Source organism: Osmerus eperlanus, chromosome 23 (genome assembly GCF_963692335.1).
Source record: "Osmerus eperlanus chromosome 23, fOsmEpe2.1, whole genome shotgun sequence".
NCBI lineage: Eukaryota > Metazoa > Chordata > Actinopteri > Osmeriformes > Osmeridae > Osmerus > Osmerus eperlanus.
In genome coordinates this window covers 7,190,826-7,253,348 of record NC_085040.1, presented here as the reverse complement: position 1 = coordinate 7,253,348, position 62,523 = coordinate 7,190,826, and the positions used below count along the sequence as shown (strand labels likewise).

The following is a 62,523-nucleotide window of genomic DNA, read 5'->3' as shown; positions in this document are numbered from 1 at the left end:
AATGTCACCGCAATGTCACGACGGCGGAGCCTGTACCGTCGATGCGCCTCTCATATCCACGAGTAGACAAGGTTTCGGGTTCTTACAAATCTCAGAAGTCCGGGGGATTTTTTTTGGGGGGGGTCATTTTTACCCGAGCTCCAATCGAATCACGTCAAACCCTCCCCCCCCCCCCCCCCCCCCCCCGATTTCCAAAAGGGAGGAAACAATCGCGGCGTCTCCCCCGCGGAACCCGCCGTCCTCTGCGAAAGAAGAAGAAAGGAGAATGTGTTTTGTGAGGTCTCCATGGCGACCCCACTGTACATCAGATAAGACGATAATGATGAGCTCTCCAAGACCACAGGGGGGGACCAGAGTAGCTCCACATTCAGGTCCTCCCACCGCTTCTGTGGCACATTTGTAGAGTTACACAACCTGACAAGCACTAAAGAACCTCCTGCCCCCCCCCCCCCCCCCCTTTTTTTTCAAGCATCATCTTTTCGGGGCTTTTGAGAGCGGGCTAAGATTGGGGACTTGCTAGCGAAGGGGATGACACATGGGATGACAAAACTCCAGTGTCTGTCTGTCAGGCTTACTCTTTATCCGACTGACATTTGCTGGCTCAGGCTCAGCCGGGCTCGGGAGAAGCCAGGGATGAGAGCCAGACACAGATGGCTTTTCCTCAGAATTCTGTCTCGTTCAAGAGTGGGGGGGTGGGGGGGGGGGGGTGGAAGACGAAAGATGAAAAAGCCACGCTCTGAATCACAGCCCCCTCCCCCCCCCCCCCCTTCCGTTTGCACGAAATGTCCTTCCTCGAAATGTAAATCGCCGGCGGCGTAGGAGCGAGCTCGGGAGCGCGCGCGTGCGTGCGTGCGCGCTCTCCGTCGGTGTGTTCCACAACGCCTTCGCTCGCGTCGCTCCATCCCTGACCTTTTACTTTTGAGCATCATTAGCCTTATACTTTCCACCAACGGTTCCGCTTCTCCCACCCCACCCCAGCACCACACCCCACCCCCCCCCCCCCCCCAGGCCCCTCCTCTCCATCAGCGTGGAGTGCTTTGGTCCAGATCTGCTTCAGCAGTGACCTTTCCAGTCGTCCTGCCTCCCTCCGTAAATGAAAAGAACAACAGAGGAAACAAATGGCTCGTGCCATTTCAGAGTCGCGAGGCGGCGCCGGCGAGGAAGGAGAAGAACAGGAGGAGAGGCGTGGGGCGGGGGGGGGGGGGGGAGTGGAGGGATGAGGGGTGGGGGGGAGGGGGAGGGGGAGGGGGGGGGTGTAGGTGTTAAGTTGATGAGCGAGAGAAGCACGGGGAAGAAGAAGAGAAAAAAAAAAAAGCATCTGCTTTCTGCTAAACAGTCGCCTCAAATCGTCTGGCCATTGTTTCCAAACAACAATAGCGCTTCTCTTGTTGCCGGGGGAGCGCGTCACCCCTTCGGAACATTTCCACGCGAGAAGGCGTTACATAAGGAACATTTAGAGCTGGTGTCTTTTTATAGCCGTCCAGGAACCTTGATCTATTTCTTCGTTTCTTCCGTCGACTATGTTTCTGTGTCTGTCGTCCCCCCCCCCCCCCTCCCCCCGACAGCCTGGGGCTAAGAGAGGCTGAGGATGTAGACTGGGGAGGGAGGGAAGGGGGGGGGGGGGTAGCAGACAGAGGCTGATCTGATGACAGAGGAGGCTGGAGAAGGTCCCAGGTGGAGCCCTGTCTGAAGTACTCCACTGAAGAGGGGTGGGGAGGGGATGTGGTGGTGGTGGTGGTGGGGGGGGGGTGACAGTCCGCCTGTTGCACGCAGGCTCCCCGACAAGGAGCCGAGGAGAGAGACAGGAGGACTCAGGCGACCCCCCCCCAGGTTTTTCTGGGACACCGTCGGCAGCGGGAGGGGGCGTCTGCATTCATATCTGCGAGGGCGTTTTAGGGTGCCGTTACCGAGAGACGACGCACGGTCGCCACCTGTTTCGGTTTGGGAAAAGCAGAAGCCGTGTGGGCGGGGGGGGGGGTGATCCACCAATCCGGGCGCGCGTCGGAGCAGAGACCACGTCGCTTCCACCGATCCGGTTCTCTCAGATCGACACTCGCGTCTTGTTACCGGGCATGTGTCATGTGAGGGACCTACGCCGGCTCCTGTGATAAAGACGGGCATCTGGACACCCTGGGACATCAGTGTTTGTTTACTCTTGACTGTAGCATCTGGCCCCACGCTGGCGCATTGTTCAAAGCCCCTCATGGAGTCATATTTACAAGGCAAAACAAAAAGACGCTCATGACCCCGAGGTGCGAGTCACAAGGTCGTTTGGAGTATCATGTCACCTGTCATTGCGTGACCTTTGAGCCAGAGGAACAAAGTTGCCCCCCCTCCCTCCCTCCCTTCCCCTCCCCCCCATCCACCCCTCCCTCCCTCCACCTTCACGTCCCCTCCCCCCCATCCATCCCTCCCCCCCTCCCTCCATCCCGATGCTCTCGGGTGTGTCATGACCAGCGTTTCCTGGCAGGATCCAATCTTGCGCCCGTTCTCGCGTCTGCACGATGTCGTCTCCTCACCGGGGGTGAAGAAAGGAGGCCCATCCTGGAGGCCGTCCAGGCTGTTGCCTGTGACACTCTGGTTGGACCAGAGCCGGCCAGCGTTCACACACAAACACAAGCACACGCAGCCCCTGCACACTGCACACACACGCTCTCAGGCACACGCACACACACACACACGCGCTACCCTCTGCCCTCATTCCCTCTACAGGGTGACATTTATTAATTAAATATGGTGTTGTGCCGCAGGAATCACTTCCCTTCCTACTGTCTCCAGACACTAATAATTACATTGGCATTTAGCTCCACGATAAGCCCACCCTATGGCCTTTAGGAAATGTTCCCCGAGTCCGGATACTGAGCGAAGTATGGGCCCTGATGCGATGCCACACATCGATCCGTTTTGCCACCGCTCGCGGTCACGTCGCAGAAAAGAGATGCCGTTTTATTAAACAGCATTTTATTATTAACTTGAATCCGAGGTGGTTTATTTGGGCCATTTGTCATGCTTGGTTTAAAAAAAAAATAATGCCCTTGATTTGTCGAGCCACGCTACGTCGCTGAAAAGTCAATGTTTCAGACGTCGGCTCCACGGATCCTCTGACCCGTGCTCGACCAGCTCCGAGGCGTTTCTTCTTTGTGTTCGTAGCCTAGCCGAGGCCAAACAGCCATGTTGTTGTTCTCGGCAGGTAATCATTTCTCTCCGGTTTAATAATGGCTGGTGACACTCCAGTGGATGGATAAAAGGAGGCGAGTTTAACGGCGATCACGCTTCTATAGTGGGTCCCCAGCAGGCCTGTTCTGGGGACCACCTGTGCTCTAATCACAGCTGTTGACAGATAGCATTTCATCCGCACGGGCCCCTCACTCTGCAATTGGCTGGCGTCATTTTCCCATGATTCCCCTCCACGGGAGACCTCTTCTCCTTCCTTTTGTCCTTGACGATGACAAACCGCAAGCATTACCCATGCCCGAAAGCACAACTCACCCTGTTTTAATGACAAATCGGCGTTATTTGCGGGTAATTCCGATACTATTACCCCACTTTTTTTCACAGTGAGAATCGCAAATCACAGTAGTTTCAAGGTTTAAGATTATTTTTGATATAGTTCCCCGTAGCTCGGGCGAACAAATAACTCCGCCAACGCAACCAGCCAACCTGGTGTGCTTGAATGATCTCTGATGGCCCAAAAATGTATCTGGGTAACATGGATTGGAACCAGTACAAAATGTGGCATTGAATCGCTATGGGACAGTGAGGGGGCAAGTCATCTGGGCTTTAAATTGGGCCCTGATGCTCTGGGGGACTGGATAAACCTCTCTGTCTCAGGTAAGACGATCACTGTTGCATCCTGGGAAATCTCCCAATGAGTTCTATTATTTTGTGTTCCTCTCCTTTCTCTAAGGGCCCACTGCCTGAGGAGATAACTTGGGACTACTCCAGCCTACTAACAGCATGCTGTTCAGTGCAGAGCAACTTTGAACGTGTTAATTTAACACTTTTTATAGTGTTAATATGGAAACAGTCTGTTACATCACACACACGTAAAGCTAAATTACCTATGCAGTGACAGACACAATGAAGACTTCTTTGAGAATAGGAAAGTGACTCTGCATACATTCATTTTGACACCAAATTCAACTAAGCAGTGCTTTTACGGACAGCAGGCTACAAAGTGCATCACAGGCACCGTGCAAAAAAAGTTAGCATTGCATCACAGACACATACAGCATGACATTTTTTTTGCAGAGTTCCTATTTCAAATTTCAAGTAGAATATTACCAACGAGGGCATGTCATGCCATCTGAACATGAAGCCTTTCATCAGCACCATAGACACTTTCAAGGGCAAAGGGTGTGTAGCATTTCATAAATTAAATAGTGATTACATTTGTTTCTACACCCTCAAATACAGTGAATACATGGTCATGTTCACTGAAATAATCAGTATGCAACCCGTCCACCAATAGCTCGAGTGTTGTCAACCAAAATAATAATTTTTCAAAATACTAGCATATCTGGTTCCATCTCATTGCAAACAGCCCCACACTATACTCTGTGCCATCTATCTTAACCCGAGTAGTAGAATCGGTTTCTTCACAGAAGAAAGTTCTGCCAATTAAAATCAACTAGAGAAAATATTTTCGATGGTCCATACTCAACGCGGTTGTCTCTCAGGGATTTAGCCAATTGGTGTTTGTTGGCAAGTGTTTTTGTGATGTCTGTGAAGTTCTTCGAGGGGTTCCCAAACAGTTAGCGAACCCTCAAACCTCATGCTCAACACATGCCAACAAGGAGAAAAAGCGCAAATGCATGCTGGGTAGTGTATCAGGAAGTGATACACCACCTAGTGATAGTTGCTTGAAAACCGTGTGATGTTCCATTTTCAAATGCTTCAAATACAGTCAGGCAGTGGATTGGAATGAGGGGGAAAACGTAATTGTCTGCAGTAAGATGAGCAGCCAATTCCAGATTTAATTTCTGTGTGGAATAACATCACCCCATATCACAGGACCTTTTCCTCACAAGACAGAGTTTGCATAGACGTCACCTGTCACAAGTCCTATGCCATTCCTCCGGGTTGACTTAACCCTTGTGCTGCCTTCGGGTCATTGTGACCCACCGTCGTGGTGCAAAAGGTGGGTCACAATGACTTGAAGGCAGCACAAGGGGGGAAACCGGCAATTATTCTGTATTTATATTTCATTCAAACGCTCATTTACCGCAGATGTAGAGGGGTGGTCAATAGGCAGAACTGATGGAACATCTCGTTTGATGTGGGAGTGCGGCCCAGTAGTCCCAGTGAGCGCAACAGGAAGACACAAACGCACAAGGAGACACAGGCCGGAGAGCAGGAACAAAAACGTTCACCCTTTCCTCTGTCTCCATGCAGTGCCTGACAACAAAACAACTGAGCTGCAGAGCTGCTAGTCACATCTAGAAACCCACATGTTGCACTCACCAGAGGCTGGGAGCAGCTGAGGGGTCAAATGAGTGTTTCGTCTGTCCCCGCCTGGGAGGGACAGTGTTTCTGCGCAACAGTGTTTTGTCCGTCGTCCACTTGGGGCTTGCTCGCAACCCGACTTTGCGTATTTGATACGTGCTTTCCCCGTGGGTTTGAATGGAATGCGAAACTATGCAGCGCTCTATCGAGCAATTTTCTTGCTTTTGTTGATCACGGTCTGTATCGCTATTGTTCGATCACCTGTGCCGACGTTCTGTACAAACCAATATAATTAAAGTTGACGCCACTGTGATTGGCGCCAACCCAAACTACAATCAAAGCTCTTAATTAAGGTGTCTTTCTCCAGGCACACTGTAGCAATGGGAGTCTACAGTGTGACTGTACCTGTATACGTTGGCTTGTTGCATGGTTTTTGACTCCTAGTAATATACTCAGACATAGCCGAAGAAACGTAACCATGCATCTCTCTCATTGGGTCGACTAACATGGCAATCATCTGTCTCCTGGGTCTGGAGCCCAAGGCTTTGGTTGTCTGGTATTCTAATATGTATTGCCCACCAGGTTTACTAGGAAGGGCATCTCTGACCATCTATTAACACAAGAGAAGGTCAACCACTGGTTTGAGCCATCAGAATGTTTATGAAGAGCAAACAAATAGGATTATATCTATTAAATGTCATTTATACCTCTTCTGCTGCTGCAGACTCAACACCCACAGTGGTCTTTGACTTTTTTCAGAATTTCTTGAGGTCTCAGGTCTAAGTCACATGATGAGTGTGATCATATACGTGATATTTCTTTGGGCAGTGACTTTACGAGCACTTTCCGTACATGGCTTTGAGTGAGTTGTTGTGGGTGGAGAAAGTGGCGATTCCACTTTCTACAAGGAATATCCATAAGATCGACATCCTACAAGTAGAATTTGGTACGCGTGCGTTTGAAATCTATCCAAATGTACTTGTGTGGGCGTGTAATATTTCCACTTGTGTGGTGTGTTGGAAGATGATATGAAACCATATTTGCCCTAGCTATTGCCACACCTTCGACAGTATACTGTAAGGTGAAATGTTTCATAAGTCGAAACAGAAATGTAATATATCTTACCAAGGTGGATGTGTGTATAATGCTTTGCGAAATACATTAAGGAATAGTTCTGACACTGGATTCATATGATTGTATATTTGTAGTTAAACAGTAATATATCTCCAAACTATTTGTAATCATTCAAAGGCCATATCTGGTAAAGAAAATGCCTGCATAGAGAAATGTAGATTACTCACAAATGTAGACAATCTACGAATGGAGATTGAACAAATTGTTTTGGAACTATGTTTTTATTAATAGGCATAAGAAGTGGATTGGTGTACATACAAGTAGGCGACAAACATGTGTTTATAAATATGTTAAAAAATTTATTATTACATTTATGCAAATTATTAAAATTATTACTTATTTTAAGTCATAGTTATAGTGTTTAATCGTGTCAAAACCATGCCATACTCCAAATTAACCTGTTAACCGTTTATTCATGTACAGTCTTGCAGTTTGACATTGCGTAAGTGTTACAAATTCATTCTAAAGCTGACGGACTAATTTAGAGTATTCCAGATATGGTGGTTAGGTTGGTATCTACTATTTATTTAATACAGTAATAAATTTACATGCATTATGTGGTAGATGCATTTCAATTGTATGCCCAGGGAAAAGAGAGTTCACATGAGTTTCTTAAATTCACTTACTGTGCTCCGAAACAGTTAGACAAATCTACAAAGACGCTTCATTAGAGTGTGTAATTGTATCCGTTTGTTCTGGGTGCTGTCAATAAAGCAGATTTAAGAACTACAGAAATGGCTCCAACTATAATGGTATTGATTAAGCCTCCGGCAAAAAGGAATATGCATACCAAATGACACATTTATTTCCTGATTTGACATCTTGGTTTCTAAGTGATTATGACGTTTTCTGAACACTTGGGCTGCCTGGCAAATCCTCCTGACCTAGCAGTTTTATGTTGTATTTCACTCCAAAGAGCAGTCTGGTCTCTCTTCTAAAGACTGGACTGTCAAAATGATTTTATGATGAGTGCGGCGCCAGGCTTTGCGGCATGTGGGATCATGTCCTCACAGTTAAAAGTTTTGTATTTGAACCCTGTCTTTTTGACAGACTTTTTCCCCACAGGAATTGGAAACCTACAAACCTACATCCCTGATCATTGTGCACTGCAGTTTACTAGACTAGCACAATGGTACGCATGCGTCCCAGTTGCATTCATGGCTTATCTTATGAGAACAATGTCTGTTGTTCCAAAGGTAGTTTCTGAGAAAGCAAAATCAGAAACAGAAGGGAGTTTTACAGGTACTACCGACTAAAACAGATGCCTCCAAACTCAACATCTCTCCCAGTACACTCACCCCCCCTCCCGCTGATCTCCACGGTGATTCACCTGAGTGAGGGAGTCTTTTGTCCCCACTTTGTCCGAGCCCTGGTCGCTGAGGCTAGCCGCGGCACGCTCGTGTTTATTAGCTTAGCTTAATTGCGCATGGGATCTGAAAGGTCACCACCCTGCTGCGCTACGCACGCTGCCAAAATGGCTTCCAGTGTTCCGCATTGCACATGAATAAACCCCCTCTCTCTCTCTCTCCCCCCCCCTCTCTCGCTCTCTCTCTGAGCCTCGCCACCTTCCTCCGCCAGTCCCTCTGCTGCCCACACAGTGGCCTTCATGTTCGGCTTCACACGCGATGACTGATGGGTATTCACTGGTGGACATCGCTCCGCCGAATCCGCCCTCCATACTCTCCTCCTCCCCTTATGAAAGGGTCACGTGACACCCGCTAGCATCCATCTACAGTAGTCTGGGTTCATTCAACTGGCCATTTTCTTCTTCTTTTTTGTGGAGGAGGTTGCTAGGAACAGGGTGGCACAACCTCAGCCTGTGCGCACATCGGCAAGGAAACCAAAAGTGCTCTGAATGGAAAAACCTGCAGTATATCTGCGTAACTACTGCCCTTCTATATGATTAATATCATCTGACTTATATAAGCAGTAAACTCAGCCGCGTGGCTGCGAAAGCTGATGTAATGAGAAACTGGCTTGAAATGATAAGCAGAAATGGCGGAAGGGGATATTTTGGGGGCAAGTAAGACGCACGCACAGTTTATTATCAGTTATGTAATGCACTTTTTTATACATCTGTAACCGCAGGGCTGGCAGGTACGAGGGGTGTGTGAATGTGCGTACGTGTGTGTGTGTGTGTCATGCTCATCAGTGTGTCATTCCCACAGGCTCTGCTAGGGGGGAACCAGCAGGTGGATCTCTCCAGGTTCCAGCAGACACTCTGGAGCAGCCTGAGGGCGGGTGACAGTGTAAAGGTGAGATTAACCTTCCCTTCTCCACTCCTCCCTTCCTTTCCTTCTCTCCGTCCATCCCCTACTTTACCCTCTGAGTGAAACCCTGCCCCCAACCCCCCCCCCCCCCTACCACTCGTTCATCCTTCCGCACCTCTCCTTTTTTCCTTTTTCTTTTGACCTCTCCGTCTCGTGACTTCTGCCTCTCCGTCCTCTTCATGACCATACCTCCCTCCATCCGTCACACATCCGTCCCCCTCGTGTTTTTTCTTACCCTGTACAATGTTCAAGGGGTACAATGTACAGGGTAACAATGTACGTAATGTATGTAAGGGGTCCCACCTGGGAGGTGGGACCCCTTATTTGTATTCTTCCTATGCCTGGCCTTTCGGGGGCTTCTTCAACATCTAGCATGCATACATTCATGGTGAGAGGTACACATCTGCTTTTCCTGTGCTCTCTCTCTCTCTTTCGCTCTCTTTTCTTTCTTTTTCTCTCTCTTGCTTTCACACACACACACACACACACATACACACACACACACACACACACACCCACAGAGACCCTCACTCCGGTCCAACCTGTCTGAGGCCAGTGTTTCCATAGCGCCACGGAAACCCTGTGAAAAGGTCCTTCCACATACACGCGCCCAGCATCCCATAATACACCTATTGTTTGCATACACACAAGCAGGTTCCCCTTTTAAGGGGGCCCCTAAAGAAAAGGGCAGCGCCTCGCCACGCGAACACAGTCGCCGCCCCCCCGAACCGGAGACACCACGGGCGCCGAAAAGATACCATCCTTTCATTTCCTGTCCCCCAGATAAAGAAAGACAGGGAGGGGGGGGGGGGGGGGGAGGAGGAGAGCGGGGCCTATCGCTGGGCAGCGGTGATTGAGTCCCTTTGCAGCGAGTCCGCACAAATAACCCACCCGCGCCGATAAGAAGCTCGTCATTTCCATAGACAAAAAAACACTCGGGCGGAGATTAGATTTGGGACGTCCAACGGACTTATCTGGGCCGCCGGCCTTCCTATCATGGAATGCGAATATGAAGACACTCGGCCTCCTGTTTCATGGCAACAGCAGTCAAATACACGCAGGTTTATTTGTTTTTCAATTGCGTCCTGTCCCAAAAAAAAAAGACATATCTCCCTCAGTCAATGTCCAACAGATTGAATTGATTCCTCCTCGCTATTCAGCGACGGGGGGGAGGGGGGAGCAGTGTCTTCCCGACATGCTTGGGAGAAATGGGCGTTAAAAACAGATGCGTGTGTGTGTGTTTCTATGTATACAAAGCAGCTGCAAGGATACATCTGTCAGGTCAACCGATGTCTGTCTGAGCGGCTGAAGTCTGTGTCCACGCCAAGCTCGGGCTTGAACGCGCCATCTTGTTTTCTCTGAAGCGTGGCCTCCGTGGCCTCCATCTCCTTTCTCCAGACCGCCGTTCCGCCAATCGAGTTTCTCTCCGCTGAATGCGTGATGAGTCACCGTTGTCATATATTTATATAATTTACTGATCTAATATTTATAACGTTGGCCGTGTCCTCTTTACCCTCGCCCCCCGCCCACCCCCTTGCCAGTCTCTCTGTCTCTGTCTCTGTCTCTCTCTCTGTCTCTGTCTCTGTCTCTGTCTCTGTCTCTGTCTCTGTCTCTGTCTCTGTCTCTGTCTCTGTCTCTGTCTCTGTCTCTCTCTCTCTCTCTCTCTCTCTCTCTCTCTCTCTCTCTCTCTCTCTCTCTCTCTCTCTCTCTCTCTCTCTCTCTCTCTCTCTCTCTCTCTCTGTCTCTGTCTCTGTCTCTGTCTCTGTCTCTGTCTCTGTCTCTGTCTCTCTCTGTCTCTCTGTCTCTCTGTCTCTGTCTCTGTCTCTCTCTCTGTCTCTCTCTCTCTCTCTCTCTCTCTCTCTCTCTCTCTCTCTCTCTCTCTCTCTCTCTCTCTCTCTCTCTCTCTCTCTCTCTCTCTCTCTCTCTCTGTCTGTCTTTGTCTCTCTCTCTGTCTCTCTGTCTCTCTCTCTGTCTCTCTGTCTCTGTCTTCTCCAGGATGTTTTTGAAACAGAATCTCGATAGGAAGAGAGAGAGCATTATATTGGGTTGACAGGAGTGACCTTTTCACACAGATACAAAGGGGCTGTGTGGGCTCTAATTGTGTTGTGCTGAAGTCGAGCGCCACAGCGTCGATGGCGGCTTGCGACGCCTTCTCACGGCGCTGCGAACGGCGACCGGCGTAACTCTGGCAACGGGGCGACAAGGCCGACAGCCGCCGCCGTGACAGCAGCCCGTCGTTGGAACGCTCGCACGCGTAATGACTCACGCCGAATCACAGGCCCCAATTAAAAGCTCATTGTCTCTCTCCCCTTATACCCTCCCCACACACACAAACCCCCAGACCGTTTTTACATTGGACTACAAGCTGGTTTAGCTTGGCGCTAATGTTGTGAGGGTTAGAGGGGGGTAGATGGGGAGTGGGTGGCATCCTACCAGTATCACTGGGCTGACTGGCTTGCATAACAATTAAGGAGACGTGGGCCATCAAGTCTGCTGCCTCCCCAGCCTCTGTTTCCCCCACCAGAGTCTGCTGCCTCCCCAGCCTCTGTTTCCCCCACCAGAGTCTGCTGCCTCCCCAGCCTCTGTTTCCCCCACCAGCTTGGATCCGTCTGCTTTGTGTTTGGGGAGGCTCCAGTTCTGCAAAAATCCATACAGAAACTTATCAGTGCCGGTGAAGACAAAGGCTCTGTTGGAATTTCCCTCACTTTGTGCCCGAGGTGCTGTCTCTTCTACTTAGCAAATGTGAACCATTCTGAGTTCCATCAAAACGTTCCTGTCCAAATTGACCACGGAACAGAGAATGTGCTGTTCCTTTAGCCAAAATGATGGCATTTTTAAATCTATAACTTTTAGAGTGCCGGGGCTCTTAAATACAATTTCATAGCGTCTTGCGGACAAGATCCAATTCAGATTTACTTCAGGCACCAAGGGCCACCTCGAAGAGAAACAGCTCCTGAACTCCGACTAACTGCCCCCATGTTACCAGACGAGCAGCCAACACACAGGGTCATTTGCTCTCCCCTTAGCGCTGTGTCATTCATCATGTTTCTAAAAGCAGGATATGCTGAGCAGCCATGTTGTCGTCTTCATCGGCGCTAAACGTAAAGATGTGCTTCTATACGGTCGGCGAGGTGTTAAAAACACCTTGGAGGACTGTTTTGTTGACAGGCTGGGCAAACAAGTCTCCCGGAGGTCTTGGAGGAGGAGCGCCAGGACATTGTTATTAATAGGAGGAAGAACCTGAGTGCACAATGCAAACAGCACGTATCATTGCCATCCTGTTGCCATTTATAGCTTCTACATTACCACAAGTAACGACACCCGGGTGGTATGGGTTAGGCGCAAAAGCAATGTTCTTTCATCATTTCAAGGTTGAGTATTTTTTTTAAGGTGTGTGCGATATTGGACGAGAGATCGTCTTGGGAACGATTATAGATGCGGAAATGTCATATCTTAAGCATGCTTCCCCCCCCCCCCCCCCCTCCCGACCGTGCTTTTCAAGGCATGGCGAGCCACAGAGGTGCTTCAACCCCGAGAGAGGGCTAATTGAGGGAGGAGACACACAGAAGGAGATAACAGCTTATTGCCAGAGAGAGAGTACAGTAGCGGGGTCTCATTGCACTTCTCTTTTCTTGGACTATTCTTTTCTTGGGGGTGGACTATTTTCAGGGATGGGTTGTGGTGAGGCGCCGGTCCACTGTGGGGGGGGGGGGTGCTTTTGTGTGAACATTTAATGGACCCCCCGCTGTCTCCCCCCGCCGCTGCTCTTGTAAAGAGACCTAAGAAGACCTGACATGGAAAGCATTTGGGGTAACTCCCTCCCTCCCTCGCACCACGCCCTGCCCCTTCTTTTTTTTTAGCAAAGACAACTTTGTTGAATATTTCATGGGGTACATTGCCTCGGTTTCACTCAGCCGGGCATGGAGAGTGTGGCACGAAAGGCCCTCCTGACAGGCCGATATGCAGGCGCCAGTGACGAGGAACTCACCCCCCCCCCACACACACACACACACACACACACTCTTACACCCTTTTTCCCCTTTTTGTTTTCCTCTGCCCCATTTAGGATTTCTTCCAAACTCCACATGGTCAGGTGCGGTGCTACACATTGTGTCCAGGCAGCGTTTCACTTCGAATTTCCTATCGCTTCCAATGATCGTGAATCGAGCGCCACGCGATGATGGAACAGCAAATTAGCATTTCAACGTATTTGTCTCGTGCTAAAGGAGAATGCACGGATGATAATCCTTTGTGCTAAAGAGTACAAAGAAAGACGACATCAAAGGGGACAGATTTACCCACCGAAGATGGTAAGCTTAGTATTCTAGCATGTTATCACCCCCCCAAAAAAAATGGGGGGGGGGGGGTGATAGATTGTCAATTTTTCACCATCCAATAACTGGGGGGTGTTTCAGCCGGGTCTCTCATTGGTTGGTCCAAACCTTCACGTATATACTGCCGGACATGAGTCAACCGGACTCTTGGAGAGGGGGTTTCAATTTCTGGTCGACAGATGTTGTTGATGCACTGTAGGTCAACATGGCCAGTGTACGGCAGTAGAAACCTGCAGGGGAAGGTGGACCAGCACACTGTCTCCAGCAGTCTCTCCCAGCGGCTGACCTCGCGTGACTCGTCCCCTTGAAATATTGACGAGGAACGACATCCAACGCGCATGGCACAACCTTGTCGGCTCGTTTTTATTGCAGGATAGGTGAGTTTGTTTTCGGGTGTTGTCCTGACCTGACCCCCCTATAGGGATTGTGCAATCGGATGTTTTGGAGGCCCCGTCCCACATGAAATATAGAATAGCGCTCAGTGCTTCAGCACAGCTTCAGAGATGAAAGCGAGTCAGGTGGCTGAGCGGTTAGGGAATCGGTCTAGTTATCTGAAGGTTGCCAGTTCGATTCCTGGCCGTGCAAAATGACGTTGTGTCCTTGGGCAAGGCACTTCACCCTACTTGCCTCGGGGGGAATGTCCCTGTACTTACTGTAAGTCGCTCTCGATAAGAGCATCTGCTAAATGACTAAATGTGAAATGTGAAAGCGCAGAGATTTTCCTACTCTGGGTTTAACTCCTGGGGTTTTACCTCGAGAAAGTCATCAGCTCTTGTTGATAGGAAATCCAGGTTTTTTTTTCTGCCTGGCCCAGACGTCTCCATCGGATCGGTCGAATCTATCTTTACTTGTGGAGCCCTTTTCACCGTGTCACCAAACACTTGACGGCCGGCCGCAGATCAGACTTCCGAAACCCTCGGAAAAGACGAGGAGAAGCTCCCCTCGAAACTCCCGAGCCACCTCCATGTCCACCTGTACCTGCTAGCATTTTCTTTGTTCTCCTCTCTGTCAGGAGACACACAGCCCTGTATAAACAGTAGAAAAATACCACTCTCACCCCCCCCCCCCCGCCTCTATCTCTTACAGAAGCCCGCCTCTCAATTTCACATTCCCCAAATGCGAGATGGCTGCGATGATCGCCTGCCCCCTTATTGGAAAGCACACCTCATTTCCTCCGCGATATTCAATTTCATGGAGGGGTGGGGAAAACGCCGGCTCGCGACGGCAATTTCCCCTCTCCAGAATCGCCGTTCTGCCGCGCACATCCTGACAATTTGTCCGTTTTGTTGAACTCCCCGTCCTTCTCTCTCTCTCTCTCTCTCTCCTTCCTCCTCGCTCGTCGGCCGCGTGTGTGTTCTGCCCTGGCTCCCATTTCCACCGCCCCACGCTGGCGTCATCGAGCAGCCGAGCGGTGTCGCCGCGGCGAGGTGGCTGCGACGGTCTGTTATGACGGTCTGTTATGACAACGTGCCTTTGATGTGGAAGTGGTGGCCCTTGTGAGGCACCCCCCCCCCCTTTTTTTTTTGTCTTTTCTTTTTTACGGATGCCGTGTGTGGTGCTCCACTCGATCACACATGACAAAGTGCATGTGGGTCCATGGTGGCTATCCTTCTCTCTCCTCCAGCCCCCCCCCCCCCCCGTCACATCAGAAAGCTCACGGATGCACACACGCTTGCATGCCGGGGAACATGCGAACACGCACACAGCCCGCTTCACACGCACACGGCCCGTGCTTTCCGCAGTCTGGAGCGTTTAAGAGGAGAGACGGAGACGGCCAGACCTCGGGCCACGTCGAGCTCTCACACAGGAAGTTGCCCCCCCCACTCGACTTCAGAAACCACTGCGCCTTACCGAGATCAACCGTAAATTAGCCTGTCGGCTGTCAATCTTGGGCCTCCCAGCATGCACCCTGTCAGCAGTAGAGGGTGCCAATGTAGTGGGGCGCATGTCTCAACGCCGCATGCTCCGTTTTTATTAGCAGCTATCAAATTAGGACCAGGATGTAAATCTGTCACATATGCCCATCACTCTGAGGTGGAGGGCGCCAAAGACATTGCTGAGGCACTTTTTTCCCTTTACTTACACGCACACGTGCGCACACAAACTCTCTACACTTTTTTTCTCTGTACAGTGAGCTTATTTTTTTTTGATGTTCTTGAGGGCATTTCTGCTCTATTGGAATATAGACTTTGTAGACTGACAGGGATTGTAGGGGAGAAAGAGAGGGGAGGAAACGAAATATTGGATACTTTCCTTGAAGAGGGTCTTGGTACTGTAAATGTACAACAATTCCAAAATGCATTCACACCCACACAGACACACACGGGTGTGGTGTGGCAGGGTACCAGACATATTTAAATTACATTTAATACAGTTGTATGATGTTAGACAAATATAAAATATAAATATTTTTTTTGTTTTGACCGTTAAAAAGGCAAACCTTGTTACTTCATTTAGATGCCTATAAATTTTTTCTGGGATTTTGTTCAAAAACTTTTATTCAGAAATGCAGCATCAAACTAGCCTGGCCCTGCCCTCCTACGTACTTCCGCTCAATTTTGATTTTGCTTCTGTACTAGGTCTGGGTATGAGGTACGTAAGTCAGATGTCTCCGGTTAATTTTTCTACCTGTCCAATCAGCGAACAGAGGGAGTGGCTGAGAACGATGACGTTGATGTCGTGCGCTAGTTTGTGTTGTAGTTCCGTAATGGCGGCGGAGAACATGCGAGCGAAGCCATTCGACCCGTTGTGGCAACGCTGCCGAATATCCAAAAGTTTAAGCCGGAGCAAGAACAATCTTTGATCCCCATGGGGTTCGTTTGATTTTCCAGCTAGCTCCGTTAGTCGTGAAGGAGTTGGCTAAGGCGGAGGGAGTCAGGTGGCTGAGCGGTTAGGGAAGCAGGCTAGTAATCTGAAGGTTGCCAGTTAGATTCCCGGCCGTGCCAAATGACGTTGTGTCCTTGGGCAAGGCACTTCACCCTACTTGCCTCGGGGGAATGTCCCTGTACTGACTGTAAGTCGCTCTGGATAAGAGCGTCTGCTAAATGACTAAATGTAATGTAAATGTAAATGTAAGGCGAACACTAGCGATTGGTTATGGCAGATCCAGAGTGGCTCTGGGCAGATCCAATAGTTTTTAACTTCAACAGAGTACCCGCCTTCAAGGAAGTTAACGCTTGTCAATGGAGCGAGCCCAGACTCTCTGTACACATGAAATGTACGAGAGTCTGGTTAGGACCAGGCTGGCGTCAAACAACATTTAAACAATTCGTTGCGATGTATCGTTCATAATGACGCTCGAAAGTCGTGAAGGTGCCACGAATGATTTCACAAAAGGTGTCATGGGCACCCCCTTCAAGGAAAGTGTTCCCAAATAGAGCTCGCATCGAAAGAAAGGCTGTGAGGAGGAGGTGACATGGGGGTGCCCTCTGCCTCGTGTCATTCAAACTCATCAAGAGCTCCGCTGGTCGAACCCCTCTGACTCCCCTCGCTCAGTCCAACCCTGAGCGGGAGAGACAGAGGAGAAGCAGCATCCGCCGAGCACGGCGACAGAAACGGCGACTTTGTCCCCCGTTCGAACAGCGGAGGGGAGGGAGGGAGGGGAAAAGAAGGGAGGGGGGAAAAGGAAGGCGCGGGGGGGGGTAGGGAGGGAGGGGGGAGGTAGACGTTTTTCACAGCTTCCCAGCCAGAGGCCAAGGATCCGCAGCGGCTCTTTCCTCCTCGCCGCGTGGCGGCCCGACGACTCGTTATTTTACCTCTCCGCAGAGCGCGCGCGCACTATTCACAGTGGCTCCGTCCACCCCCCCGCTGCTACTAGGGTCAACAAGGCGGTCCCGATGCCAGACAGGCGAGGATGTGACCTCCTGAAACGTGGCACTGTCTTAGTCGCCGAGTGTTACAAGCCTCGCATTGGTGACATTCTGTCCTAGTCAAAGCTGTGGGAGAGTGACAAAACAAGCTTTTATCACTGACACGCTGCTTGGCACAGCTTGCCACGTGAAGGAACATGAATGCCACGTCCTTTAGCCAAAATGTTTGTCCTTAATAGCCGTTAAAAGAAGAAAGAAACGAAAGGTCAGTCACACGGGAACCCTATTAGGAAATTCTACAGCGATGTGAGAAAACACCATTTCCGCATAATTAGTCTCCTTTCAGCTAATACCGGCCACTGTACATTCTTTTTAAGGGCCTGTCGATGTCCGTCATTGAAGCTACACTTCAAACACTTTAGTTTACTTCTCCTCTCCACTCTCCTGTTCAGTCTGCTGGGATACGTAGTTTCTCCCACAGCAGGATGCCAGGCAGTGGCCCCGGACTACAAGTGCAGTGTCATATCCATCACATGGCCCTCAAGGCCCACATCAGTGACCTGCTACGGCAACCAGCCTGGTCCGGACACCCACCCCCTCGACGAGAACAGCCGTCAGCGCAAAACAACAGAGGAGGGCCTCTCAGACGCGTCGACTGTGTAAGACACACACACACGAGGAGGCCGACTAGGAGGAACACACACACGCGCACACACACCCACACACACACTGGGGAGGAGTAAGAGCACACACAAACACACACAGGGAGGTGGTCTGAGAGGAAGGCACACGTACTGTAAACACACACAAATACAGCAGAGGGAATTCGGTACAACACACTCAGAAGGAGGCCCATGTCACTCACAGTTGGCCGTCACAAATATAGGTCTGCCAAATGCAGGGGGAGCAGGGAAAAAAACACGACGGGACTGAAAAAGCTCTTCGGAACGCTGGGAAGGAAAAAACCCTCGCATGAGCCGGGAATCTCAGTCGATTTAAAACTCGGCTGATGCGCACGCAGCCGTTTCAATTACATCGGTTCCTCTGATGTAACTGTGTATAGCCTTCAACTCCCAAAGAGCTTTTCGCCATTTATTTTGATTAGGGCTGTATTTATAAAATAAGTCCCTCAAGGAAGCGCTGTGGGTGAGGGGGGTGTGGGGGTGGCGGTGGGAGACGAAATGAAATCTGTTTGATGATTCGAAACTTCTGGAAAAGATCTGCTTGTCAATTAATTCAGGTTTCCGAGGGTTCCTGCTCTTTTTTTCCCATTTACTTATCTTTCCTCTCGGAGGACGGTTACCCGGGATGTGGTAGTGTGTACCTAAGGAGTTAAACCCCCCCAGTAGTGAACAGAGACTCATTTAAATGCTGCGCAGTCGTTGCGTCGTGTGCGCTCCTTGTCTTGCGTGCCAGCTCATGTGAGGGAGAGTTCTAGTCGGCTTGAACTTTGGCTCTGCCTGTGTGCGTCTTTCACTGTGTCTCGCGTACAGAACCAGGCCGCAAAGAGGGAGTGGGAAAGGTGTGGTGCAGAGGACTCGAGATGTCTGTGCGTGTGTGTGTGTGTGTGTGTGGAGAGACCGCACACACCGCAAACCAAGTCGCTTGTGTGGATATTGTGGCTGCAGGAGGCCAAGTCTTGCTGAGCTGACGTTGTTGTTGTGAGCAAACAGCTCTTCCTGTGTTGGATCTTCCCTTTCCATCGTTTCTCACAGCTGCAACAATTCATAAACACACATTTGTAGATGTTTTTAATTTCATCCGCTCGATACTTTTAATTGACCCACTTGGCAAAATGAACAGTTACCAGCAAACATGTAATACTCTGCCAAATGAGCTAGCCTAGCGACGGGTAACTTTTTATTTGAAGTCCGTCATGGCAAAGCATACCCAACAGCATTTCTCACCGCACATCCACCACGAAGCCTTACAGCCCTTATACCCAGCCTGAAACCCCCCCATGATCCCATCCTCCTCGACGCACATCTCCAGTCAGCGTTACCTCAGACAGGTCTCTCCTTCTCCCAGGAGAGAGGGGAGCCACCATCCATTCCGCGGCGTCTTTTCCTCTCACACACCAGGATCGAGAGTGGAGTTCTTAGTGGCGCAAACGCGTCTCGTGTCGGTTGCGATTCCCGTTATCAAAGGGGACCTACATTCCTTTTGTCCCCAGAGAAGAGCGGCGTCACGCTTCTTGTCTTTGCCCATACGTTGCTGCCGCTTCACAAATATGAAACGCTTTGTACTGTATCCACAACCGCAATTTACCAGGGTTAGTCTTCACCAAGGTGTTCTGGAACTTTCTCTCTCCTCGCTGAAACGCCCACAAGCGCCAACAAACGCTATCACACAGCAACGGCAAACCGGTTGGAGGTTAATATTTGTATATATCACTATATCAATATCCATCGGAGCACGTGCGAGTAGGAAATATCAATGTTTACTTCTCGTGCCGACTTATCAGAGCAGGCTAAAAAGGCTCTTGGGGGTTCAAAGTTACACCTCCTCGCCCCCCTTCCTCCTCAAAGCGAAGGTTGGATTAGATTTTTGACAGATCCTGCTAATTGAACATTGGCTGCAAAATGTTCCATCGGATTGCGTGGCCTCCGCCCAGCGCTCCGCCCAGCGCTCCGCCCAGCGCTCCGCCCAGCGCTCCGCCCAGCGCGCCGCCCAGCGCGCCGCCCAGCGCTCCGCCCAGCGCTCCGCCCAGCGCTCCGCCCACCGCTCCGCCCAGCGCTCCGCCCAGCGCTCCGCCCAGCGCTCCGCCCAGCGCGCCGCCCAGCGCTCCGCCCAGCGCGCCGCCCAGCGCTCCGCCCAGCGCGCCGCCCAGCGCTCCGCCCAGCGCTCCGCCCAGCGCTCCGCCCAGCGCGCCGCCCAGCGCTCCGCCCAGCGCGCCGCCCAGCGCTCCGCCCAGCGCTCCGCCCAGCGTGCCGCCCAGCGCTCCGCCCAGCGCTCCGCCCAGCGCTCCGCCCAGCGCTCCGCCCAGCGCTCCCAGAGGTGTGCGGCGGCAGCAGGATCCCAGCATCCTCATGCAGGGGGGGGGCAGGGACAGGACTGGAACACAGTCAGTTTGGTTGGCCTCTCTCTCTTCCCTCTGTTGTCTCTCTCTCTTTCTCTCTCTCTCTTCCCTCTGTTGTCTCTCTCTCCACATTGTCTGTGGAGGAGTGCACCACACAGCCCTGATACATGGCGCTGCGATAAGCTCTCAGAGCCACTTGAACACCTTTGCCCCCCCCACCCCCTCGCCCCCTTACAACGAACAAACACCTCCAATGCGAGTCCCACGTACACGGACGCCACAGCGCACACGCCTCCAGGACACGAGTGGCGGCGATGGCCAGGGTCCTCGCAGCAGACAGATCTATGACCTGCTTTCTGCTCCCTCTCTCCTTCCATTACGCGTGTGTAGATCAAAGGCTCGCGTGCCGCGCCAGGCGGCCGTATGGATGGAGACCCCGACATCAAGGCTGCCGTGAGCGGTAAGTCATTACACCCACCCTTGCAACACACACACACAGCTACTAAACTTCCCATTACAGCCACACATTGTGCTCCACGAGATAGCCGTCAGATCAAGGCTGATGACTAATCCTGTGGTGTGTGCGCGTGTGCGCTTTAAGGAAACACACACACACGCACAAAAAAAAACACCTTTTCATCCCAAAGTGCCACTCACCAGACAAGGATATGATAGAGAGCTCATTGAGGTACGAGACGTCCACGGGAGACGCTATCATACAGTCGAGAGCGCTAGCATGTCATGTGTTCAACAAGGCGACATCACCTCCGCCTTCCTCTGAAAGGCCGTGGATGTCGCTAATCGGAACAGTAGGTTTTACATCTCACTGTGTGTCTAGCATCTACAGGACGTTACGCACCTCGTTTGATCGACGTGCCGTTGCGGCTCGGCTCGACGTGCGCTTTGCCCACGCGACCTCCAGGGGGCGTCTCGGAGCAGGCGCCGTCCAAGCCTAGCGGCCGCACTCGTTCTTCAGAGTCACAGCTGTGACTCAGACCCCATTCTGAAACCGCGGCCAATAATTAGACAGGATAGATACACACAGGTTTGACACGAAAGCCACCCGACCAGCGTGTTGACATGTATACGTGTGATGGAGTAACACGGAAGAGGCGGGTTTATTTTTTTTACATCATAGTAGGACATCTGGCGACAGTAACACCTACGGTGATGGCTCGCATGAATGTGACAAGCGACACTTTGGCAGGAGGGGGATAGGAGATGGATGTATATTACCACACATGAACATCATTCAGTCATGAAAATGTAATACCTGCTATGAAAATGTCATATAAATTTATTTGTTTATAAATGCGTATAAAGATGTGAGGCTCTTGTATTATAAAATGCATCGTTTGAGTTTTAACCGCATCAGCACAACAATCAGTCCGCATTTCAATCAGAGAAGAAATTACAATAATCATAAAAAAAATGCAAGCAGTCCTAAGTAATATCAATTACTGCACGTACAAGGTCATTTCGGCCCAAAACAGGGTCTCAAAAACAACATTCTGAGCAAAAAATTTTGACTTTGTAGCTACGCCCATCACACATTCCATTGCATCCTCTCTCAAAGGGAGAACCCTCAAATGAATTGGGTAACATCTGTTGTCAACAAGGTTTAAATGGGTTATTTGGACGAGACAATATCATGAGATATCCTGACTGTATAGGGTTCGTACAATGTGAGTTTTTACCAAAAGCAAAAAGGCGGTTAATCAAACGCTGGACATCGTTAAAATGTTTTTGTATTGAGACGAGCAAATCATGGCTTTTGGTGCACAATGTGATGCCACATTGAGTAAATATGGTAAAAAAATTTGCTTTTAGTTGTGGTAATGACAAAAACAATGGAATACTTGCAACCTGTCAAGGTGCAAGGATTGTGTTCGTATCTTAAAACGCTATCTAGCACTTTCATTTGCCATATGCGTTCCAATGTATGTCGGTCTACCCTCTTAACATGTGAGGCTGTGCAAGGTAGACAAGGTTTATACAGCCAGCCCAGCAGTGTTAACCAATCCTCAGCTTTTGATTCGGGTGGTTGACCTGGATACGGACAAATCCTGATCGAGTCGGTCTTTGTTCTGTCTCACTCGGACACTCTGAGATCTCAGGCTGCAGGTGCAGCAGCCTCAACGTTGGGATGTGGGTTTCGTAAAGGCGTGTCCTTCTGATGTTTCACACTTGGTTGTAAGGTCTTGAGTTTTCCGTTCTCTAACTCCAGAATAGGGCATCTCTCCATTTTGCTTAGATCCTCCTGAGAATGCTGCAATGTCCGTTGCTGATCACTCACGTCTTGTATATTAACGCCATCATTTCTGGTTTCGACTACAGCTATTATGACTCGAGAACTCCCATTCCCTGACAGACTGGAACGTTTTTTTCCCCCGGGTCACGTGCTTACGAGTCTAGAGAGAGAAATCCACTTCCTGTTGACGTGTGTCTGAGACAGACGCTGCTGTGCCTCGCTGTGTTTGGTTTCCAAGGTGATGCTGCTCGGTGCTTCTTGCCCTTCAGCATTGCGCTCCTGTCCCTGACCATGGCTGCCTGTGTGAGGAGGCAGACAGCCAGGTAGACAGACAGACAGATAGACAGGCAGGCATGCAGATAGACAGACAGGCAGGCAGACAGACAGGCATGCAGATAGACAGGCAGGCAGACAGGCATGCAGATAGACAGGCAGGTGGACAGAAAAGCAGGCAGATAGACAGGCAGGTAGACAGACAAGCAGGCAGGCAGGTAGACAGACAAGCAGGCAGGCAGGTCGACAGACAGGCATGCAGACAGACAGGCAAGCAGGCAGGCTGTATTTATAGGCGGCATAAAAATGTGTATATTCCCTGTCACCCCGCTGCCGAGATTTACAGCACATCTGACAAACACACTGAATTAAAAAGGAGTCGTGCAATTTGTATAGGAGTTTAGTGCCTGTCTGCTCGGCCTGCTCCCGGTGGAAACTGTGTTTGTAGTGTGTGTGTTTGTAGTGTGTGTGCGTGTGGTTGTCAGAGAGGGTTTGTAAGAGTGTGTGAGTGTGGTTTTGTGTAGTGTTTTGTCCAGTGTCTGTCTGGGCCTCCTGCTGTTTGTGTGCGTGTGTGTGTTTGAGTGTGCATGCGCGTGTGTGTACACAAGTGTGAGCGTGTGTGTGCCCGGGCACCATGCGCCTGCTCTGAAACACCAGCAACAGATAACAGATGGTCCCCCTGCATTAGAAGTGTTTTATTTCCCTACGGAGGCCAGATATGTCAAAAATAAGCATGTGCAACATTAGTCATTTGGAATATTCATGGCCCTGCCCTCCACCAGTTTCTTTTTCACAGCCAAAATACCAGCAGCCCAACCAATCCTCCAAAGGAACAGGAGAGGAGGGAGGTAGGAGGGGCGGGTTCACTCCTCTGCCTAACTCATTTGGAAAAGACTCACACCAATCTTTAATGGAGATTTATTCCTCTTTTTTCTCTTCCTGGTTGCATGCATGCGTGCAGCACAATTAGAGGACGCATGTATATGTAGATGAGTCTTGAATGTGCAGTACTGGAAGTGCCCCCCTCCCCAATATACACACACAACACAACACACACGCACACACAGAGAATTACCCATCAACCACTGGACCACTCTCCCCCTCCGAGCTGTGATCAGCCGAGGTGCTGGAGCGTGGAGGAGCTCTCCCTGCCTCTCCCTGCCTCTCCTCTGCCCATCCTGCCATCTCTCTCACCTTCCTATCGACCGCCCCTCCCCATACCCACTTTTTCTCCCCCCCCCCTTTTCTTTCTCTCTCTCTCTCTCTCTCTCTCTCTCTCTCTCTCTCTCTCTCTCTCTCTCTCTCTCTCTCTCTCTCTCTCTCTCTCTCTCTCTCTCTCTCTCTCTCTCTCGCTCTCGCTCTCGCTCTCGCTCTCTTGCTCTCTCGCTCTCTCGCTCTCTCTCTTCCTTTCTCTCTCTGACTCTCTCGCTCTCTCTCTGTCTCGCTCTCTCTCTTCCTTTCTCTCTCTCTCCATATCTCTCCATATCTCTCTCTCTCTCTCCCTTTCTCTGGCGCATCCCTGTCCTTGGTGGCGGCCATGAGCGTGCATCATTATCAGTCCTGAATTAGCCATCCGTTCAGTCGGCAGCGCGGGGCCCTCCAGGGGCCCGGGCACAGGCGTTCTTCTCCCCTCCAAAACACGGCTTCTGAGCAGCGCTCTCTCACTCGCCCAGGTCCCTCGTGATCAGGGTTAATGCTCGGCAGCAGCCACAAACGCTAAGAACGATGAAGGGGGGGGGGGGAGAGAGAGAGAGAGGCAGATATGGGATGGAGAGAGAGGGGGAGAGAGGGGGAGAGACAGAGAGGGGGGGGGGGGGGAGAAACACAGGCGTCAGCGCCGTCCTTATCGCGCAAATGCAATATAATTTATTCGGGAATATGCGAATCCAACAATCACTCTGCCTTGTTTACCGAAGGGACCTGCTGATTCAGGGAGTGTGAAAGTAGGGGAGAGAGAGAGAGACAGAGAGACCATGAGAGAGTGAGTGAGTGAGAGAGACGGAAAGAGAGCGAGAGAGAGAGAACGAGAGAACGAAGGGGGGAAGAACGAGAGAACAATCCAAACAAAACAAATCCACAGGCATGCACGACAGCACCTTTGGCAAATTTGACTGGATTTCTTCAAGCTAGCTCTAGGAAACGGCGCACGCACGCTCATGGTTGCAGAGGCCGCCTTCATCACAATGAGTCTGTATTGTTGACACAACAAGCCTGGGTTTAACTGTGGCTTTTGTCAAAACCAGCATTTGTTGACAGGAAGAGGCCTGAACTTCATTCAACCAATTATCACAGAATAGACGTCTTGTAATCCTATATGCGTTTGCAACCGGGACTGGATATACATAGCAGATAAGGTGGCCATGCCTCATCAACAACAGAAGCGTGTTCCAGCTGTGTTCACGCCACTGAAGAAACTTCTGGAAGTATATGCTCCAAGGGTTTACGGTTACCGTGAAGGTCGGGGGTATGAGGTCAGAGGGCAGAGTGGTTAGTTAACCCCCATGAGAACCGGGTCGGTTTTTCCGCGCTTCCGAACAGCCTCACCGGTAATTTATCAGGCACATGGAGTAGTCAGCACAACAGCGGCAGCTAAGCCAGCTCAAGTTGTGGACATGAGCGCTACAAATACAGAGTGAACGACTGCCCTTAGACTCCAAGCGAGATCCCAGGTCGACGCCTCTCTATCGCTCTTTCTCCTCCTCCTCCTCCTCCGGCTCTCTCCTCCCTCCAGGTGATAAATTGGCTCGCGTCAGGGAACGCTGGGATGCGCCGACGTTCGGCGGTGGGCAATTAGCCGCCCTGCAGATAGCCACCCCCTCAGCCTCTTAATTAGCGCATTAGCGTTAGCGGTGGCCGAGGCCCCGGTGCCACTTAAACGCTCGCCCTCCTCGCCTTGTGTAGCAACCCCCCCCACCCCCCCCACCCCCGGGTCCTCTCTTATCCCCCCACCCCACCCACCCCCGGGTCCTCTCTCTCTCTTCCCCCCTCCCCCCCCCCCCCACAGACAATTTAGATTGTTTACGTAATCCAGTACATTTTGGATGTCTATTTATATGGATTTTGACATAATTGTTGCATAAGGTAAGCAAGGCGGGCAGGGGGGGGGGGGGGGGGGCTGCGGTGACCTGGATTTGCGGAACGATCCAAGGGGTTGTTCGGGGAGACGGGAGAGCCCGTTGTCGGGAAGCAAATTGTGAAGAGTGTTGTGATGAATGTGGCTTGTGTAACCTCGTCAGGAGCCGTTGGGGAACCGGGCTGATGTGGTGGAACAAGCCCTCGTTTTCAAACGGGTTCTTTGGTGAGGCAGGTCCTCAAAAGATATCAAACAGAACACTTTTTCTTTGCAATGATTACTGTACTGTAATTCTTACACAAAGAATTATACACTAGAAAATAATACAATAACTGACTAATTTATGACAAAACTGGTAGATGATGAATCTGGTAGATCAAACTAGATCTTTTTAAGGGTAATCAGTTAGGATAATTCAACTCAATTCATCTCTGCATACATTGTCTTGGGCTTGTATAGGCAACCCACATCTAGACATCAAGTTCTGCTTATGCCAATGTACCTACATGGCAGCCTGGTCCACATGCACACAGTCTCATCTCTCCCGCAGACACCACATTCCATTCCATAGACATACATTCTTTACTTCCCGCCACATCACCTCAGAATTCAGCTCCTAGCTCCACAGAAGCCTTGAGAGCCTTCTACACCAACTCATAGGAGAGAGTTGGAAAAGCCAGAACACAAAATGTGATGATGCTCCCAAAAAATGTATTTCAAAAAGGGAGCTAGAATGTGGTCCAGCTGTGTACCTGTTCAGCGTACACGCACATACGGTGACATGAATTGACGCACTGACCTTGTGACTAAATAAGTGAGTGATTACCGTTTTCAAATCCAATAATGGATCGATCAGGATTGTCACATCATAGAACAAGCATACTGTCGATCACACCTCAACTTTAATGAAGCCTCTACAGCAATCGTGTGACAAGTTTGTGTGTACACAGTTGTGTGTGTGTGTGTAAGGTTATGTCCTTGTGTGTGTACGGTTGTGTGTGGAAGGAGGATTGCCGCGCAGGTTAGGCTTGGGAGTCCATGCTAGATAATGTGGTGTTTTGATATTACATCCGCAATGGGATAAGTGGAGTTTGACCGCAAGCACATTTATTTGGTCAACTGCTGTCCTGGATAGCTTACCCAGTGTTAAGATATGTGTTTTGTCTCGCCAAAGGGCAACATTACGGCAGCGTATACACAGGATATTTCATAGTACACAGAGATAGATACAAAGAGAGAGAAAGATGCAGTAGAGTGCACATTATGAAATTCGGAGCTTCTGTACCCTTCACCCCACATCAGTCCTATGAGGTATGTTGCTCTTTAGACAGAAGTGAAACAGCCCCAAAGCTGCGATGAGAAACGCACAAATCCGAAGGCAATTCTATTTGTAGAGCCGCTTTTCTCATCGCCCATCCGGCGTTCGCGTGGCACTCCCTAGGCTGCAGTGCCACGTTCAATCTTTTCTTCCATCTTCCCAGTCGAGGAAAAACAGGTATGTTTTGCCACCAGTTCCCGATTCCCTGCTTGGAGCCCAATTAGTGTTGTACTGTTGTTCTCTCTGCAGTGAGCCGTGTTTATTTCAGGTGAGTCCCTACTGCTTGCAAGAGTGCGTGAGATACCACAATTATCCTTTCCGCAAGAATCTCAGAGGCCACAGGATGGAGAGAACGGCTCAGAAATTGATCTTTCCCAGGCCATGTCTCCGGATGAAGGGGGAAATACACTGGGTCTGAGGAGAGAAGGGCTGGCAAGGCTTTCATACAGGAGCCCTGAGACAAACGAAGACAACAAAACCGGCCTCGCAGTTCAGTTCCCAGTGAAGGCCATGTTCGAAATTGACCCTCGGAGGGACAGTGTCTGAAATCAAATCCTAACGGTTGACCAGGACAGAACAATAGGCTTGTTATTCGGTATACCCAGCGAACATAACAAATGGGATACACAACCCTCTCTGTGTGTCTTGACTGTGTACATAGACATAAGTTCTCTGCTAAGAGTTTATATACTGTGTATGTATATTGTTAACACGTGCGGGGCCCATATTAAAAGGTCAATATTAGCATTACATGACACTTAACTAATGTTCAATTATTCAAAGGTGGCATATTTTAAGGTCAATGGGTGTTAAGGTAATGGTAGTCCATTAATGTTTCGACCAGGCATTGCTTGCGTGGCATTGTATACCTAGAGCACTGTAGCGTGAAATCTGTTTTAGCGACATGCAATTTGGTTTCAAACACAGTTTCAAACTGAAGGATTTGCCAACCGTCAACATTATTTCAGTGCCTAGCCTACCTGCGCGGAAGGCTAATTTAGGATCATCGAGATTGAATGCAATATTTCTTTTCCGGGGATCGTTTCGATGGGAGTTCAGCCTTTTCAACTTGCTTGTCCTCCAGTTGTCTTTGCGTTCGTCTTCATTGTGGCAGCGGAACAAGTATTGTGGCGGAGATAGTTTCCTGACCCTCATTTCCCCCCACATTTCTCTGTTTTCAGACACTCTGCCTCGGTCTTGTAATGTACCAGAATAAATCGTTTCCTGAAGATCCATTTTTAGGTCTTTTATGGTAAATAATGCATGGCTGTGGTAAGTAAATGATGATGCAAGCACTGCAGAGATTTGCACTTTTTGTAGAGGCACTTCAGACCCCGGCCCGCACGCACGCACGCACAAACACAGCGCTGTAGGTGTGCACCGACAACACGACACACAAACACACTGGGAAACAAATGTAGATCCACACGTGGAATCCGCTTTAAAATGCCATCGCTCCCAAACTGCCATGATGTTCCTCAATATTCTCAAAGAACAAGACAAGACGCTGCCAAGGGAATCAGTGTTTGAGACAGGCATGAGGGAGTGTCTAAGAAACACCTGTGAGAACCACAATCTGCGCTATAGACGGTTGAGAGTATACCGCAGTTCAACATCCTGACAAGACCACTATAATACCGGTTCCTTTCTGTACTCACGATTACGATATAAACTGTGACTACATTCATAGGAAGTGAATAACCAAGGCGCAACCTTACGTTTTGCAACTTTCTATCTGATTGGTACACCCTCTATGGACTGTTGGAAAACACTTCTAAATGGCAGTGAATATTGAGTCTTGAATGTGATCGCGCCGATACACAATGTTATCGTCTTGTCGTAGGTATTCTTATACTGTGGACTCATTACAACAAGATGTAATAGTCGGGAACACAAAACTGGTGTCATTTTCTGAGCGTCGTGTATGGTTATTGTTAGGAGAGAACGTTGCGCCGGGTTGTAAACAACTTGACTCTGTAATTGCTGCTGCTCCCTTCATGTGTTCCTGAGTGTGTCCCAACCCCATAGGGGGCTCCTGGCCCCCCTGTTCAACAGCCACACATACACCCCTGCGTTCGCCCAGGGAGGCGGTTAACCTTCCTCATCTGAGGGAGCACCAGATGTAACCTTCCCCCACCAAGTTCCGACACATTTATTAGGACTTAATTGCCTGTAAAAAATCAGATTCCTTCTGTCTTTTAATCAAAACATATTTGGGGATTTCGAGCGGTGCTTCAATTCTCATCCCCTTAGCATCTAATAAATGTGATGCGATTCATATACGATATGGCACCATGGGGACATTTGATGAGGACGCTAGCGTCATTGTAAGAAAGTGTTCTTGGGGCTGTCAGAGGGCCTCGCCTTCGGTGATTCTGCTGTCGAGGGGGCTGTTGACAATGTCTGCAGATGGCCCGCCCTCTGGACGCTTGCGGTGAATCAGTCGGGTTCATCACCAGTGTCCCCACCGCTGTGCTCTGGCTTAACTGACTGGCAACATTGCAGATTTGTCCTCCCGAACGTGTCATATGAACAGCGGAATGCTAATCGGCAGGGGTTGTAAACCTCCCCCCCCCCATGCTATTACGGTTTCCCACACGCATCCAGTCGGAGAGGTCACCAGCAAACTGGGGCTCACTAGGTTGTATTGCCTGGAGGCAGAAGTTAATTTCCATCTCAACAGAGACACATGACTTTGGTGTGACCTGCCGTGCTCACCGGCATAACAAAGAATCGTCGCTTTTTCTAGCAGACAAGCACAGTAAATATCTGTAATTTCGCCGTGGTTCTTCATTATCTGTCGAAAGAATAGATTTGATTTGGTAACAATGATTAGTTGGCTGCCGCTGCCTTTTCCTGCTGAGTGCTGTAGTTGTTGGATAAAAGACTAAAATACCTTCCTTCAGAAAGCACTTTTTGCCTGTTTTCTTTTCTTTCAGACTGGCAGATTGGATTCCAGATGAGGGCAGTCAAATCTGTTGAGTGTTTTCTTTTTTCCGCCATTTCTTCTCACCGTAATCTCATATGGGTTCAGAATTCTTTTTGTCTGGACACTTGGAAAGTAATTTCAGTTTTACACTCACCCTCAGTTTACAGTTTCCTCAATGACTTAAGATCACTGTCGTTTGGAAGGCTGATACAAAGCAGTTTCTCAATGCTTCAGTACTTCTCCTAAATGAGTTGTTGGGTGCACTTAGGTGTAAAGTAGTTTCCAATCACATTTGGTGGAGTGTGTCATGATTTTGTTTGTTTTATGTGTCTCATTTTTCAGTCCTCCATTTTGTCTAGTCCTACAGTATAACCCAGATTTAAGCAGTGCAGAGAGTGTGAATATGTTGATGAACAAAGACCTATGTGTATGCTTTTAAGGACAGCCTTATGCACACACAGTTGAAAATCCAAGTCTCTTCAATAATTTGCTCAAGCATGAATACTTCATTCCAGGGGACACAAACCTGTGTATGTGAATCTTAACATATGAATAAGCTTGTTATATTGATAATTCAGTACAGACATGTCCCCAATCCCTTTGTATAGCCTGCAGGTGTATGTGACATTTAACAGGAATTTATATTCATAAGCCTTTACTCGCATCAGCTGTCAGATGCATACTATTGTCATGCAGATACACGTATTAGCTGGAATCAGCTTCAATGCTAATGCTAAGACTCATTAATACTTAATATATCAGATCATAATGAATCTACAGTGGCTATGGGCGGTATGATGTTGGTTTAACGTCAGTAGCTACTGGTGTGCAAAGCACAACACTGTTTTTGGTACCTACACTATTTAATACACTGTAGGAGGTTACCTTGCATACGTGATCTGCATTTGTAGGTCGACGATCGACATTCCTGTCAGATATTTCCTTCGACTGACCGGGTCCAAATCGTGCACGGTGATCTTCCACTTCCAAACTGACACATCCCCATAGAAAGCGCCGGTATGTGTGGATGGCACTTCTCCCAGTGGGGAGGGTTGATATCCCGGTATCCATGGATTCCGGAAAAGCCTTACTCCTAATGATTGGTCAGATCGTTGGGCTATATTTAACCAGAGAGGTGGATGCATGGCTCTCAATGACCATTAGCTGCTCAATTATCCCCCTCCATTCTCCCTCTGGACCACTGGGCTGTGTTGGCTCTTATTACTTGCACACCAAAAGCTTCCTGGAGCGGCTCACCCACTCAGCCCACCTCGTCCCTGCTTCTCCCCAAGTAATGAGCTTGAGCGGGGGGGACAAGTCTGTGTAAACACTGACCGCCCCGCCACCCGAGGCCCTCGGATGTCAAAGTTGCGCTGGTCCAGATATAGATGTGTGCTGTGCGCCGCCTATAGTCGGAGTGAGTGTGAGTATGGAATGATGCGAGTATAGATTCTGGATTTGTCGAGAGCGACGGCGTTCTTCAAATCGACCTCCCCCGCCCCTTCCCCCGGGGTACCACTGATCTGCCAATATTTGCCATGTCAGAGACATGGTATAACCTTATTGCGTGACGAAGAGTGATTTGTTGATGAACCACACGAGCAAAATGTTGGCCTTAATCTAATGCCCTGCACTGTACAAGTTCAGTCTTCTGTACTGTACAGCGTTGGATGTACTGGACAGGTCTGCTCATGCATGTATCCCTCTAAAGTTTGGCACTTGAGGAAAACGTTTGATTTGTGGCCCTGTTGGTCCTGCAAGGATGGTTAAAGCTCTCAGATGCTACGGTTTACTCATAATTGTCTTTGTAAATGTCACCAGACATCAACTCATTCTTTGTTTTTTGGTAAATCCGGATGTAGGAACCCGATAAATATTTGATTTGCTGTAACAGAGTTCCTCTGTCAGCCTGAGCGCGTGACTGTATAGCTCTTGGCAGTTCTGTAATCTCGGTTTGACCATCCGACGTTGTCAAGTTCCGTCGCAATTCACTCTGGCGCAGGCAGAGCGAAAGACAACTCGAGAAGCAGTTGGATAGGGATGCTGTTGAAATCCCCCAGTCGAGTTGCATAAATGGGTTATTGGCAGATACGTTTCTCATTAGATGCGCCTGTCTGATTCTTCTGGAACAAAAAGCCTTGCTGATTGAAAAATGAGGCTGCCATTCAAAACACAAGGAATGTTGCGGAGACAGCCGGATGCCAAGCCGTGATGACATGTAGAAACACAAAGTAGTGCCAACTTATTGTCTCTCACGTTGGAATGCTCTTAATTGCAGGCTCGATTTGGAAGCAACAGCCTTTCTAACCGTTCCTCCTATGAATATTACATCAAGGACAACCCGTCAATCTGGATTGTGCGTGAGGCCTAGATGCTTCAATTGATGTTGGCTTGACAGTTATGGTGAGCCCAACTTTGGTAAGATGTTGTGTACCGTCTCGGTCAGGCTACATTTGTGCAGGACTAGCGGGCTCCAGGGACCCCTCCCCCCCAGAGACGCGACAGTCCTCTTTACAGAGAAACACTCTCACAGAGAAGCGAGTCGGCGGCAAAAATGCTCAGCCATGGGATTTACCTGTCAGCTGCACTCAAGCACGTGGGGATCGCTCACGCTAGATGCCATGACCGTGAAATAAAGGCTGACGTGTCTTTTCTGGGTTGTTTGGTCACTGCTGCTCACTCGGATGTCGGTGCCAGGAGCAGAACAGAAAAGGACGTCACGAGATTGTTGCTGTGATATTTTAAAATGTTAAATATTCTTTCACTTAGACCCTTGGAAACCCTGCCCCTTTTTTTGCGTATGACACGCTTCATTCCCTTGTCTAAAAAGCTTACCTCCACAGTTGAGCAGTGTAGACCCTTCACAGCCGGGATCAGGATTTGATCCTTGCAGTACTGCATACAGTAGGTAACACAGGAAGAACATATCTACTGTGTTGTCAGAAGAGAAAGACGCTTTAATCTCACACAGCACTTCGCACTAACCCCCAAAAAAGGATTCAGCGGACTGCTCCTGTGTTGATCCCAAAAAAAAGCATATTTTTCATGCTTTAAAAAGTAGTTAGTACTATAAAAAAACAAACAAACAAAAAATCTCATCTCATCTCACAATTAGGTGAAAGGCACGAGACTGACGCATTCCCGTTCCCAGAGCCAACAGCCGCCGTCTCACGGTCGGCATGCCGACACAGGTAACTGGCTTCTCCGCTGACGACGAGGCGGAAGGGGAAAGCTTGCTCCTCCGTTCCGACCATCTGGAAGTCGAGCCGAGACTTTCCAGTTTTATGTGTAACTTTTAATTGGACAGACACCGGAGGGACGGGGTGGGGGGGGAAGCGAGGGGGAAGAGCCCGGCGGATCGGCAGGCGGCGGCCAGCAGATGGACGGCCCCCCAGCTTCGCTGTGGATACACCGTGTGCCGTCCGGGCCCAGCCGGGGACAGGAAACACAAGGACATGGGAGGGGGGAAACACGCGGGCTTCCGTCCCTCGTCCTAGCTGAAACGGCTACAAGACACCAGGTTCCTTTATCCGATAAAACACGACGATTGGAGTTTGACGCCGGTCGCCAATGTTTTACCGGCTCCTCCGCGTGGTTTACAAAAGAACTTTCTAGAGTACCCCTCTCTCGGGATGAAGATCTCACATTTTGCCCATCTCTCTTTGATAAGCTCTGCTCTTTTGAGAGTCTACATGTTTTAGACACAGCCAGTGTCAGCTAAACCGAGTGCTCCTTCAGCATGCGCAGTCTGTGAACTCCAGCCACAGTTGTGGTCTTCAGTGCTTTCTGAAGGAGGCTAGCTCTCACAGGGGGGGGGGGGGGGGGGTTATGGGTGAAGGGGTGGGGGTGGTGTCAGGAGGAAGTGGGCGTGAGCTCCATGTTTCTGGTTAAGCAGCTCCTGGTTAGGGGATTTGGGGAACATGGAATGAAGTTGTGGTCTAAAGAAACCTTCTCACTTGGGTCTGCCTTTCCTGTGGCCCCTCCCTCTCCTCTTGGCTTTCGCCAGGCGATTATTAATGTGTTTTCGTGTACGACTGTTGTCGTTTTTTTTTCTTCTTCTCAATTCACACTTCATTCACACTGCAAATTAATATTATTTTTTTTTTTTGCCACCCCCCTTCCCTCACCAACCTCACCCACCTCATACCCCAACCGCCAACCCCTCAACGTGGGAATTCAATTTGTACTGTATGTTTCATTTCTTTTTGGATTTAGATTTATTTCATGTTGGCTGCTTTTAATTAACTCTCTGGCATTGCGACGAGAGAGAGAGGGAGAGGAGCGAGATAAAAACTCCTCACACCAGCCAATGACTTACACCGGCAATCATTTACCACTTAGACAGTGGTGCAGGAGCCCCCCGTCCGTTGCCATGGCAACCGGCGCCTTGGTGATTGATTCCTCGCCAGTGTGGCATCACTGCGGGGAATAGAGCGTGTGAGCTTAGCATGCTCGCTACATCTCTCTAATTAAAATGGGATTACCGAGTCATAGCCGTTGTATGTTCAAACAAATGCAAGGCTGTGAAAGAAATCAATTTCAGTAAATGTCAGGGCTGTTAAGTACAGTGTATAAACAAATGCGAGCGAGCTAAATGCAATGATATACGTACAATGTGTACGTGTTTAAGATGGGCTCTTATGTGATTTGCTCACCCCAGGTTGTAGTGACAGTGGTGGCAGTGTTTGGTCACAGCTGGCACGGAGGAGGGTGGGTGTGATTGACATGTCAAGAATTATGTTTTCACTCAGTGTAAATCACCTAATGTGACAACAATTAGATTTGTTCTGCCATTCGGTAATTAAAGAATATTCCTCAAATTGGATCTTAATGTACATCTTGAATTAACAGTGGTTCTTTAATTTAACCTGTTTACGCTCCTGTTTCGCCCGCGAGACAAAAATGCTGCCTCCCCCTTCCTCAGTTACGACGCACTAAATTCTAACAAATATATTTTTTAGACGCTACACATGTTATACATCGTTGGAAAGCTACGATTCTTGTGCTTCCATTGAAATAAACCAATTCAAGATCAAGTCACAATAGCAAGCAAAGTCAACGTCTTTTTCCGGTGAACATTCCTTCAACAATGCCAAAGAAAAAAGTTGTACTCACCCTAAGTTGTTCAAATAGGTCCAGGTGTGCAAATCATGCCATCAAAACTTGATCTGCGTAAGTCCCAAGGGTTCAAAGTATCTAACCATGTAAAGTAATTCGTCCAAATACAATGTTTTACGTTCATGAATAGCCATTATCCTTTGTTTCATTATGCAAGTTAGCCGACGGAAGAAACAACTTGTTCACATAAAAGTGTTATTTTGTCCGGTTTATCAACGGAGTATTTACAAAATGAAGGTCTCAAAATGTCCGTTGAACCCTCCCCTTTTGATTGACACCTTGTTCGACCCAATAGGAGCTTCCATGCCCCGTTGACAGCCCTCTAAAGCCAACTAGGTCTGTGCGTCCTGCCCCCCCCCCCGCCCCCCCCCCCCCCACACTCGTTCTAAACAAATTTCTCGAACTGGCTTCGACTGGCTCTGAAATTAGCTCGTTAGCCTTGTAGCTGACAGCTAGCTGAAAATGCCAATACCTCATTTGTATGCGTCTGTGGAGCCTTCAAAATAACAGTCGATTGCGCAATATGGTTGACAGAATCAGTGTTCTTTGTGCGCCAATCCTTGGAATCAGATAAAGCACTCCAATGTGTTCATGCTTCAGTTTTTGTGTTTCAGTATTACTAATTAGGGATTTAGCTATTATATATGATATTTCTAAGTACCAGAGATGGGCCAGAGATAACAATTATGAAAAATAATACCTTTTTATTTGACCTTGACCTTGGTTACAAAGGGTCATTTTGGAGTCTCCAAAAGACCCTTTTAGAAAATTCCTGGATGTATTCTTATAAAAACATGTGTCAAATATGAATATATTGTGGTATTATGTTTGACTTTTGATTTGAATTGGGTAAGGCTTCAACCTGTGGTCCAATTTAGTCTTCCAGATAATACCTACCACCTCTAGGCCTCTTCAGGCCTCTGTTTTCAAAACAAAATCTAGGCGGAAATAGAAATTTTCACTTTCCTTGTGTTCAAGCTTCTATTACTCAACACTAGAAGGACTGACAGGGGTCCTGACAACAGGGGACATAACTTCAGAGTGTCAGCTTTCAAAAGAGATCATTTACATGCATGTACTCCAAATGGTTCAAGAACAGCTTCCAATTTACTTTGGGTATGCTGTTTAGGCGTTTTCAGGCAAATTTAACAGGAACATGAAAAGGTTAATAGGATTACGGGCCAATCGAGTCTGCTCTTGTGGCTTTAGGGACTCTGGATTCTCAAACCCACAGTAAGTTCTCAAAATTCTCCTCCAAACTTCGAGTAAGCGTTGTCGGAATGTTGATGCAATGTCGGGAGAGCTGTTGGCCGTTTGGCGAGCGCGGTGAAGCAGAGGCCAGCACACACAGTCGCACTAGGTGGGATCCCTGTACGAGTCTGACCAAGACAACCAAATCAAGACCACACCTCTTCCTAGGTGATTATGGTAAAATAGGGAGTCGTAGCATAGGTAGTGACAGTATAAGTATCGCATTGGCAATAGGCAAAATCACATTGCAGAAGTATGAAATGTGGCCGACTGTAAAATGGTGGATTCCATGGCATGGTTACAACACTTACCAGCAATATTTAGGATTCGTGACCAGTAGCTGTAAACCATCCTTATGATTCCAACCACCACTCCTCTCAACAGTTTAACTACCATGAACCTAGGAGCTGGAGGTGCTTTGAGTGTCGCATCCCTGTGCAGTCAGTACCTGATTCATGTGACAAAGTGTATACTTCGTTGACAACGACCCTCAGAGCAACCCTAGAACTTTTACCGAGAGAGAATGAGATGGTACTTCTGGGGGGGGGGGGGGGGAGAAGTAGACAGTGACAACGAGAGAGAGGGGAAGAGAAAAAAAGATAGGTAGCTAGTGACACAGAGAGAGAGAGAGAGAGAGAGAGAGAGAGGTAGAGAGAGAAGAAGAGGAAGAGAGGGAGAGAGCGAGAAGGGCCCTTGCACACATGCTTTTTAGATTTCAATCACACCAGCACATTTAGCAAGGTAGAACACGGCGCCCGAGGCCCATTCGAAAGCCGAGTTCTTTGGCACTCCGTGTGTGGGATGTGTCTTTACAGCAAAGGTAATAATAGACTGGGGAATTTATAATGTGACGCTTTACGTGCATGGCACAGAGTCCTAGAGCTGAGACTGCTGGGGTGTGTGTGTGTGTGTGTGTAAGGAGGGGGGGGGACGTCCAAAACAAGAAATGCATGTTTGGTCGAGAACTGCAGAAAGCCTCTATTACAGCCTGACATGTCAAGCGACTGAAACGTACATTAAACCTCATGCGAAGGCCCCTCGAATGGAACACACTCCAATTTAACCCCCATCAAAATGTGAAACGACTCCACCCGTAGACGGCTGCTCGGCTTGTCGGCCGCTACTATATCACCCGTGAAGTGGAGGTTTTTACGGAGCTCTGTGTGGTAACGAACTACTCTCCGAAATGAAATGAGTGCTGTTACAGCCTTATGAAGCTGAGTGCCCAGATGAAGCATAAATCATCCGATTTTTTATTTTTTTTTGCTCTCAATCTTTTTCCCCTCACTGGAAATGGCTGTTATTTTATTTTTTTGGTGTGCTCAGCAAGTAGTGAGGCCTTGCTTTTTTTTGTGTTCAGAGAGAAATATCACAACTTTCAATTGCTTTTCTTTCTTCGTTTGTTCCAACAGAAGTGAACTACAATGAACTGAACCATTGAACTGTAAATGTCGCAATACACTGCTGCCAAATGTACCCTTTCTCCTTTTCTATTGCTGAAGACTTTTCATTCGGCGTCAAAATATTACTGTTTGGCATTCGTTTGTGCTTTATATTGTACATTCCATCTGTTGTAGCAAGCCTTATCCAGGTTTGTATGGAGTTAAATTAGGGTCAATATTATTTGCGTCCGTAGAAATAGTTTTGCATCCGTAGAAAAAGATTTGCATCCATAAAAAAAGTGTTGGTCAAAAATATTTTGCATAATACAACACTTTTTTACGGATTCAAAACTATTTTTACGGATGCAAAAACCTTTTGACAAATGCAAAACCTTTTCACAAATGCAAAACTATTTCTGCGGATGCAAATCTTTTTCTGCGAATGCAAAACTATGTCTACGACTGCAAAACTTTGTCCGTGTCAAAATCGGGCCAAAATGTTGGCCTAGAAGCACGATGCTTGTTGATTAGCCAATCAGAATGTTGCCCACCGACCGCCGCAGCAATGGACACACAAAGGTTGACTTCACGCTTCGAGCTCCTCCTCAAACCAACAACAATTGTAAGATTGTCAAAAATAGGTAAAATAGATAGGCAAAAATACTTCCTGTTCAGTTCAATGCCAAGTGCCAATCGGAGAACAAGGGGGGTCCATTACTAACTAATACTTTGCTTACAGTCAGTATTTAGGATACTGGTGCATGAAGAAATACATACATATTCAGCATGTTGCTTGTGCTACATTTAGAGGAAGCTAGTGAGAGACACAACCATGACATATTTGCTTAATTGATATCGACACCCTTTCATACACCCAAAAATAGCCAGATTTGGAAATGACACCAGGGTTGATATCAATCAGGAAACTGAAGTGGACTGAAAAAGAGGAGCCTTGTCCGATACCAGTGGTACTAGCTGTTGTTGAGCCTTCGTATAGTGCTTGTTTACCTCGGCCTCAACCAGGGATAAATGGAGCAGCATTCCGGCTCTTTCCGAGGCTTAACAGGCTGAGGGATACTACACTGTACCAGGAACCGTTTTTTTCTTCTTTTTAGTGTGTGTGTGTGTGTGTGTTAGAACTCACACATGCGTGTGTGTGAATGGCAAGCGTGTTCTCTCCCTTCTCGGTGGAAAGGGAAACCATCTGGGATTGGGTTTGTGTTAGGCAAAGTGCAATGCCTTTTCTTTCCTTTTTTCTATTCCCTCGCACAGACGCGCGCGGCATCATGTAGAGACTAATATGGAATCTAAATCGGGGCTGTTGATAGAAAATGGCAGGTCACACTGTTTTTGGCGTGTGACTTTTACCAACCGGCGCACAGGGAAGGTGCTAATACATAATTGCCACCTGATGTAAAGTGACATGTCGTGTGATATACCAGTGTGATATACCATTCACCGTTGCCTTAAGTGTGCTTTCAGACCGCAAAGAAGAATTGTTGGGGAAAAAGCGCCACCTGCAATATTTTTCAAGGAGAAAACTGGTGAATCACTAGTGAGTTTTAATGTTATGGGTTACGGCAACAATACAGAATGTGTCCCTTCCCTGGTTTCACAATACAGGCTGGAAACTCACTTCTTTTGTGCCCTTTATATCTGGTTGCATTATAGCGCAGTGACATCACTTCCTGGTTGGGTTCTTTTCCCTCTCCTCATTCTGCTCACTAGCACGCAAGACAAACTAACACTGAGCAGTCAACTCCATTAGCTTTAACCTAGTGTGTAAGCGTGGAAACCGCCTGACATGTAATATGCGTGGCTCATATGCGTGGCCGCCAGACTGCGCTCGCAAACACGGCTGCGCGCGCACACGGGGCCTAATGGCTGCTCTTATGAGCTTCCCCCTCACACACTGCGCCAAACTCGCATGCCGGGCCTTCTTACACGCGCGCGTGCACACTTCCTCATCACGAGCTATTCACTCCTTTCCAAGCTGATGAGAGGAGTCAGAAGCCAGAGGTTTTAGAGTGGAGGATGTCACAAGGCCTCACATACACACAGAGTCTGAACACACGCTCGCTCTCCCCCTTCACCCCCCCTTCACATCGGCAGCTGTGTATCGTCTTCCACCCCCCCGCCCCCCCTTTCGCTGCAACACACCACCGTGCCAGAGAGGAGCGTTCATTTCCTATTTATTATTCATCAGTCAAACTGCCTTGATTTCAGTGATTGGATATACCACTAGATTTTTATTCCTCCGCCCCCTCAACCACACTCTCGGGGGGGAGGCTAAATATCTCCCTAACGGGTTTGTATGCGTACCTCTAAGTGTGTGTCGTGTTTTGAGTCAAATCAGGCTGGGCACATGGCAGAGTGAGGGCTTATGGGAGTGGATGGCATGTGTGATTGGTTGGAAATCGAGGGGTAGTTAGAGGAAGGGGGGGGGGGGGGGGGGGGGGGGGGGGGGGTGGGGGGGAGAGGTAGGAGGGAAGTTTGAAGCTCCAAGCTTTTCACATGATACATGAGTGCTGTCTTAGAATGACCCCAAATCAAAAGTTGGCTTGTGATGTGTTTTCACTGTCTCAAATTATTCTTGCATCACAGTATTTCCATTTCAGTGTCACAGATGATAGACATTAGAACAAAGAAACACAGAATCAACTAAGTTAACCCCTTTGTAGATAGTTTGTGATGATTTGTGTAGAAAATTGGAGATGCACTATAAGTAAGTAATGCAAGAAAATATACTGTATAACTTTAGTTGTAAATATTCTGTGTTAGATGTATAAGAAGTTTGCAATATCACTAGGCAAGTTTCACACCAATGTTGAATTATGTTGTTTTCATTTGCAAAGAACTTGAGATGGGAAATCTTCAGACGTGGTTGTTTCATAATTCCGTCGTTTTCATCTGGAAGAAAAACGTGTTAACAAGACCGGCATTCCAGAATATTTAGCCGGCCACTGAACTCAGTGAAGTTGACCTGATAGCAGTTATCCTGCAGGTCAGGATAATCACATAAACAACATCCCAAACCACAGAACCATTCATGCAGCTCCAGAACAACCTCCCACTCATCCAACAGAGTCCTGAACTCAGACGTAAAAAAGAGACATACGTGTTTAGACAATAACAGATTTGCTATCTTTATCCGTAATCACAAACAATCACAAACAGGACGACACACGCACACACAGACACAGACACAAGCTCACGGGCCCTTTGCGCTCAAATTGTTTTGGGCACCTGTCATCTTGCATTACAATTAGCGGACTGACGTCTAAATAATTGCCATCAAGCCCTGGCTTGCTGTATCAGTGGCGGGCTGTTTTAACTCGAGCCCCAGCCTCCACCCCTTAGGGTGGTGGTATTATTTAAAGGGCTTGGGCGTCTTTAGAAAGAGAGTGCCTACAGCTCTTAAAGTTGTCTATCTGTCTTCCTCGCTGACAGCGGCGCTTTGTCTCCGTGGTCGCGGGGGGGGGGTCGGGGGTGGGGGGGAAATAATTAACCGACTTGCAAGATGCTTCAGTGTTGCCATCTCCATTTGTTTAGTCCCCCCCGCCTTCAGCCCCCCCTCGCCCCCCCTGCAACATTTGTTCTAGTGGGGGGGGGGGGGGGGGCTGGGTTTGATTGTGGTTTTGACACTGCGGGGAAGCAAAGGGAGAGGGACGAGAAAGAGAGAGAGAGAGATAAAGAGGGAGAGAGAGAGAAGGTGAGAGATTGCAGGCAGATGGGCCTAATTTTGAAACGGAGGAAGGGGTCAGTTCTAATGGCGAGGGACTGCATGTTCGGGGGTTTGCGGTGGCGTGGGCGCTGATGTGCACCCAAGTCGGGACGGAGTTCTTTCATGAACCGTGCGTTCGTTTACTGGTTTTCCCAAATGTTTATCCGCCACTGGATGCTTTTAAGGCAACGCTCAGTCGGTCCGCTGACAAAACACAGTCACTGGAAACACACAGTCGTCACGGAAACAGCGTCTTGACGTCGGCTGGCGTCTTCGTTAGCGTCCACGAAACCGCTCGTCGAAAGTGCGGCGGCGTCGTCGAGGAACACTCATTGCATTGGTTCGATCAGTGGGGGTTTGGGGGGGGTGGGGGGGGGGTCGACGGAGGAACGAAGGGCACTGCCTAGGGGAGGCTGGGGAATGGGGCCGGGGCGGGTCGGCAGTCGCTTGACGACTCGGACTCGTCATTGTCGTTCCCCTCCACCTCCGTCGCCTCCGTCCCCTTTGAAGCCGATGCCCCCTCCCCGCCGCCGAAGAGGCCGGGGCCACTCTGCTGCACCCACTATCCACTCCACAAGCCTGTTGTCCCTCCCAGTCAGCACACGGTGTGTGTGTGTGTGTGAATGGAGATGGCGGGTTGAGGGGTTCGGGCTCACCCTGATGCATTCCAACAACAGCTGCTGCCTCTCTCAACCAGCCCCGCGCTCCAAAAAACCATCCCCGGGGTATCTCTCTCTCTCTCTCTCTCTCTCTCTCTCTCTCTCTCTGTCTCTCTGTCTCTCTGTCTCTCTGTCTCTCTGTCTCTCTGTCTCTCTGTCTCTGTCTCTTTCTCTCTCTCTTTCTCTCTCTCTCTCTGTCTCTCTCTCTCTGTCTCTCTCTCTCTGTCTCTGTCTCTCTCTCCCCCCCTCGCATCCTCCCCTTTGCCCTCAGTCTCCCCCCTCCATCTCACCATGACTCGTCTGGTGGTGATGTCTCAGCGTGTGTGTGTGTTTGTGTGTTTATGAAGACGTTTTCCTCTCCCCCTGCATGTTGGGACAGACAGAGGGCAGCTGTAATAATAACTAAGGACAGACAACATTGAAAAGCACAGTTCCAACAGAGCAGACGTCCTCCCGAGGTGTTTCGCAACCGGTGTCCCTTCAGCTAACTAGCCTGTGTCGTCCTGGCTCGGGTTACGAGGGTTCAGCGGAGCAAGCGAGTGAGTCTCCGGCCAAATCCTGCTCCCTGTGCGACTGCCAAGATTAGGAGGAATCATGCTGTCCTCAGGCCCAGAGTGGTCCTCGAGTTCTTAGTTTCGTATACAACCTGTCCACGGTGGTGGCTTAGCTAGAGCTGTCCACGGTGGTGGCTTAGCTAGAGCTGTCCATGGTGGCAGCTTAGCTAGAGCTGTCCATGGTGGTGGCTTAGCTAGAGCTGTCCATGGTGGTAGCTTAGATAGAGCTGTCCACGGTGGTGGCTTAGCTAGAGCTGTCCATGGTGGTAGCTTAGCTGGAGCTGTCCATGGTGGTAGCTTAGCTAGAGCTGTCCACGGTGGTGGCTTAGCTAGAGCTGTCCATGGTGGTGGCTTAGCTAGAGCTGTCTATGGTGGCAGCTTAGCTAGAGCTGTCCATGGTGGTGGCTTAGATAGAGCTGTCCACGGTGGTGGCTTAGCTAGAGCTGTCCATGGTGGTAGCTTATCTAGAGCTGTCTATGGTGGTAGGATAGCTAGAGCTGTCTATGGTGGTAGGATAGCTAGAGATGTCCATGGTGGTAGCTTAGCTAGAGATGTCCATGGTGCTAACAGTTTTTGTATCCATAGTGCTAGTGCCTGGTTTGTCATTTCTAGAACCTGGTATATATTTAATAAAATATAGTGCCGTATGTAGGAAAGGAACATTCTGCGTATGCAGCGATTTATAAATATGTTTTACAGTTTCCTGTCATAAATCTGAATTAATCCTAATGAGCTTCGTGCTTTGCCCCTGTAATGGCTATGTTCATACAGAAATGGCATTTATCAATTGTCTAAACTAGAGCAACTGTAAACTGTCACGACACTTTGAAGGGTGCTCTGCCGCGTGCGATGACCCTGAAAACGGAGTTGTAGTTCTCCAACTGTCATCTAATGGGTCATTTAAGAATGGTATATATCACGTGGAACATGTCGTCGATATTAAACAATCAAATGTTGGGGGTCATAAAAGGCAAGACGGGTCAATGTTTCAGTGGAGCGCACATCACTTCCTGTCTCTGTTGTACCAGCACATTAATGGAGTGAAAATTCATAATCTCCACTCTGTGCACTATAGAGGTGTAATGAGATATTATCATTATGTTTACATAAATTACTATCTGTATCTGTTCAACAAAACCTGTATCTTTTTTTTCTGTATCTGTATTCAGGTACACCAGAAGTGGCTGGAGTTTAATACAAAGGTCATATAAACATTCTTGTTTTGTGACATTTTATAGGTCTTTGGGTGTTCATCCCCTTTCAGGTACATGAAATAGGATTAACATTGTGTGATATACCTTGTTCGTTCACACCAACCACCATACATGTTTTTTGTGCCAACGCACGCTTTATAAACGAGATCCCTGGTGCTGATACAGTTGCTGCTGTCTGTGGTTCCGGCATAGCAAAGACTTTCTACAACGCAGACAACTGCTGCGTCCTGTAGAGGTGTCCGTGGTGCTAGCATAGCCGACATTGTCCCCAATGGAGCCCTACTGCTGCGGTGCTGTCCATGGTGCTAGCAGAGCCAAAGTTGTCCACAGTGCAGGTGACTGCTGTAGTGCTGTCCATGGTGCTAGCATTCCAGGTGCTGTTACAGTTAGTGCTGTCCATGGTGCTAGCAGAGCCAAAGTTGTCCACAGTGCAGGCGACTGCCGTAGTACTGTCCATGGTGCTAGCATTCCGGGTCCTGATACGGTTGTTGCTGTCCACGGTGCTAGCAGTCCTGGTGCTGTCCATGGTGCTAGCAGTTACTGATGCTGTAAGTCCTTGTGCTGGCCTTGTCCATGGGGTGGTTAGGGTAAATCTTTTTGTTCTATGGCTGGCACTGTCAATAGTGCTGTAATAGCCGGTGCTGTGAATGTAGTAAAGCTAGTGATAGTATTGCTGGTGTTGGCAATGATGCTGGTTCAGGAACCAGTGCAGATGGTGCCCTCTTATATAAAATCAGCTGCCCGTGGCATTGAAATGAAGCGTGTCATACAATACATCAGCAGTGTGGCCAGAGGTGTCCTCAGCAACTGGAGTCTCCAGTGCTGAAAGCTGAATCATGCTCTTGGGCTAGGCTCTCATTTGCTCCAGTTAGTCGAGTAGAATTGCTTGATTTAAGACGTTACAGATAGATAAATGTCAGTTAAGGTTGCTCAGGCCTCGCAAGGAGAATGCTACATGCATTCTTTTGTTTAAAATGCACAGGATTAGTGAGATATTCTTGTGATTTGGGGATTATTTGCTTCCAGGCCCATAACCATGTAAAATGACATTAGCAGTTACCAAGCACATTATTTGGCATGCTCCTGTCTTAGTGGATTTCACTTGCTACATCTTTGTTTGTTTTTGCGCTACATTTTACTGGCGTGACAGAGGCCTGCAAAACTGACACCTCCTCCAGCTCAGATAGTAAATCCTAAAACACTGCCCTGGGTTAGCCCGAAGGCAAAAGGGCTCGCCTTAATCCAGACTCCTCACAGAGAGAGTCTGGATGGGGGGGGGCAATGGAGAGAATGAGTGGCCTGGGAAGGAATGGAAGAATAAAAAAATGAAGAAAAGACTGTCAGTTGGAGGTTAGAAACCTTGGCAGGACCATGTTAATTAAAGGTTCTGTTCAGCACTTTTCAAATTAGCTGGGAAATGTTAAGCAGGAGGAGGGGGTGGGGGGGAAGGGTTCGTCATTACAGTCGCAGCCGTCAGCGCGCGAGCTGACCCCTGACCCCGTCTGAGGGCGCCGCGTCCTTGAGACATAATTGAGCTCACCTGGAGCGGCGGTTCAACGGAGAGAGCGAGGGTTGGAGCTGGGGAGTGGAGGCAGGGGGGGGAGAGGAGGGTCTGATTTGGTACCCTGCCAGAAACGAGCTGTGAATTTTTTATTTAATTTTTTTCTTCTTCCAACACCACTGTTAATCTGTTCACAGAAGAAAATGTCTGCCTGCCTGCTAACCCCCCCCCCCCCAGCTCTCGCTCGTGTACTCTGGTAGCCAGGGGAAGAATTTATTGGATTCCAACCATACGAGGGAAATGACGAATTAGGAGGTTTTCACATCTGAGCGGCGGAATTCAGATTTGAGAGGCTGCCAGCCCTGTCTTAAGTCTCCCTTCCTCGTTGTCTGAAGCAGATCTCCTCCTGCTCAGCTCCCGAAGCTAACCACGTTTGGCATCCAACCCCGGCTGATCTGAGATGAAGATATATTCCGCGAGCGCTGGAATTGCTTGTGGGGGGGGAATACGGAGTTAGGGCCTTTAGTCTTTGTTCTCGTCTGCTCTGGAGCACTCATCCATCGATCCCTCCCTCTCTTTCTCCGGGTCGCTCCCGCCCACTTTCCATTTTTGGAGACAAGCCGTATCAGCACTTGCGTGTCGAAAAGCGACGTTGTCTCATGGAACCGCTTGGAAGTGCTCGCGCAAAATGAAACCCTTCCCCGACTGGCGGCTCGATGGCTACGACGAGCCTGCGATTGCGCTTGTCAAAACTCTGGTGTTTACCCACTCGCGATGAACGGTGTCGCACACTGTATCATTACACGAGCCTAATTGGCCCTTGCCTCTTCACAACCACCTGTTAGCGGGTTAACGTGGTTAGCCGAAGATCATCTCATCCAAGACACTGAAACTCAGAGTATCCGTGTTCCTCGGAGAGAGCCGTGTGCTATTACAGCGCGTTGCGAGATGACAGAGTTAACCCGTGAGAGGCCCCCGAGCCGTGAGGAGAGAGACCGAGGAGAGGCCCAGAAGTAGGTCGGGCTCTTGGGCGTTTGTTACATCATGCATATTCATAAACGGCACCCAGTTGTTTGCAGGAGCCCATTCGCTCAGAGAGGAGACGACTCTCTCTTCCTCTTCGGGCTCCGATTGGGAGTGGCGTTGGCCTGTTTCCGAAAAAAACGACGGCTCCATCACGCTCCTCCCAAATGGAACGGAGGGCCGTATCTGCGCCGGAGTGGGACCGCTCGCCCCGTGAGGTGACAGTGCAGTTCAAACGGCATTTGGTCTGATGCCTCGACACTTTGCGGCCTGAACGGTACGGAAGCGGGAAGCGCCTTCGTATGTGTGGGGTCGACTGTCCTCGAAGCGCTGTCAGTGAAGCGACGTGAGAGAGCGCGCGGGGGAGAAAAACACAAACCGAGTCAGTCACCGGGATCTGAGTTGCACTGATGGTCTAAAACATGATGCTATTCCTGTCAGCCTCTGTTATCCACTCAGCCCTAATACAATCAGACACACCAACACAGCGATTATACAGGGGGGGGGGGGGGATTGACCTCCCCTTAACTCACAACAGCCTGTGTTTCAGTTTCCCTCTGAATCATCTCCGGAAGTTGGACAGAGAGAGAGGGAGAGAGAGAGAGCGAGAGAGAAGGATAACAGTAATAACACGATGAAGCCTCGCCATGCTTCGTCTGACTGGGCGAAAGTGCGCGTCTGTCAACAGTGTGCAGACAAGTTTGGTCCTTTTGTTCCCTATCCGCAAACATGTCCCCCGGGCTACACACACTGCAATTTTAGCCAACATTATTGCTACATTTGTTGCATTAATGCTTTTAATGCACATTTTCCCGGCCCAAAAATAATGTCGCTAATGTATGCCTTGGTGCGGTCCCCTTTGATGCTAGCAGGTGGTGATTATTGCTGGTGTCAGCCCTGTTGATGGCAAATGAAGGAGACCCTTGTTCTCTGGAACAACCTGCCATAAACAGCTCATTATATCCCTCACCCTATATTTTACTCTCCCCTCCTCTCCAGTCTGAACAAGGTGTGCAATTGAGAAAGGAGAGGGGATGGACGTGGGGGGGCGGGAGAGAGAGAGAGACAGAGGGAGAGAGAGAGAGAGAGAGAGAGAGAGAGAGAGAGAGGGAGAGAAGGAGAGAGAGAGAGAGAGAAGGGGAGAGACACACGGAGAGAGAGACAGAGAGAGAGAGAGAGAGAGAGAGAGAGACATCAGACGACAGAGAGGAAAACAGAGGAGGGGTGGGGGTGGGCCAGGTGCATCCCGCCAGCCGATATTAAACACACCGCCTCGCACAGCCAGAGCGTCAGCAGAGCTAAGCTCCTCCGTGTGGCAGGTGGCAGACTCCAGGGTCCAAGGTGGCAGCTCGCCTGCCAGTGTGAGGCGGGGGGGCCTGGCCGCTTCCTTTTTATTGTTTATCAAGCATGACCCTGGGGCACACAACAGGCTTGCGTGCTTCCTTTTCCGAGCCTCTCGCTGAAAATGCTATGCCTATTGATCCGATGGCTACTTCACAGGTAAACACTCGCCGTTCTCTACGGCGGGTACGAGCGCGGGGATGGTTTCGAGGGGAACACGGTGTCCTGTCGGAATCTTCTAGTTTCATGCCTGGCCTTGGTGCTAGGACAAGTCTCCGTAAAAGGTTGAAGGAATTCCTTATTAGTCCACAAGGGCATTGTAGTTGAGTGTAAAGAAGTTCTAAATGTAGCGACTGGATTTTTCTAAATGCGGTACAATGTCCCAGGTGTCTTTGCATAAACCGTAACTAAATGCTGTCACTGGGTTGGATAGTTCTCGAGCCAAGCACGCTGTAACTCGTTATCGAGGTCAGACCAAAAATTGCAAAATGTTGGCTCATTCTAAGTTCACAATGACGTCGACATGGAAACACAAATCTTAGCTGAAATGAATCATACATAAAACACGCTCATAGATGCCTTGATTAGAATACCAATACACCCACAATTTCCCCTTGGGGGATCAATAAAGTATCTTTTCCTCCTACTACTACTAATACTACTACTACTCGTTTTATATCCCTTCCCTAATCATCGTTGTCAAGGTATTTTGGTATTTTTGGTTCCTTGGCCGCAGGATAGTTTGGCAGTAGTTTCAATTGCGGGTTCAAGCTGAGACCAGGAGACAGGCTCTGCGAGGATCATGTTCTCTCCTCGCGTTTTTTCTGTGTGCCTGGCTGCTCTGCATGATCCAGACCCCTTCACCCCCGCCCCTTCCTCTCCCATCTCCTCCTCTTCCTTTGGTGAGGATCCGCACAGCCCTCTCTCTCCCCCTCTCCAGACGGTTCCGGGCTGCTGCAGGAGGGGTCAGGGGTCAACGACGAGGGAATCTTGCCTCTCCTTTTGTCATTGCTCAGCCTTGGATGATGTGTGTGTGTGCGCGCGTGTGGAGGGTGTGCGTGTTAGAGAATCTTAAGGGAAGCATGCGAGACTGCATGCGTGCCTGCGTGTGTGCACACGTGTTTGAGAGATGTGTGCGGCTGGAGGGTAGGGGGGGTGGTTCATAAAAAGAACCACCCTTTCAAAGTCATAAAAATAGCCATTATACTGCAGAAAATCACAGGTCGGCTCTTGGCCACCCTACATGGGTGAGAAGTGCTGGGGTACTGTGTGCCGTGGGGATGGGGGGGGGGGGGGTGAGAGGGGTCGTATATGCAGGGGTGGCTTTATGGGCGACCAGCTGAGACCGCATGCACGGAACACGCTAATTGGTATTCAGGGCCGGTCGCTGACAGCCTCCCACACAGCTTCCGCTGCTCGCGCTCCCGTTGCCACGGCGCGGAACCCCGTCGAGGGTTTCCTCGACGACGGAGCCCGAGCCCAGCTGCCAGAGCGACGGCGGCGTCGGCGTCCTCTCAGCCAATCCCCTGGACCGAGGCAATTAAACTGGGGTCCGCTCAGACTCTGCCTCTCTAGCGCTCCTGTGTTTCCGGCGCTTTCCTCCCCTCCTCTCTTGTCCCTTTGTTCTCTTTGTCCTTTTACTGTACGGCTTCCAACCGCCATTTTCAACCGCCCATTGTATCTATAGGTAGGGTGTGAAGTGAGGGGAACCTAGGGGGGCCGACACCCTTCATAAGTCTATTGGAACCCCCCCCCCATAATATTTAGGTTTGTTTGATTGGAAGGTCCCACACAATTAGCATTTTTCACATGTAACATCAGTCGGGCTTGATATAATTTTCGGGAGGGAATATCAGGAAGGCTAATTTTAATGTTGTTGTTGAAAGTGTTCAAATTCCAAACACCAGATTTCCTAGAAAGCGGAAAAGGTATGAATAAGATCGCAAAATAGTCTTCAGAGTTTTTTATCGATGACAAAGTGTCATAGGTCATTCCAAACCCTGCCTATTGGTATTGATTACCACGGTTTCACTGGTATCTGGACTGCACACAACAGTTACGTTGCTATTCTTTTCGGTTTCAACGGTGTCAATAGCAGGAGAATGTCAAGTGAGTCAGTTATGCCTCATTGTCAACACGGTGGTATTGTGTGAGCCTAAGTTCCCATGTGTCGTGGATACATCACAAGTCATTGGTCGACCTTCACTCGTCCGTCTCTTATGCGAGTGGTGTGGCGGACAGCAGGAAAGGTGAACGCTCGATTTGCAAATATGCTAATGGAGGGTTCCACAGGACTGGAGTCGGTGCAGTGCATCGAGATCCCCCCCCCCCCCCCCCCCCGCGCGGCAGCGCCGGTGATTTTAGATCAATGATTATGGCAAGAACATGACATGCTGTCAGACGGGAAGCGTGCGAGGGAAGTCGAAATGTGTCAAGAAAGACAAAAACAACGCACTGTGGCCTACTCTCCCTCTCTCTCTCTCTCCCTCTCTCTCCCTCTCGCTCTCTCTCTCCCTCTCTCTCCCTCTCGCTCTCTCTGTCCCTCTCTCCCTCTCTCCCTCTCTCCCTCTCTCCCTCTCTCCCTCTCTCCCTCTCCCCCTCTCTCGTCCCCCTCCCTCGCCCCCTCAGTTAGCCCACTTGTCACAGTGACTAATTAAGCCTGTGGGCATCTCTGCCGCCGCCACACCTGGAAATAGCACGTGTGTGTGTGTTTGCTAGCAGGCTCCTGCCGTGTCACTCACCCCGACACAACACAGCCCACGTCGTCAGCCGCCGTTTGGCAACACGCACATGTTTCCACGCGACGCCTTCCCAACCGTTGAATCGTCTGACCTTCAATGCCCCCCCCCCCCCCCCCCCCCGACCCTTGTTTTGTTTCATCCAGCCGCCGAGAAGGACCGAGCGGATCTGCGGAAAATCGAAGAGGCCTACGAGAATGTGAATTTGGAAATAAGGTGAGCCCGCTGGATACATATGAAAGGGGGACGGGGAGGGGGGGGGGGGGGGGGGGGGGGAACGAAAACTCCCGGACGTGTCTCCTGGTTTGATTTATGTGTATGCGCTCTGCTGATGGTGGGTAAGTTAGGGCTGAGGCTTGCCTTTCACCCGGGCTTGGCGAGGGGCGCGCGTGCTATTGTGAGAGCACACTCCGCTATGGTGTGCAAGCAGGCCTTAAAATAGCCCGCGCGCGCCTCTGCACAGGAACTGGGAGAAGATGCACAGTAATGAGTTTGCGCTGTGAGGCACCCAAGGCGAATTTTAATGAAGAAAAACAAATGCTACTGGTTGCCTACTGTGCACACAGGAGGGCCGGCCGCTGTTCTAATTCACTTCTTAGCAACATGCTATTTGCCGGCACATGGGTTATCCAAACTTTTCAATGTCACCTCTCGAGACAATGTGTAAAACAATACACCCGACGAAGACTCTTGCACTGTTGTCGTTCTCCGTCTCTGCAGACATGGGAAATGTTGCCACGGTCAATGTGCGGAACACTGGAGTTCTTAGCAATAAATGGCAATGTAAAAATTTTGGTTTTCTCCGTTCTCGATTTTCTCTTCAGGCTGAAGCGATACCTCTCCATTTCAAGCCGACTTCTCTCTGTATGCTAATGTTAGCTCACCACCATTCCCTCTAGGAACGCAATTTACATTACACCGGAAATTATACCGCTCACTTTACACACGCATCGATGGAGAAAAAAAAAAAATCACATATATTTGTTTCGGCATGCCAGCATAACAGCACATACCATTACGAGGCACTAAAGGCCTGTTTTGAGTGAGGGTATATTTCCAAGCAGTAGCTCTCCCTGTGAGTTGTTTGTTCAGAGCTCTCAGCCAGTGAGCAGCACCGATAGGTAGCTACCGTAGCCCCGGGGCCTTCAAACTGTTCATTACAGCCGGGGGAAGGAGTAGAGAGAAGGCAGCCACAGAGATGGCAGTTACAGAAAGGTCAAGCTTGCTTCCTCTAACGAAAAGCCTATGTGAGCTTAGGGGGGTAAAAACCCGAAGCTGGCAGTACTCCAGTCGCTCCACTTCTTCATTTGCCACCTTGCTTTGGATGCCCCTGGTCAAATTACTCATGTGCCTCCCTATCTATCATCCATGCATGGTGGAGCAACTGCTTGCCTGGGAACAAAAAAAAACGTTTTTTTTTTTTTTTTTTTTTTTTTGCCCCCACACACTACCTCTCTCTCTCTCTCTCCCCCTCTCCTGTGTTGGGTGGCGTCGCGTGCTGCTGCGTGCGTGCAGGTGTGCCAGCCTGCCTCCGTTGCTGGTCGTCTGCATGCCCTACTTACCCATCGGGCCCATGTGACATTACAGCCCCCCCCCCCCATAGAACGTTGCCCCTCAGCCCAGCGCACGGCTCGGCCTCGACCCCCCGGGGGGTGGGGGGGTAAACGTGTGCACTCTTGACAAATCGCTCACGCGCCGCTATATTGCTTTCGTGACCTCAGTCCACGCCTCCGTTCCACCTTATCAGCACGCGGGAGAGGATAACTGTAACCCCCCCCCCCCCCCGCGCGCCGAACGCGCCCTCGCCCGCCGTTAACCCCATTAGCAATTCTGCATCATGAATATGGAAATGCCCCCTGTGCTGGGCGAGAGATAGGCCTCCGTTCCCCTTTTTTGCGATTAGCGAGGGAAAGCGGCGCTCTGCCCAGGTCTGATCATTGGTGACATTGCATACCAATGGGACTGAAAGGGGCCACTTCGTCAGAGGGAATCGGATAACCCACGGAGTCCAGAGTCACTCAAAGTTGGCGGGTGGAGGCGCAAGTTACAGTGTCAGCAAAGCAGAGTGTTCAGAGGCTATTGTTAGCTAAATCCTTCATTGTAATGGGAAAGGCGAAACTGCAAAAACGTGCCAATATTCCCAACAGCGGTCAACTGTCATGTCCCTCCTCTTTTATTCATTTGATATCAGTACTCTAGTCTAGGTAAAGCAATCGCTAATATCCCCTCCAAGTTGTGTGCTCAGTTTAGTTTAGTTTGTTAGAACAAATCCAGTAGAACTAGAAAAGCTGATATGGTTTCCGACTTGACATATTAAGATTCAAATGCGTTAATATGCATTTGTGTGGTAGGTGGGTGCATCTGCTTTGAAAACGCAATTTTTTCCTCGAAGAACGAACAAACATTTTTGATATTTGACTAATCATTTCGACACCTCCGATTATTGAGCGAGCGTACTGTTCCTCCTTTTGGGAAACATTGCCCATGAAGTCAAGACATTTCGGTCTGAGAATCAGAAAGTATCTTGTAATAAAAAAAAAACGAAAAACTCGCCTGTCTAACTATATTTAAATATATTGAATTTTCGAAAACACTAACGCTATCTTTAATGTCTTTGCCAGGGAGATAACAGAGAAGCTGTCTGTAGACTACGGAACTGAAAAGGAGTTTCTGTTCCTGGGAAGCCTCTGCCTCCAGCTGAAGGTCCATGAGTGAGTATGCTTTAGTGTCCAGTGCTGTGCAGATTGCATTGTGCTTCACTGCATTGTTTCTCTGGCTGCAACCTGTGACACATTGCATATGGTATGTTGTTATTATACACACGTATTATACAAACGTTGTGTGGAACAAAGGTGGAACTTTTACCTCAGTTTGCTCGATAAAGCATGTATGAAAGGCTTATTTTGAGGTGTATTCTGGTTGTAGTTATAGGAGAGTTTTTTTTTTTAATGCTCATGAGAAACTATCGCTGTTATGTAGCCACACATCAGATGGCGATGGTAACCAAACAAAAATGGCAACGTTAGCTCGTTTTTACGAAGACCTCTCACCATCTGTGTGCCACGGCATCAGAACGTGGGCCCACACCTGTAATGTAACAAGAATCGCATCTGGAAATATCCAGCCGCTTAAAATGGATAATTCGGCGAACTACTAGTCACCCTAGAGAAGCAGACCGGCTAAATCAACTAAATGTAATCAACAGTGCAGCTCCTTTCCCTTCCCTCCCAGCCTCCCTGTAGCCCCTGCCGGGGAAGAATCTGTTCTCCTCAGAATTGGCCTGCCAGCTGGAGCTCTATGTGCCTGTGGGTGGTTGCAATTTTGAAAGATTGAAAGAAAATTATCTGAGATCTGCGCTGCAAATACGCTTTTCAGTCCTCCTTGGAATCTGCGGTTACCCATGCCCTTACACACGCGCACACACCCCGAGAATGTTTTGTGCGGCGTTTAAGAGCAAATCGAACACGCGGAAAAAAAGTTTCTAAAAACGGGAGCCTTGGTGTGTGTTTTTACCAAGTAGACACAAGTTAAGAACCACTTCTGTCGGCGTAGCGTTGTGTTTAGTTCTGTTGTGCACACACCAAACAACACAGTGGCTCTGTTTGTAATTACCCTCAACACGCATTCAAAAGGAAATGTGTTTTTTGCACAACTCGCTTGTGTGCACGTTCGAGTAAGTGTTTGCGTAGGTGTGTGTGTGTGTGTGTGCATGCATGCGCACTCACTGCATAAGCACACCACCACAAGGGCTTGCTTAATCCAGTCCTTAAGCAGCGCAGAGAAGTTGCTGTGTTGAGCTGCCCTATTTCTCTCAATCTCGACGCCTCTGTGTCTGCCCATGCGCCCTCCCAACCTCTCCTTCCCAGACACACAGCCTCACACACTCCCCACTATTTTGGTCCTCCAAGTCACCCGAGAGCACAATAACATCCAGCAGGATCGTAGCCCAGGGTCCTTAGCGACCCGCCAGCCCCCACAGCAATACACCAGCCCGTCCACCCCCCAACCACACACACACACACACGCGCGCTCTCCTTGCTAGTCGCCTTGAACCGTGATCCTGAAAAGACGTGGCATTGACAGGCAGATAAACCGACTGGCTCGGTGTCTCACTCTCTCCGCAGCCCTCGAGTGGCAAACTGGCCGGAGCTCCAACTGGCCTCAGCTCCTCGATAATGGAACACAATCCTCCACTCGTTTGCTCCTTCTTGATCATCAGTAGAAATCTGCTAACATCCACTCTTCCCTAGTGTTTAGATCACTCTCTTTTGATTAAACTGCTCTCTCTCATCCCCCTCTCTCATCCCCCTCTCTCATCCCCCCACTCTCTCCCCCCCTCCCTCCCTCCTTTATTTTCCTGAACACCAGCCAATGTTGGAGAAAAATGCCCGAAGCGGTATATGTGCGTTCTGGGAGCTGGTACACTGTCTATCTTTAATATAACTACTAGTTGTACATTATTTAAATGAATGGCATTCATTTGGTACTGGTGTGCGGGTGGGGAGAGTGGAAAGCCAAATGGTGGAGATTCATTTGGAGACAATGATAGGAGTGGAACAGCTCAGTATATTAGATAGCCCTAATGGAGCAAGGAAATAGAAGTAGCTGATTGCTTTTGTAGGCATGGAAACGCATATAAATGCAGTGTGTACACACACTCGTACCGTCCACACGCTCACTCCGCCTGCCTCAGAGGCTGTTTCAAAGTGTTCGCACGACGTCGTCATGTCTGAAATGCTCGTCGTTTTCGCCTGGCAGCCTATTCGGAGTGTTCTACTCTAACTGCTGAAGGATGTTCAGTCTTACATGCTTTCATTTGTCTCCTTTGTGTGTGCATAGACTTGTGTGTCACGATGAATCATTCCTCTTTTTGGGGGCCAAAAAGTTCTCTCTGATGTTTGTCCTGAAAAAAAAAAAAAATACTAGTTTGTAGTATAATTACTTGTTTTTCAAAGAGAAAAGAGCTGCTTTTGTTGTCTAACGCTTTCAAGTGGAAAGATTAGTGGCGAGATTAGTTAAACGCGCTGTAGAGGTGCACTTCAAATCGCTTTGATAGAAATCAATTCCTCTACAGGGCATAAACAACAGGGAAATAATCAGAAAGATAGCAGCATCGCAGTGCATCCTCATTTGATGGCATTTACAATTATCCCTCGCAACAAAATCTGTTTAAAGGACAGGTCACAAAGGATTGGTAGTACTTTACAGTACAAACAAGGTAGGTAGAAACAAATATGACCTAACATTTACAGTTCTGGCTCAACAGTCTGTCACGAGACGGGGAATTTAGACCCGTAACCTTCCCGCGCCTGCCCCTCTCAAATTGACTCGTTGCCATGGTTGACCGGCTGGGCACAGCGTGGAAGGAGACACCCCATAATAAGCTCTAAGAACCAGCACCCCACCTGCCGTCTTAATATTCCTCATGTGGATCTGTTGACGGTCCTCAAAGCAACTTAAATAGAAGAGGCTGTGATTTCTCCAAGAGTGTCAGGTCAGATTCCCTCAGTCTCCCCTCAGGTGTCATTAAGGAGCCGTCGTTTTGAATGAGTCACGCTCGATGCTGGCGTTCATGTATGAAAATCTGAAAGAAACGCTCACCCGTTTGGCACTTTCGTGTGTCCATAACATGACATATGGGGTGGGGGTGATGGTGGGGGGGGTGGCGGTGTTGGTGTTGGGGGCAGTGTTGGTGTTGGGAGTGGGGGTGAGGGTGGTGGGGGTGTTGGTGGTGGTGGGGGGGGATGTGGTTGTGGCGGTGTTGGTGTTGGAGTTTGTGGGGGTGGTGGTGAGGGTGGTGGTGATGGTGGGGGTGAGGGTGGTGGTGTTTGTGAGGGTGGTGGTGTTTGTGGGGGTGGTGGTGGGGGTGGGGGTGGTGGTGATGGTGGGGGTGGTGGTGTTTGTGGGGGTGGGGGTGGTGGTGGGGGTGAGGGTGGTGGTGTTTGTGGGGGTGGTGGTGGTGGTGTTTGTGGGGGTGGGGGTGGTGGTGATGGTGGGGGTGATTGTGGGGGTGGTGGTGGTGGTGTTTGTGGGGGTGGGGGTGGTGGTGATGGTGGGGGTGGGGGTGATTGTGGGGGTGGTGGTGGTGGTGTTTGTGGGGGTGGGGGTGGTGGTGATGGTGGGGGTGATTGTGGGGGTGGTGGTGGTGGTGTTTGTGGGGGTGGGGGTGGTGGTGATGGTGGTGGGGGTGGTGTTTGTGGGGGTGGTGGTGATGGTGGGGGTGGGGGTGTTTGTGGGGGTGGTGGTTGGAGTGATTGTGGGGGTGGTGGTGGTGGTGTTTGTGGGGGTGGTGGTGATGGTGGGGATGATGGTGGGGGTGGTGGTGGGGGTGGGGGTGTTTGTGGGGGTGATGGTGGGGGTGGTGGTGGGGGTGAGGGTCGGGGTGGGGGTGATAACCTGGCGTGTGCCGACCGCCCCGGGGCGTCACGCCGTCTTCATAACGTACAGCAACACCAGGATCCGACTGCCCCCCTCCTCCTCCCCCGATTTGGATTCTGTTTGACGCTTGCTCTCATGAGAGGCCGTGTTTTCATCGCGGTCGATCCCCATGGTAGATCCACAGACAGGGTGTCTGGGCTCCCAATCCAGAAGGACCTTGATCCGTCAGTGTCTTGTAGGGTAGTTTAGTCCTCATACGAGGTCACAAGGTCACCTAACGATGCCTGATGTCAGCTGTAGGTTCCCACAGGTGATGATCATGTGTTCCCATAACTTAAACACATTATTTGTACTTCCGCGAAAAAGGGGAGGGGGGGAATTTAAGAGTCAGAGGCCCAGTTAATCATAATTGGAATGTGTTTGACGACATCGGTCGTCGACAAAGCTACTTATGCAGGTCCACGCCTCGGAGAGTGAGCTCTTTGTCACACTCGGTGGCTTTCAAATTATGATCGATGTGGCAGGGACACCGTCGTTAAACGGATGCATGAAATGCAGCATTACTCTTAATGAGCTGCTCATGCAATTAATTAACTTCAAAAAGGTCAGATATGGTGGATTGTCAATAAGAGAGGAAATAACTATCGCCTCCACACACTTTTTTTTTGCCCGTACCTGCAACATGTCTGGTGTTCTACACTGGCAATACAAAATGTGTATGATTTTATAAATGGATTTTGTGAACTTAAGCACATTCACCATTCAAAGTAGCCTACTTCTGGACACATAACTGTTAAAAGTTAATTTGCTGTCAATTTAAATGACTAACCGAAGTGCTCATTTTAACACAGATTCATTTGTCCTCTAATAAGAATATGATTCTGCATAAAAACTCCTGGAAATTGATGGATAAGATTTGAGGATCTAGAATTTAAAGTAACTTACAAAGTCTTGTCACTTCTGTTCTTAAAAGTATCTCCAAAGCCTTCTGGTCTATTGCCACAGAGTTTTCCATTTACTAAAGGAATAAGGATAGGCCTATCATTTTTTAAATGCCATGTTATGAATGTCTTTCACAAATTAATAATAATAATTTTATTTGTAGTGCACTTTATATTTCACTTAAATCTCAAAGTGCTACAGGTTAAAAACAAGATTATTAAATATTATTGTCTTTCACAAATTATATGATGGCAGTTGACATATTGTGAAATCCTTTCAATCAATTTGCCTGTAGAACACAAGTTTACAAATAGATTTCATAACATAGCCAGAGATAGTAGTTATTGTACTTACCTCTATGCCACCTGCATCAGAAGAATAGTATAATGTTCAAAACAGTATAGTGGCCAGACACTAGATAACCATCTCACCTGTAAGGAAAATAATCTCTTCTTAATGCTTTTGGGAATTTGTGCAATGACTTAATAATGACTAATCTCACGAGTGTTACCATGTCGACTGGCTGTACATCAAGGTGACTTGCTGTACAGTGAGGTGTATGCACCTCATTAACACACACAAAGCCTTGCTAAATGACCCTGTAGGACTCGAAAGACTGTGTTCTCATTGATTAAGTGCTGAAATACAGATACGAGCCCAAGACAAAGTCCTTAAGAACAGTGTCTTTACATGATGCAAATACATAGTGTCAGCAGTGAACGTCTGAACAAACAAGCCAATCACACCTGAAACATGGAAAATTCCGAAAAGAATGGAGGTCTGGGTTACTGTGGACAACGGTACAGGTCTAAAAGCCACAATAACCCCACAGAAGCACCACAGAATGAGCCAAAGCCATGTCCTTTTGCTGTAGCCTTCTTCTAAACCGAGTACTTCCTTTAACACTGCAACAACACTCCGACCACCATCTCTTAACAAACAAATGAGGGTTTCTTAAGCGCAATATTTTCGGGATAGTTGGGTACGGGCAGGATCAACTGCTCTTTAGATATCTGATCTGTGTGCAGGGTTAACTCCGAAAGCCATGTAAGCTGTCAGCCCTCGCCATGTTCACCATGAGAGCCTTGAGAACTTGTTTTTAAGTGAATTGGAGCACTTCCGGACCAGATGTTTGGAGGGTTTTTTTTTGGTAGGGGGGGGGGGGGGGGAGTGTTTCTATCTCATTGTCAGCTTGGATTGCCGTCTCTGCACTTCAGTAATGTGGAAAGACTAATTATCACCTCTTGTTATGTTAGGGAGGTGTCGGCACGTTTTTAGGGTGTTAAAAAGTCATTTTTAGCCTTTGAGGAGCAAAGCTGTTAAAAATTCATCTGAACAACTTCATTGCACCTGCCTGAGTGTCTGCTGATTTGGGGGTATTTTACTGTAACTGTAGCAGTCGTTTCTGTCTCCTGCTTACACACATGGAATGTGAACGATGACAATACTACACTGCAGGGGCGTACAATAGGTTTCATCCTACCCCCCTTTTTGAAAATGCCTCCTCCTTATTTAAAAGGCTGTCCCACCCTCATTTAAAAAACAAACCTATGCCCATGCTTCACCGCGAGATAACGTACTTGAACCAAAACATAGCCACAACCATAAAAAAGTACATGAGGTGCATCGTAATGGAATTATTACATATGGAATATTCATAAACATAAATACGATAACTACTTTTGGTACAATAAAGTCAGCAAACTACGAGCAACACAGCTATCCTTTCAGTATTCCTGCTAGTCCTCCAATGATGGCCCTTATACGAAGTGTCTATCATATCCTCTCCACTCAACCTTTAATGGCTCTGGGAAGAAAAATAAATAGCAGAAAAACATCTTGAAGAAAGAGACTGTGGTAGAAGCAGGGCTTTAAAATGATCTGCCAGAAGCTATTTGCCTCATTGCTTTTAGTGATGGCTCTCAAACGTAAATTGGCTTCAAGTTGTGCTTGTTTTGTTTCTCCTTTTTCACATATAAATTGAGGCTGGTTTTGAGGAAGAGAGGCTGCCTCGCTCAGTATCATATTTTCCCTGGGTAATTTATGTGGAATGAGGCCTTCACTCCCCCTCCCCATCTTGTTTCAATGCATATTAAGATAAAGGGTAAACAAAAACATGCATGCATCGACTTCTGGCTTGGCATAAAGAGTTTCGAGGCCCAAATTTGATCAGCAGTCAGACGAGCCGGCTTCCATCAGGCGGGAATGGAAACATTGTACTCCGTTTCATTGAGACTTGCATTTGTGGTTCGCCATGTGGAAAATGAAGGTAAACTGAAAAATTGCCTACTTTGACTATGTCTCCTTTAAACCTCCTTCTAGCAGGCCGAGCGAGAAGGCAGACGTGGAAGGCAGGCAGCAGGCCTCCTCAGAAACACCATTACTGCAGCATAAGGAGAAGAAATGACAATGTCCAATCTCACAATGACGTCCCATTCAAGATGATCCTCTCGGCCTGAAAATTGAATCTTAAAAGATGCAGCCTGTAATTCGAATGCGGCATTAGCATTTGATCTCAAACATATCTACCCGAATCCTTCAAACCAGTCGAGTATGAGCCCGGCTGTTCAATAGTTGTGCGGAAGTAGTAACTGGAGAATGCTTAAACTTTTTCCACCTCACTTTAGGTCCCCCAAAAGAACCGAAAACCCCTGCAGAAACTTTCCAAACGGGAAGACATAAATCACAAAGTGCCTGGCTCCCTCCAAACATACACTTTATCGCTGTCTCCAAGGTGTTCTCACCTCAGAAGCACCACTGCAGATTTTCTCTACTGTATAAAGACAAGGCAATTGTTCCTTTATAAAAGAGTTCCGGGGTGAGAGCATAATAACAGTAGCTACAGTAATTACCATCAAGTGTATTTCAGATAACTATAGAATTATAAGTCATTAGAAAATCCACATCTCTGTATATAATTACGTTGTAATTATTTTTTTTTTATACTACAGTTTAGTTTTAACTACAGGCAAAAATCCCAGCCAAACAAGCCAATAATTTAGAAATAGGAAATCACTTAATTTCCAACAATAAACTATACTGCATGTCGATATACTGTTGCGTTGGGGGTTTTCAGCTACCTGATGGTTACAGCAAGATAAGGGTTAGATAACAGGCAAATCACATTATTACCAGTGGTAACGACAAAACCAGAAGCATCAAAACGGAGAGCAATTCAGAAATGTGCTCTGTGCCTGCCATCCTGTTACATATGCAGGCCAGAAATAGAAGTTAACAATGCAACTCCATGCCAAGACATGGCTCTCCTCAATGCCAAGGGCAAAACAAAACAGCCTATGCTACTGCCCAGGTTTTACTGATTGGTAGCCATTAGATTCAGCCCCAGGAACTTTGTTTTCCAGATGTCGTGCCTAGGGGTGCCTGGTAGCTCTTGTGGGATCGTTGCCCCTTTAGTCAAGAAGTTCCGTGTGATAAAGAGGGAGATCCCAGTTGAGTTCATAAACACAGCATGCCATGTTATGCTAGCTGAGTGCAGACTTAAGCTGTAGCTAAATATCAATTTTGTGTCATGTCTTATATGACATTACATTCTGGAACAGTGCTTTTAATGATAATTCAATCCCTTTTCTGCAATAAGGTAATGAGGTTCACCCTATGCCAAACCACAAACGTCTAGGCAGATATAGAAGAAAGCTAAGACACAATTGAAGCCATGCTGGCCATTGTTATACCAGTTCTCACAACACAAAAGGCTGTAAACAAATGATTGAAATGCTAATTCTTGACCAGAAAACAACAGTGCTTGAAAGAACCTCAGCAGAAATCTGCAGCAGGAGCACGACATTTCCATTATGGAGAAAAGCTCACCATGTCAGCAGTTATCCAAGTTCTGTCCGGTAAAATGCCCTTTTCCATGTGTTCTCCTCTTGTCCATTATAATGAGAAATGTTTTCCATGAATAAATACATTACAGTAGTTGTACATATAATGTATGGTAGTGAAAATATTTTTTGTTTGAAAATCCAAGTCTAATCCAGTTTTTTTAGTTTTCTTTTGCCATTGCCTGTCCTTTTGGACTAATTGCTTTTGTGGCAGCTGTAAAGAATTGTGCTGACAGGTGAACCTAGACATGTGAACATGCTTAGTCTGATTACATACTAAAAAATGGTTCAGAAAACTTGAAAGTCTACTGCTACAAATGACACACACATTTTGCTAATTGGCTTGTGTTCTATGAGACGACAGGCACAACCTTTTGTGTTGATTAGGCTGACTGAGCTATTTTCAATATTTCACCCTCAATATCATACCTCCGTAGGTACACTACTCTACATTCAGCCTCCACCACCCAAGTCATCTCGATGCACAAATGAACTCTTTGGGAACAGTACAACTTTTTCCCCGCAGTATTTATTTATAAAATGCATGTTTGTGGGAACAACTCGTTCCACAAGCAAGAGCGCTAACAAGTTGTTGATATTGGTGTTGGGACTGATTTAATTGCGCTTTGTGCAATCCTTAGCCCCTCAGTTATCACAGGCTAACAGTGTAAACAGACACGATGAGCTCTAAGTTTCCACTGGAACAATTAATTGTGTCACAGTTTATAAACCGATGAATCGCATTTGACCCGCCGCACACTAGCTGCCAGTGTACACAGGGTTACCTGTAAACCAATTAGCCAGTGTTGAAGTTCCTGCAGAGGTAGCAGTGTCACCTTTGGTGAACTCAACCCACGCAGTCACATAGCAGTCCACTGGGAAAAATACTTAATTGCTCTCTCTCTCTCTCTCTCTCTCTCTCTCTCTCTCTCTCTCTCTCTCTCTAGCTCTTGCTCGCTCTCTCAGTCTCTCTCAGTCTCTCTCAGTCTCTCTCTCTGCTT

At 48.6% G+C, this 62,523-nt stretch overlaps 1 long non-coding RNA gene across 1 annotated transcript; it reads left to right on the top strand.

The window, feature by feature from the left end:
- The first annotated feature begins 8,746 nt into the window (after nucleotides 1-8,746).
- On the top strand, nucleotides 8,747-53,073 carry LOC134009538 (uncharacterized). The gene is made up of 4 exons (XR_009928243.1): nucleotides 8,747-8,834; nucleotides 20,402-20,471; nucleotides 50,507-50,576; nucleotides 52,982-53,073. It is a non-coding gene; the product is annotated as an uncharacterized LOC134009538 (long non-coding RNA).
- The last annotated feature ends 9,450 nt before the right edge of the window (nucleotides 53,074-62,523 follow it).